This window comes from Engraulis encrasicolus, chromosome 1 (assembly GCF_034702125.1).
Source record: "Engraulis encrasicolus isolate BLACKSEA-1 chromosome 1, IST_EnEncr_1.0, whole genome shotgun sequence".
NCBI lineage: Eukaryota > Metazoa > Chordata > Actinopteri > Clupeiformes > Engraulidae > Engraulis > Engraulis encrasicolus.
Genome location: NC_085857.1, coordinates 41,662,338 through 41,733,303, shown reverse-complemented (window position 1 = coordinate 41,733,303; position 70,966 = coordinate 41,662,338). Strand labels below are relative to the sequence as shown.

Sequence of the window (70,966 nt, the reverse complement as noted above, 5' to 3'; positions counted from 1 at the left end):
TTATCCAGGGTAATCTGGTAGCCTGATTATCATCGACTTTCAAATCTCTTCGAGACTTGATCTGACCAAGAGCATAACAATTAGCAGTTCCCAAAGGGTATGGCTGACCCACCTCTCTTAGTTTGCTAATGGTTGTTTGCTTCCTGACAAAGTGGGAGGAGTTCCCGTTTTTCCGGGAGGTCAGAATCGTGTCTGTATTGTTTTTGACCTGACAAGAGGCAACGCTGAGGGTGTGGCATCACTAGGAGGGCACAACCTGGCTAGTAATCTGGCATAATAGGCCTGCATTTAGCTCAAAATGTAGAGAGGTTGCTTCAGAGTTGTTGAGCACTTACTTTGGGTTTCCATAGCAACTGAAAACAACTGTCTGACGCAGCCCCCCTGGTTGCCACATCCTACCTTGTGCTTCGCGTCCTTTCCAGACTTATTTCCATATCCAGAGAGAGCAATTCATTTAGACGTACAGTACCCCTAGTTTCGATTGCATTCTCGTCTTTATTTAATTTCTTTAATTTTTGTGGGGGTTAATTGTTTTTGTGAGGAAAAGACAGCTAAGAATGGATCACCCAGAGATACCTGTAGCACAAGGAACAAGGTACTTAATGACAAGAAAAGGAATGGTGATGGCCGGTGAAATAGTAAGTGCAACTTTCTTTCTCCACACAATCACATAAAATACATATGAAAAGCCTATTGGTATAATTCATTTCGCAGTATAGTTTATTGCAGTGACAAAAGGCATAAGCTGTGTCGAATGTGGGCTTGCTGTATAGACATTACCTGAAAAACACTTCATATTATACTTCATTTTCAGTGTTGTTGGTCACAAAATTACAAGCTGTATTAAATGCAGACATTACTGTAAAAACAAACCTTGTTTATGTCTGTCTGAATGGGGAAATGTTATCCACTTTCAGACAATAACCTCATGGTTGAAATGAATGTGTTCTTGTTTCTGCATATTTGCATTAGGTCATTTGCCTAATTGTTCTGATCTGCAAAGTCGCGACTTCAGGATGTTATATTGGAGTTCCGATTTGTGAGATGGTCCTAGCCATTTTCTTTTTGGTTTTATTTGCGACGGGAATGGACAGGAATTTTGGGGGAGTCCACTGGCTTTGGTCTGTAAGTATGCTAGCTATACTCTCTGTATACTCTTCTTCTCTCTCTCTTTTATATAGATTTGCCATGTTACATTAGAGACTCTTTTATATTTGCTCAAATCTCAGTGCCTCTGCTATTTCCTCTTTTGAATCAGTTTTATGCATTTTAGGACTTCTTCCGAAGTTTGACTGCCTGCCCAGTGGTCCTGAGCTCCGTCATAGTGTGCTTGATGAATGTCCTCAGTGCTGCTGTGTTGGCAGAGGTAAGCAAAGGCCTCAGCTTTGTCCCTCCCACAGACGCCAAACCGAATGTTTAACTGGCTGAACTCGAAGTTCTATTTCATTCGTCCATAGGCCTAAATGTTGATTGCCCATGTCTGTGAAGGTTTTTAATCGGTAACGCTTTAGCACGATTTCACATTTGCCAACATAATAAAATGGAAATATGAATAAAGCTATGATAGTTTGAAGGTAGAATAGGTTACAAGAGGCTGCTACTATTTGAAACCCGGAAGCACTATCACTTCATATCATGTGGTTGTTTTCTGGACTGATGGGTAACAAAACTTTGATAGGGCTTATCATGATTTTTTGGACTATTGTGGCAAATCTCGTTAATATTATTCATTGCAACATGTCATTTTCCCCTCAGATCCTTATAATTCCTGCTGGATTCTTGTTTGGTTTTGACGCCTGGATAGTCTTTACCACTATAAAGAACAGAAGAAACCCAGGACAAAATGGCGGTGAAATCATTGCCTAGAACTTCTTCAACATCTAACCCACAGCTTTTGTCCCATTGCATTGTGTTTTTTCTGCCAAAGATGTTTTCGCATCCATTATCACGTGGGATCTCATAAGAAACATATTTTGCATAATGAGAATGGGTCATTCTATAATTAGAGTTACATTTTAAGTCCATAGGCTTCATTTGTCAGTTCCACTAACTAACTAACTAACTAACTAACTAACTTTAACCAATGATCTTTGTAGGCTACATCAGCACACATTTATCTTTTATATAATACGGAAAGTCAACACATACCGTCAGTTTCCTCTGAGAAAATGAATATACATTACTGTTTTTAAACGTTTTTATGCTGTCCTATTTTCCAAATGTCAAACAAACTGAACCCCCCTCCATAAATCAACAATTATCTGGTCATATGGCCAACATCATAAAATGTCACTACCTCTTTGGATGGTAATGTTAAGACTTTTTGGTAAATTTCGAGTTCACCTCTTCAATATTTTAATCTATACCTTTGTATGGTCTTAGAGAACATTAATTGCCCTTCAACTGTGTTTTCAACATATTCCTAAGAACCTGATTTAGAAATTATATTTATAAGCATACAGATAAAGCCCATCAAATATGAATTGATTAAGGTCTTGTGGTGAAAGCTGTGAAGTCTGCAGTTAGCACATTACTCTAAAAATGGCCATCAACTATGTTATGCCTCCATCAACTGTGTCACTTATTAGCAGCTTGTGACAGTTGTCATGTCAGAGTTGATATGACACAGTTGTGCAGAGTATGGTTTTGTCTCTTAAAATTCACGTTTTGTTTAAAACGAAAGTTCGAGAGATGCGTAATAAAATTTGGCGTGCCTAATTTACCACCTGCATTCTGTTCTCCACTCAACTCTTATTCACCTGAATTCAGCGTGAAAAGATAGGCATGCCTATGTAACCAGCTGCTTCTCATTCTCCGCTCTGCCGTCATTTGGTGGAATCTCAGCGCTCTGAAATTTGGGACGCCCCTTAGTTAACTATACAGCAATTATTCTCCGCTCACCTGTCTCCAGTCAGAAATTTCTCGCTCGCACCCACCACCTCCCCTTTTGCCTCCCTTCAACCGCTGTTCAATCAATTCATCAGGTGTCTTGCCCTAGCTTCCTTCCAGTTCACCTTGCTCCATTTCTCTCCAACCATCATCTGCCGGGGGATGTCTGCTCAGAGTTCGCACATCTGCGGGCGCAGATACTGCCCAAGCTCTCTGTGGTGCCCCGTACTCCCGAGCTCGAGAATGTTTGCTAACATTTCTCGACTGTGGCAGTACTTCAGCACCACGGCCAGCGATCTTGCCCAATACGCCACGTAATCTATCTCAGCTTCTTGAGTGCTGTGGTCCCTGAGGACCCCTTGAAGCACTTTGATGATCAGTTCACCGCATGGACAGCCATGGAGAGCAGCACGATCACAAGAAGTCCGTTCTCCAGCCTGGACGAAGATGTATGCATGCATGTTTAATCCAAATTTCAGAGAGTGAACTAATGAAATGCTTGTTAATGAACTTAATGACTTTCAAACAAGTGTTTTTCAAATGTATAGTATTTTTATGTACTTTATAGGCCTATGTGATAACATAACATCTGTCCGTGTTTGACAGAATAAACAAGCAAATGTTCATTTTACTTTTACATTAAATGTATGATTATCTTGGCAAGTATTGGGCACTCAAGGGTGTGTAGTGTGTACCATGGAAACATCTATGTTATTTAATTAAAAAAAACATGTGTTACACTAATGTTACACTAATTATGGAATGACCCAAATACTATTTAGTTAAAAGATGTGAGTAGGGCTATTTGTGAACTTGTGTGTTTGCTATATTTGAAAGAACTGGCTATAGTAACAGAGAGTAGATAAGCTCTGTGCACCTTAATAGTCTTTTAGCAGTAGTGTTGTAAACTTAAATATTATAGTCTAACACAGTGTGAAAAGTTCTGTGTGCACCTCAACAGCTTTTAGCAATAGCATGTAGCAGTAGCAACTTTCAAATGGTTTTAATATTTAACTTAGTGACATGGACAGAGTTCGAGGATTTGATTTTATTCCATAGTTTTTTATCTTGTTTTTATAGATATCTAATTATTCTTGATTATGTGACTGTGATGGCTTATGTGTCTGTACCACTACGAAATGCAAATTTTCCATTTCATGTAAGTTCAATGGACAATAAAGAAGTCTAAGTCTAAATTTGGCAGGTTTACAGCAGATTACTGTGTGTGGTTGAGTTTAATGTGACGTCTTTTTTATCAATTAAGTGTTTTTGTATTTTCCCCGTCTGTGTGTGTTAACTTGAAGGTTATATGTGCGTGCACAGCAATACAGATAGAGGTACACAGAAGTAAAAACACAGTGTTGGCCCTGCCGTGGCCTAATGGTCACTGAGTTACTACAATGGTGACCTAGGTTCGATTCTAGCCCGGGTCATTTGCCGATCTTTCCCCGTCTCTCTCTCCCCACTCATTTCCTGTCTCTCCTCCATTGTCCTCTCAAAAATAAATTATTATTATTTTTTTAAACCCTGCAGTGTTATTTCAGTACTATTCTGAGAATACTGTACATGGTCCCAGTTGATTTAGAGTTAGTTCAACTATTTGTTAAAATAATGCCTCTTTTACAGCATGGATGGTTTCCCAGTGTTTAACAATGAATATTTGAGTAAACAATACATTACAGCACAATACAGTGACTTTTACTGTGTTAAGTGAGAATATTTTGAACATTTTACGCCCCTCCTTGCCACACGCACCAGATGGAACCCAGCAGACATGCTGTTCCTCTATCTGGGGACCATGCCAGACATCATAGTACCCATACAAATTGGTAGCCTTCCTAACTAGGCTAAATTGTATACTGACAGGTTAGGTTTAGGAATTGTTTTGGTCTAGGCTCATTTTCGCACGAATAGCACAGCGTAAATATCCATGTGGAAAAAAAACCCACAAAATGTGTGAAGTACAACATCAAAAGGTCCTTGATTTGCGTTTGCATAAGACTAGGCTGCCATTATATTCTATAGACAACCCTTAAAGGCTGTGTGAATATGCCTATGTCAGATTATGGACATTCTTCATTGTCTGCGTGCAATGCTTCTAAAGTCAAAGTCACACAGGGGAGTTTGCCATGGCATGTGTAATAAATATTAATCAGTAGGCTATAGACACAGCCAGTGCAGTGGCCACAGAGAGAACAGGACCAGGGCTGGACTGGTCATCTGGCATAGTGGACATTTCCCGGTGGGCCCCACACTCTTGCGGGCCCCTATTTTCAGAAATGTTAAAACGTTTTTTGTTCTTTATTTCTTTTTACATTTCTGAAAATTGGGGTCCATGAGGGTGCGGGGACCACCGGTGAGTCAGTTCTGCGCCGCTAATCATGAGGGGCCCCTTTAAGCCAAAAGTGCCCAGGCCCTATTTCTCCCCCAGTCCTGCCCTGAACAGGACTGCAGGGGAGGGCAGCATACTGAGTTGTGCGCCAATTAAGATTGATCAATAATTCAGTGAGAGACAGCGACGGAGGGATTTCACAGCGTGACTCAACGGTGTGAGCTCCTGCGTCAACCAAAACAAGGAAGCAGGCCTGTCACAGCCAGCTAAGCAAACTAGGAAATTGCCTTAGGGGTCAAACATACCAAAGCCGAACGGAACGGACGCGAGACGAACGCGGTCTTTCTGCTTAGTTTCGGCCGGTGTGTTCTACTCTGCCTTTCACACTGACAGCGTCGGCTTGCATGGTCAGTCCTGTTCAAAACCCTCCCCACAGCCAAAGCTAGCGTGCTACTTTGCTATTCATTTGAATGAGTTCTATTTTCCAAATGCAGCGCGGTGCGGACGCCCGACTACCGCCAATTGGTGTGTAAGGACAGATATGTTTCAATGTATTTTCACCAACGCCGGTAAAAATCGCGGCCATTCTGTGGCGCTTTACCGCCCTAGTGTGTAAGACCCCTTATAAGGGCCCCTAGCTGACAGGTTATGTACCTGTGAAAGAAAGTGAACGTGAAAACCCCATTTGGAAACTCCAACTCCCATTGTCATTGTGACACAGCACTCCACAGCACACAAGTGAACAGTGCACACTGCACACAACGAAATTGCATTTATGCCTCAGCCGTGCAAGGTCAATACCAACATTGTGAGTGAGGCAAAACCTGCCTAAATTCAATGTCCAAAAACGGCAACCATACTGCTATCAACATCTCTCTTGAAGGGGGGCCCTATCCAAATCCCTCTTTTCCTATAGGGCCCCGAAATACTTTGAAACGGCCCTGCTAGGAAGTACGGTATCCCTGGCTGATCTGTCATTAGTAGCCCCTTAATGCACGCCGTACCTCCTGAGGCACACTGTAATAGACATTGAAAGTTAACTACTATAGTAGGCTATTACACTACTATGACAGTGTACGGGGCCTTTAGTAATACATTAATTAACAGTGATTAATTAAAGTTTTAATCCTACCTAGAGCCCCTTTAACACACACTGTTCCACCAGTGAAACGCTGTGATAGTCACTGAAAAAGACGTACCATAGTAGTGCATCACTATGACAGTGCACAGGGCCTTTAGTAATACATTTACGACTTGGTCATTGCCATTCTGGTAACAGCTAATTTATAACGCCGTGTCTTAGAGAGGGATCACGTGTTTGTGTCTTTAACATTTTAAAAATGCTGCTAAATGGCCCAGCAGCCGTGGCTTAGTCGGCTGGGCACTGGACTGCTACATGGGTGACCCGGGTTCGATTCCCGACCCGGGTCATTTCCCGATCACCCCCTGTCTCTCTCTCCAACTCATTTCCTGACCCATTCTGCACTTTCCTGTTGAAACCCTCCACACGCTCCCCCGCCCCCCACCTGATTTGTGGGCACTTTCTGGGACATACATATGATTCACAATGAATACAGGAATTAAAAATACAGTAGCCTACATCAGTGTTTTCCAACCTTTTTTGTCTTGCGTACCCCCTAAGCATCTTAGTTGTGCCATGAGTACCCCCTAATTCATGTTCTATATCGCTTTCTCTGTCCTGATGTGACTGATCCATACATTTGTTATAATAATAACATTTTTCCAAGTACCCCCTGCAGTGTGCTCGCATACCCCTAGTGGTACACGTACCCCTGGTTGGGAAACACTGACCTACATAACACCGCACCATAATAACGTAGTGTTTTTCAACCACTGTGCCAGGGAACACTAGTGTGCCGCGAGAGATCATCTGGTGTGCCATGGAAGATTATATCACTGCACACTATAGGCCATAAGGATTTATTTTCAATTAACATTTACAATTGGTGGCGTGCCTTGACATTTAGTCCATGTAAAAGGTGTGCCTTGGCTCAAAAATGGTTGAAAAACACTGCCATAGAATTATGAAATCTCTTTTTAATCTCTATTTAACCTTAGTCAAAGAACTGCTGCCATACTTAACTTCATTAAACAGACCCAGAATGGTTTTATTCAACAGACAGACATACACACAAACAGGTCATCCATGTGTAACATACACACACCGCCAGACACACAAACACAGCAAAGTATAAAGTATAAAAGGTGACCTGTGTATTGCACAGAATGCCTCGAAGGTACATGCAGGACCGCTGACAGGTTTGACTGGGCCCAGGACAAAATCGTCTGAAAGGGCCCCCCTCTCAATACATACAATGTAATGGGGAGCCAATTCTGGGCCCCCTCTCTCCCTGGGCCCGGGACAACAGACCCATTTGTCCCCCCCCTTTCGGTTTCCCTGGGCACATGTATATGCGTTTGGCGAGCTAAGGTGACAGTCCAGCGCAGGGTTTAGCCCCTTTAATCCGCATAATCCAACTGTTAGGCCAAATACACCAGGCTGAGCCCCTCTCTCGTCTAACGGATGACCAAGCCAGCCAGGGGCCGTTTACAACATATGTGAGGGCCCTAGGCACGTGACTCCCCCCCCCACATTGTTTCCCTTTTAAAACTATTGGGAAGGGGGGCCCTCAAGGGAGATTTTTGATAGAAGTATCATTGCGCTGTTTAGTCATTGAATTTAGGGAGGTGGCTGCCACACTCCCAAAGTTGCTCATCGCTGACATTCGAAATACAAGTGCATAACCATTCATTACCAGGGGGTGGGGCCTCTTTCAGTCGGGGCCCTTGGGCAATTGCCTTGTTTGCTTGCCTGGTTGTGACAGGCCTGAAGGCAGCATGGGCAACAGCACAGCACAGCAGCACGGGGGGATTAGATTATCCCCACACGGTGTCCCACTCAACTCACGCTCAGCTGTATAGCTTAGCCTACTCTCCCTTTTACCACCACATCAGATGTTTTGGCTCGCTGCCTGCTCTCTCTCTGTCTCTCTCTCTCTCTCTCTCTCTCTCTCTCTCTCTCTCTCTCTCTCTCTCTCTCTCTCTCTCTCTCTCTCTCTCTCTCTCTCTCTCTCTCTCTCTCTCTCTCTCTCTCTCGTGTCCTCCTGGCACACTACCTTTAATAGGACTTTGAAAGATTGCCAAAACAGGATTTTGAAATGAAAGTCACACCAAATGATAAAAATGACCCAAAACTGCCCGTGCAGCAGTGTATTACTGAACCAGGGAAGTAGGCTATGTGGCTTGTGGGTTGGGGCAGGGAAGCTGACAGGTATGGACAAAAGGGGTCAGTCGTCCCGGACCCAGGGAGAGAAGTGGCCCATATTACCATTGTATGTACAGTATGGGGTGGGGGGGTCTACTAGATGACTTTGTCCCGGGCCCATGGCCAAAGCAGACAGCGGCCCTGGTTGGGGGGGGGGGGGTCATTATGAGACCAAATATTGCACACTACCTTTAGCAGACCTTAGTAAAATTGCAGGTATGTGATTTTACAGGGTGAAAACAATCTCAGCTTTTACATAAAGCAGGATGACTGAAGCTGACTGACTTCATAGTGGACCATGCAGCAAGCCCAGTAGGAAGGGAAGTAGGCTTGTGCAGCAGGGATGTAGGCTTGTGGGGTGGCAGTCTAGCACTAGTAGTAATAGAGGGGGTCTTTGAGAACAGTATTTCTTGAGATTGAGCTGCCCTAACCTCAGGCCAGACTCTTGACATGTGTATGTGTGTGTGTGTGTACTCTACTTTTAAAAAACTAACCCTTTTTTGCATCTGCACTTGTTGTTCAGTATATTTCCTATGCATTTTGTATCTGCTAGTGATGTTGGCTATGATTATGTCCTCGTTTGTAAGTCGCTTTGGTTATAAAGCGTCTGCCAAATGCAATGTAATGTAATGTAATACTTAAAACTGTGATTATTGTTATTGTTATGTGACCCCAATATTTCCTCGGAGTTGTGGTAAAATCCCTAATGACATTATCATGGTAGCCATCCTTTCTCAGGCTGACAGGCTTTTTGCCGAGTCTAAGTCACACAGGATTTATATGTACATTCGAACCTTTTCTTTCTATCTTTTTTCCGCGTTAAAGAAGCTGCCATAATGCACTGCACTGGCAAGATGAAAGTTGGCAGCCTCCCTCGCTGGCTGGTTACCATGGTGGATATTTTTGATGGATCCACTTGAGATCTGTCTTTGTCCAACACTGTTGCTAGGTAACAGCACAGAAAAGGCCTTTCAGATATGTTTTTGCTGTGACTTTACCGATGAACCAAACAAGGCTGACAAGACAGACATGTTGTCCCTTTTGGTCAGTTTTATTTCTTCTTTTTTTCATCCACAGTTTACAGTTGTATTGAAGATTCATGTGCAGATGAACAGGCTCTAGCAATGACTTCACATGTATCAACATCATGTCTCAAAGCAATAGAAACGTGAAAGTAAAAAAAAACAACAACAAATATTTGGGATATTTGAGGCACTTTACATCTATATGTAATATCATTTGTGAGGCATTTATAGAAATGATAGAAATGGCCATAAAGCCATAACCTCTTTCAATACTTGTATTTAAGGACCTTGAATACCCAAGCCTCACATTTCATTTTTCCCCCTCAACAGTGCTTGTACATTCAACAAGATAGTAAAGTCAGTTTTGTTCTTGGGAGTGACTCATGGTACTGAATGAGTAATTTATGAAATTAGTAATAATTGTTAATATAATATATTAATATATTCATATTATTCAGTGTCTGTTGCCTTAATATGTCCACATTGCCTACAAGATACCAAACATGTATATTGATTTTCTTAGCGATTCCTAAATACCATGGATATACTAATATTTACCACCAGCCTGGTATGGATAATTCAGGCTATAGATACCAATTACCTTAGCAAGAAAGGCTCTGTACAATTTCACCACAACACTGCCCAAGCTTGCTTACAGTATACGCTTGAAGTGTCTTTGACCTAATCACAACAACTCACAGTCACAATATCGGCAAAGCCAGCGAGTAACACCCAGGACGGCTGGCTCGTGAAACCGTGACAGAAGCGCACATTACACAATGCATGTTAGGCCGTTTATGAGAAGGTGCTTAAAGCAGTTATAACCACTTATAACAATGGCATAATGTGAGTTAAAAACCGTGACAAAAGCACACATTACACGATGCAAATTTGTTATGACAGGGTGCTCAAACCAGTTCAAAACAATGGCCTCATGTGAATTAAACGGTGAATTAAAAAATGCACATATACGCCTACATACAGTACACGCGCCCACACGTACAATATTTTGACTTCCAGATTTTTTTCTGGTTATGTAACAACACATAAAAAAATGGCAACCATCGATCAGGACAACTGTCGGAAAAAAAATACAAATACAAGCAGCAGACTAGATGAACAAACCTCTTCAGTGCTAAGCAGTGATGCATGGATCAAGACTCTGTAAATTCCTGCCCTCTGTAACTTCCTGCCCCCCCATTAGTAATAATGGCTGTGCTAGAAAAGACATTCAGTGTGGACGCCAACATACACACACACACACACACACAAACACACAGTAATGCTCTGGTGAGGTCTTTCGTCAGTGTACTGTGGCGAATATCGAAACATCTGGCTGCCTTTATTTGGATAGTCCAGCCCCCACAAAATCTCTGCATATCGTTCGTTGTAATTCACTTTTTTTAAAAAAAAATCTTCGTGACTTTTGACCGATTGTCACCTCAATCAAACCCAAAACGGTAACACTAACTTCGCCAAAAAACCTCGAACAATTGAACAATTTCAAGAGATGGTTGATTTTAATCACATCTCTCTCAGCATCAATAGACTTTGAATATATTTTACGATTTTAATTGACGTTACACAGCTATGCCTGCACAACAGGGCCAGATGGTACAAAGCCACAAAGGTGCTTAATGATATGACCAGTAGAACCATCTTCTTACAAGACCATCCATGTAAAGTGTGACCAAATAACAAAAAAAATTGTGACCCACAACAATCCTCCCAGCATGCCTCTCTCCCCTTCTCTCTCTCTTTTCTTCCCACCCATGACTCCCACCGACCCCCACTCCCACCTCCCACACCTCCTACTGAGGGGCCCCAGGGCGGTGAGCGCAGGGGTCCACAGGCTCCTTGGAGGCCCCTCCGAAGACCTCCACGTCGCGGCTGGTCCAGGGGGCCACGTTGCCCAGCTTGGCTGAGGAACTACTGCTGCAACTGGCCAGGCTGGCCACCTCGGCTGCGGAGAGAAGCCGGTCCCACAGGTTGAACTTGGACAGTTCCCCCACCAGCGCCTGGGACGCGTCGAACCGACCACCAAGTGTATCCTGGAAGACACAGTACGCACAATACATGTTTTGTTGCTCTGTGACGCATCAAAGCGGCCACCAAGGGTATCCTGGAATATACAATACACACAATACATGTTTTTTGCTACTCTATGCTCTTTGTTGCTACTCCCTGCAATATCACATAATTTAATGTTATGTTTTTCTTGTTTTGTTCAGAAAGTAAGGCACATTTTTTGTTTATAAGGTGATACTCAGTATAGACAAAAAATGTTAGTTAAATACTGTAACGGCTATTATTACTATGTATTTCCAACAATTACCTGTTTTTCAGCTCATCTTAATTCATAAATTGTTATGGTTTCTCATGAAATATCAAAATTCTTTGAATATAAGCCACATATTTTTTCTTCATAGCGTGAACTGCCAACTGCCCTCCAACAGTAACTGCAGTGAATCCAGCACATCCAGAACCCCAACATCCAGCAGCTGTTTCAGATAAAATATCAAAATTCTTTGAATATAACCCTTAGGGCCTCCGCACACCGGTTTCGATAGCACTGCGGAGCACTTTCGTTTCCGACACAATTCCGACCCCCGCACACAATTTCACCCCAACAGATGGATAGTCAATGGGCGGCTCAGACAAAATAGAACTCGTGTCTAGTCGCTAGCCAACATCTGCGAATGTCTGCGGACATCGGCACCAGTGTGCGGGGGTATTGACAATAATGGAATTGCACTTTGGCGGAGCAGTGCGCTGCACTTTGTCGGACCCGTAGTGTGGAGGCCCTTATAGTGTGGTCTGCCAACTGCCCTCCCAACAGTAACTGTAGCTAATCCAACACATACAGCAGCAATAATAATCAGCTCCTCCATGCTGTCTCACCTGCTCCTGTCCCAGGATGAGGACCCCTCCAGGCCTGATGGGGTGCCAGGCTGCCAGGCCTTCCCCCTGGCCCTTCAGCTTGCCCCCCTGGTAGGCTCGCCAAACTCCGTCCCGCAGCGTCCAGCTCACACAGATGTGTTGCCAGATGCCTATGGGCAGTAACAGCGGCAGCTGGGCCACCTGCGGAGAAACAACAACACGTACGTACAGTATGTTGTTAACACTTTATAATAATGTGTGCTAATAAAGCATTAACAACACTTAGTAAATAGTGAACAAATGATGAACAAAACATTAACAAATATAAGGTTTGTAAAATCGTCATATTAACATATTATTTGTAGATATTTAATTAAGCATGAATAGAATTTAGTTAATAATAAAAAACATTTGTTAATGCTTTGTTCATCATTAGTAAATTACTTACTAAGTCTTTATGAGCAGACATTATTATTAAGTGTTACCAGTATGTTGATTTAGCTGAGCAGATCCCATGACATAACACCTACAGTACGTGTACAGTATTATCAGTGGCAACCATTTGTTGTTTTAATTACTGGCCATCTACATTTAACCGGATGACACCGCACTCTTGATTAAAAGGTGCCAAACATAAACAAAAAAACTGAGATCAATGAAGGAAAAAGGTCTGCACACGTAGATCCTCTTTGTGTTCTTTACTTTGCCAACCTTCCTCAGGGATCATTTTTCTTTCATTTCATGTATTACTGGACATCTAACAAGGGAGATCGCATTATCACCTATTATCAGCAATTGTATCATCATTATTACATTACATTACATTACATTGCATTTGGCAGAAGCTTTAAAACCACAGCGACTTAGAAACGAGGACATAATCATAGCCAACATCACTAGCAGATACTAAGTGCACAGGAAATATACAGAACAGCGAGTGCAGATGTAAAGTAGAGAGCAACATCATTAGTCATGGGACGATGAAGGAGCAGGAGTTGCAACCTTAGGGCTTCCGCACACCGGCTCCGACAAATTGCTGAGCACTGCTCAGCTAAAATTCGATTCCATTGTTTTCAATAGAACCACGCACACTGGCGCTGATGTCCGCGGACATTCTCCGATGTCGGATAGCAATTAGAGACAAGTTCTATTTTGTCGGCGCCGCCCATTGACTATCAATGTTCGGGTGAAATTGGGTTTGGGGGTCCGAATTCTGTCGGAAGCAAAAGTGCGCCGCACTTTGTCGGAGCCGGTGTGCAGAGGCCCTTATGGTCACAGGTTCGAATCCTGACTCGATCTTCCCCTTCTCCAAACAGAAACCCGGACACTTTTGACTACCCTGTCCTGGATAAATGAAAATACTCTACTAACAATTCTGGCAGTGGTGAATCATTGCAATTCACTTTGGATAAATTTGTAATGTTACAGTGTCCACACTTTGAGGCGCAGTGGCTCAATGGGCTAAGCCGCCGTACATTTACGCCAGCGACTCGGGTTCGATTCTGACTCAAGGTCATTTGCTGAGCCTTCCCCTCTCTCTCCCACTCATTTCATGTCACACTCTCTGACTGCCTTATCCTAAAATATGTTAATAATTAGCTGTTACCAGAATGGCAATGACCAAATTGTAATGTATTACTAAAGAGCCCTGTGCACTGTCATAGTGATGCACTACTATGGTACGTCTTTTTCAGTGACTATCACAGCGTTTCACTGGTGGAACAGTGTGTGTTAAAGGGGCTCTAGGTAGGATTAAAACTTTAATTAATCACTGTCCTAGTTCAGCCGATGCATATTTGAGTCATAAGTAAGGGAACGATGAATCTCACAACCACTTCCACGGTCCGCTGTCAGAAAACCGCGAATGCAACTTTTGAGCGGAGCGGTCCGAACAAGTGTCGTGGGAAACACTTTTCATACGAAAAATCGTTTTACAAACTGTATTCAGATTTCTATCAACTGCTGGCATTCCGCGATGAAAAACACTCTCACAGCGAGTTTATTTAGACTGCATTTTTTCATTACTGTGTAGATTTTGAGACAGGCATGCCATGGGCACCCCGCAAACAACGTCATCCTACATTGTGCCCCTTTAAGGGGCTAAAATAATTAGAGATGCACCGGATCCTGATTTTTAGGATCCTGCCGGATACCGGATCCACTGCTTAAGATCCTGCCGGATCCGGAACCGGATACCGGATCCTAGGAAAGGGTTGAAACACATAGCCTACTCACACATGTGGGCCCTTTTTATCACGTTGGCTCAAACTATTTTGACTGAAAAGCCTCGGCTACCGGATCCTGGATCCTGGATCCTGGAACCGGATCCGGATCCAGTGAAAAACCCTATTATCCTGCCGGATCCGGTACCAGATCTTGGATCCGGTGCATCTCTAACAATAATTGAAGTGTCCACACACTCACCTTGTCGTTGATGAGGAGCTCGACGGGGTTGTGTATGCCCTGGAGGAGGACCAGCTCGTTGGGCTGCTCAGGCACGGCGTAGGAGAAGGGGGTCCCGATGCCGCCCTCGGTGGGCTTCAGCCACATGCAGGCCGTGAAGGCGTACATCTCCGGGATCACGCGACGCACCATGCCGTACATGTAGTTGGTCCGCAAGGGGAAGGACAGCTTGTAGCCCTCGGGGTAGCTGTAGTCCGTCAGACCTACAGTAGGAACGAAGCAAAAAAGGAATGTCACAAATGTCAGTTTAAGTCAACGTTTTTTTAATTTGCCATTTGTGTGCAAACTACCGTGGTAATCCATGGGGTACCAGGAGTTTGTCTGGCCCATGACAAAAAAGACTGATTAGATTGGTATTCATCCAAGTCATCTTTTTTTAAATATATATTTTCAGGGCTTTTTTTGTGTCTTTATTGTTGATAGGACAGCTGAGAGTAAGACAGGAAGAGAGTGGGAGAGAGGGAAATGGGGCAGGGTTGGGACGTCACGTGACCCAGGCCAGACTTGAGTCTGGGGCCCCATGGGCATGCAAGCCCATATGTGGGGGACTTGGCACACTGTGTCACAGCACCTCCATACTGTGACAAACGGACTACTGGACTTGTGTTTGGAGCTTCAAGCCTGTAACAGCCCACTTTGTTGACATTACAAATGTCAACCTACTATAGAGCTACTGATATCTGTCGACGTTTGGCGTATTTACTGCTCTATACCTTTGAAGAGCAGCCTGGATTATTACACGTGACAAGCACAATGTGAAGGGAGATAGCTCCAGAGCTAATGTTCTGTAAGTAAATATCCCAAGTTAGAAAGTGGACACCTGTGGCTTATACAGAGGTGCGACCTACAGTATGTACATACACTACCGTTCAAAAGTTTGGGGTCACCTTCATTTTTCCAGTTATTTGTTTGCAATTCAAGTCGCAAACATCTTTTAAATAGCTTGAAAGGGAATAATGGAAAGTACTGAACAGCCACAGTTGAAAAAAGGTTTGATATCCCATAACATTGGTTAAACTGGACAGAAGAGTGAAATCTAACCAAGCTTTTCACCCATTTGTTACATAGAAATACGTGTTTTAGTCCATTTTTCTACAGACATTTCTGTGGTTTATTAGAGAATGCATGGGACTATTGGAAAGCTCAGTGTCTGCCCTTTCCAATGGTATGTGTTTGACATTTGTTGAGTTGCCACCTCGTCCACATATTCAAGTCAAAGTAGCTGCATGATTTTCTAGCCATCAAAATGAACATACTTATGAATGCACTATCCATTGTCCCTGCAATGTTTTATTGTGCAAGCCAGTGCCATACATCGTTGGAAAGTGTAGATTCTCCTCTTTCAAATGATGTGTATATCATCCGGCATTGTACGGATTGACAGGAGCAGACATCAACTTTTGCAAGCATGGGGCTCATAGAGCTCATGGGTAATTCTGGACCTCATCTCATCCCGGGAATGAATCTGTAGAACCGCAACTGGCTATTATTAATGCCAAAGGAGTCACTACACTTTGATTAGTACGCCAGACTAGACACTACCTTAGTAAAGGTACACTTTGATTAGTCAAAAGTTAGTAATACATTTTGATCTATTCTATGCATTGTATATACAAGTAAATCCATTCAACAGTTACTTTTACCAATATCAAATTGCTTATTTGTTGCATGCATTAATTTCAGGGAACAATAACTCTATACACAGATTTTATACAAGAACTGAAATTGAAAAGGAATAAGATTAACTGTCAGAAAGAAGCATTGTGGGAGGAAAGTGTGGTGACCCCAAACTTTTGACCGGTAGTGTATATTATGTACAATTTTCCCCTCTTAATTTGGGTGAGGACGGCTTATATTTGGTTGTGCTTTGCAGTCCAGAAAATTTCCGTAGTTGTTCTGTACAGAGAAGGACAGTTTGTAGTGCTCTAGGGCAGCTGTGTTCTGTCGAGTGAGCCAACAGCACGAGACGAAAGACAGATGTCAATCCAGATCTGGGTTAAGAGGAGACTCTACGCTTCATCCAGTTGGCAGCAGCTGCCTCACAGCAGGACAGTGTTAGTAATATAAAGCGGGAATTGGAGCACACCGCAGCTTTAACTTTTTTATTCTTTCATTTTGATGTTGTAGTAACAGGTAACAGCACTAAATATTAGAGAATTGGAGCACACCGCTATTCTGATTATAATCGACTTTCAAATCTCTTCCAGACTTGGTCTGACCAAGAGCATAAAAATTGACATTTCCCAAACGGCATGGTTCACCTGCCTCCCTTGGTTTGCTCATGGTTCTCATTGCTCATTAAACTGCTGTTTTACACTCTGGTGAATTTTATATTCATTTTAAAGTGGTTTATAAGTTAAAAGAGGCAATGCAAACACATAGACAAAAATTATATGCACATTCATCAATAATGCTTGGGAATACTGCAAATATGTGAAAATCAAAATAGGGTGGTCTGTTCCTTTAAACAACAATCTACTAACTGATAGATAAAGTATGTTTTGTAATGTAATTTAATATTTTTTTCATTACATTTTTCAGTCAATCTCAATTTAAGAGGCCCCAATTTTGTGGGCAAAGTGGTTGGTGACTCAGGCACTGGTTGGTGCCCTGAGGACTCTGTGTAATGTGCACTCTGCTTGTGTCTAGCGCCGGCCCTGAATCTACTGCACATGTATTGACTTATTGATCTTTCAAGCTGTTCTATTGATCTGTCTACCTTTAAGCCTGTCTTTTGGTACCATATTATGTAATTGTAAAACATACTTATACACTGGCTAAATTAAAATAGTCAGTAACCAATAAACAAAATTCTTCTGAACCTTTTCAGTCCCTCTGACCTCTCCACACTAACAAAAAATACAGTTTGAGAAAGGACTCAATGAGCACTAACATCTGCATATCATGCTGTATTTAGGATATCTAGATCTCCATTTGTGGAGATTTGGTGTCTCACTGCACAATGACCTCTTGAAATGGAACACCACTGTTTTCCCTAGTGTCACTTTCATTTCCAGCGATGGCAATCTGGCACCAGAAGGGTATGATCCAGTATCAAGCTTTTCATTCCAGCCATTGGCCAAATTGGCTGATTCTACATGGAGATTTCGGCCAGGCATTAAAGGATTATTTTTGGTAAAATCACCTGTATTAGTGCCACAGGTCGATCTAGGTGATTTGGATTAAGCCTATGTCCAAGCCAATTTCAAACTCAAGTTATTTTTTCATACCACCTTCATGGTTCTTTCCAACTGTGGCTACTGCATTACTTTCTTTCACACTCAAGTTTTTAATTATACCATCCCACCTCTTTCTTCTCTCCAGTAGCTACCCCCTCCCCCCAATTACATCAAACCTTCTTTCACACTACCCTTATTTTCTGAACCCTTATAGCAAAAGGGTGTTGATTTGACACCATTCAACGGTATTGGGCATTGATTAAACGGTAATCTGCGCGCAGATTCAACGATAATCGGCACAGATTAAACGGTTATCTGCACTGATTCAACAATAACTAGCTCCAAATCAACGATAATCGGCACCGATTCAACGTCTCTTTGCAATCAGGGAACCCCCATCTTTCTTTTATTTCAATATTTTTCCCATCCCTCCGGAGGTGGTCACCCCTTCCTCCAATCCCTCTCCCCCTATCCCTCCATCCTTCCCTCCCTCTTTTCTCTTACTCTGCTCCAGTTCGGCGATGCGGTTGTGCAGGTTGTTGAGTCCCTGGTCGATCTGCTTGTGGTGGCCCTGGGTCTCCTTGCGCAGCGTCTTCCTCTCCTTCTCCAGCAGCTCCATCTTGCCCTTCAGCTCCCCCTCCAGGTCCTCCACGCCGCGCCAGCTGCTGCTGCTGCTGCTGGTCTTCTGCTTGGCCCCGTCAATACCAACGCCAACGCCGCCGCCACTGCTTTTGGCACTGGTGCTGGTGATGGGCTTGATGAAAGGCTTGAAAGGCTGCTGGCTGGTCGTGGTGTCTGTTGTGTGGTTCTGCTGCACTGCTGCGGGACCAATTTCTGCCTGCAGGTGGAAGAAGAAGAAGAAGAAGAAGAAGAAGAAGAAGAAGAAGAAGAAGAAGAAGAAGAAGAAGCTGGTGAGTAAAGGTCCAAGTTAAGATCTAGGAAAGATCATTTAGGTGGGGATTCTCTGAAGTGTACCAGTGTGCCGTTAGGGTTCTAACACACAAAGAAACAAACCAACACATACAGTACATAGGCCTATACAAAGACAGAGATGGCTCACGCACGCACGCACACACACACACACACACACACACACACACACACACACACACACACACACACACACACACACACACACACATTAAAGACATTAAATACACTAAAATGTTCTAGTAATAGAAAGTAGAATGATGCCCAAGTGTGCGTTTGTGGTTGTGCTAAGAATACATGCTCCAGAAGTGCTCTTTCTTTCTTTCTTTCTTTCTCTCTCAGAGGCTCCATCATCCATCTATCTCCTCATCTTTTATTCATCTGTTTGAGCGGATGTAGCCTAGCTAGACGATGTGGAGGGGTGAGGGGTTGTGTGGTGGGCCACCAAGGCTGATGATGAGGGAAACGGGACAAGCGTTGTTGTGTGGAGAGTGAAGAGCAGAGGGCAAGATGCTCAATAGACAGACACTTGTTGGTGTCAGACTGAAATAATAGAGGATTTGCTTGATGTGTAACCATTACTACAAACAACCATATTTCTCACTTGAGAAAAGGACAGTTTCTGTGCGTAAAAGAAGTCCGTAAAGACAGTAGGCCTACCAGTCATAGAGTAGGCCTACCATTAGGCAAAAGTGTGGTTTGCCAGCTATTTTCGCGCAAAAACAAATGTGGTACAAGTTCAACATATTAGCCCAAAGAAGGTTCAAGCCTGAACTTTCTTTGTTCAAACCTCACAAATAATTAAACTACATTGCGTAACGGCATTCATGTTGTATAGGCTACATTCGCAGTGGCGTCATGGGTTGCTTCATGTTATTATGATGAGCGCGAAGACAGCCCTAACGAGTTTTTAGGTCTTACCTCGAGCTTTTCAATACGGTCTTTGAGGTTGAGTATGGCTTTCTCTAGCTCCTCGACGGCCCGCGCGGTTTGCCATTGCTGGTTTGCCGCGGATGCGCTCAGCTCATCCCCGGCCATCAGGCGGCGATTGCCCGCCCAGATGCCCACGCTCCTCTCGGAGATGCTGGTGTCCTCCAGTCCGGTCTCGCACTCTGACAGCTTCCCGGTCAATTCCCCGATGGTCCTCTGATCCATCTGAATCTGGTCGTTTTGCTGCATGACGGTCTGCCGTAGCTCCTCGGCGGTGGTTCTGAGAATGTTCCACTCGTCGTCCGCGTATGGGTCGTCGGCTTGTTCCTTGAGACTTCTCGATTTACTACAGTCACCCATCGGTATCGGGGTGCAAATTAGCCGACTGAAGGTGAATTGCTTGGGGGGTTCACCTCCCCCGCCTCCCCCCTTCCCCTGGCTGAGCTCGTTCAGGGTAGGGATATCCATGCCGAGGCCCAGGCCCCCCTCGTAAGAATCAGAACCGTGGAGAGCTCCCAGCGGGCCCGCATGGGCTACGGATCCCGGACCGAGGGGTTCTAGGAGAGAATCCGAGGACAAAGACCGATTGTCAGCCAAAGCTTGAGGTACACCCGGCGTCGAACGTCGAGGGTAAACACTTGCAATAATGCAAATGACTGCGCCGAGAAAGGCCAGAACCCCTGCCGACACCAGGACGATAACGAACTTCATCGTTGCTAGAATTCAGGACAGAATACCTTAATATGCTATCGTATTCTACGTTATAAGATTTTAACGAGCAAAATATCCAATAGAGAGACTCGATGAAAGAAGGCAAGCGTCTAATTCTTTAGGCTATTTGTGAACGCTATAGCGCGTGCACCTAGACTGTGGTCTGGGGCGCCTTCTTCCTGAGATGGATGCTCGCTCTGTCTCCTCTGCGTTGCTAAGCTGATCTCTCTGTAGTTACTATGGGGACTGTGAGGGTAGGCGGAGAGACAAGTGAAAGGACGAGGGGTAGGCTAGATGCGTCAGCCGACAAAACACAGACGAAGATGCTAGGGGTGGGTGATATGAGAGAGAGAGAGAGAGAGAGAGAGAGAGAGAGAGAGAGAGAGAGAGAGAGAGAGAGAGAGAGAGAGAGAGAGAGAGGGAGGGAGGGAGCAAGCAGAGTGCACTTGGGGTTGATGGATATGGCTACAGTTGCATCTACACTCACTCAAAGGTCTTTTGTTTTTTTTGGACAGTAGGCTAGATGCCAGTGCAAACCTGTTAAAACAACAACAACAACAACAACAATATAATAATGACAATTTCGTTTCATAGTGCCTTTCAAAACACCCATGGTCGCTTAGCCTATCTGTTGTGTCAGCCTATGCATGTAGAGAAATGTTATGTTTTGAGGTGCTTTAAAAAAAATAATAATAAAAAAAAAACATGGCTAGGGAAGGGGCATTTTGAATGTGGCCGGGTAGTCCAAAGGGTGGGCGCAGCCACATGGAAGGCTCTGTCACTGTTGGCCCCGAGTCTCTTGCGAGGGATGAAGTGGCTTGTTATCATATTGAGATGCACCGTAGGCTAGTCCCTAGGCCTACTGTCCATTGAAAATTCAAGATTGTTCCTGCTCATCCTCTAAAAGGAACATTTGATTTTGGTTGGTGAAAGCAGAGCTGCAACTGACATGTGCAAAGGGCACGGATGCATGACTGATAGGCTACAGCTTGTATTTCCGGTGTGGACCTAAGCCAGAGGTGGGGAACCTATCTCGAGGGCCGTTTACAGACCTTGAGGCCGTCTCATCCGCCCCCAATGTAATTTTAATGTTATAGGCTACAGTTTCCTGTGAAATATGACATTTTTGTAAAGGAATCTTTGAAATTACACTTGCAATATAATTTTCAGGGAACCTAGTGAAGGTGGGGTCTGATGTAAAAGTGGCCATCTTCAATATAGGCCTTAAGTGCAGAGAGTAATCCTGGTTTGCGTTCATAGTACAGCCCTTGGAGGACTTGATACAAATTGAAGTGGCCCTTGAATAAAAATGGTTCCCCACCCCTGGCCTAAGCTATGTGGAGCTCTACACCAGCAAACTGAAACGTTATGTAAAAAGACTGATCTTTCTTAAAATTGTGAAGTAAGAAGTTCTTCCAATGTTCATTTCAGTTTAAATATAAGTGTAGTATAATGTTCTGTACTGTAATGTGTTGAACATTAGACATTTACAAATGGTGCCACCATGAGGATGAGTACTGTACTGCATGTTGGACTTCAGTAATGCTTTCTGCATTGCAAGTACCGAAAGTAAAGCATCTTTTTGTTTTGATGTAGAGTAAAATACAATAAGTGATTACCGGTACTCGTTATGCTGGTGGCCACAGCACTGAAGGCACATGCCATGCACTAAATGAGCATGTGAAAAACAAAAAAGCCATTCACTGAAATAAATAACTACAACACAAAAGGTTCATGTCTTTTAACGGTGAGTTTTATTAAAAGCTTCATACAAGAAACACACACACATACGAGTACTCACACACAAAAAAAGGCAACATTATGACACTTACATGACCTGTACAATAAGGGTTTGAAACATGCTTCAGATACATTACAATGTCAATTCACTGTCATTGTCATTATCATCATCATCATTAATCATCATTATCATCATAATCATTATAATCAAGAGCATTTACATTACGGTATTACCATAGCGACCACACAGAGCTCATAACCTGGGTTTCCAATCACTCAAACCCATTACTGAACTACTGAAAAAATTACAATGGCTATTAAATGGCGGCATTTAAGAAAAAAAAAAAAAACACTTCAACAACATGGAAATAAAACCATAATAATAATAATAATAATAATAACAAATCCCTCAAAAAAATGCACCAAAGCCCATATTCTTAATGTCGACAACACTTACATCTTCAGACAGAGATGACTGTTAATCAAAGTGATTACAAAGAAAAAAGTCTGTCCGATTCATTTTGAGCGCCTCTATCGGCGCTCGCCACTACATCCAACAAATTCAAAAAGCCCTATGCAGAGTTTTTAAAGTTTAAAATATAGGCCACTAAAAGTACAATTGAGCTGCCCTTCTTTAAAACGGAGAAAAAAAAGGAGGCATATCTTTGAAACTTGCCTTGTCTCACACCAAGATGTCCTACTTGATATTACAGGTAAACGACAACAAAAAAATAATGTTACTTCTTAACTTGAAATTGTGTAATACTTCCTATGACATACTAACCGTTTACTACCACGTCTGGTTGTACTTTGAACAGAGCAGCATCAAAAAAAGGCAGCACATGCGGATGACGACACTGGAAGGATACTGTGCATACTGTACTATGCATGATGAACACATACACACACCAGAAGGGGAGGCAGGCCCTAGAGGGGCAGGAGGGCAGCACCAGTGGATGGTCTTCTACACATGCAGAGGTGTATAAAGTATTAGTAATAGAAAAGTTTTTTTTTAAAAAAAACCTCACTGGGTACAGTGGAAATGGCCAGGCCTTGTTAGACCTAAACGCTCCAGTCCAAAACTGTTCCTTCCACGATACGTCTGGGTAGACATCTGGGAGACTGTTGATTTTCTACCCCAAAAAATGCTTAAAACCCGTCTGGAAGCACAAAATCCTGCCCAATTTGAGGTAATTCCTATTGATTTCTATGGCCATAAATTAGCAGAAAAACCCCACCCAAATGCCTTTCTTACCCTCTGTCGGCCATCCTGAGCAGCCCAATTGGGCGGGAAACCGCCCAATCTGGCAACACTGGACAAGGGTGTTCTGGGAAGGCCAATTAGTCTTTTTACCAAAACAACCAGCCAATCAGCGACAAGGGGTGGCTAGAGAGAGGGGGATGTGCATTCCAAACTTCAACGAAGTTCATCCCCCTCTCACCAGTAGCCCTAATCGTTTTTCATGACCACGAGCAAACATTAGCAATTGGGTAAAATTAGACAGTCATTTCAAATTTCATCAGATTCTCCCTCCCTCCAGTAAATAAATGTTTCACAATTTGGCCGTTCAAAACCCGGTGTAAGAATGAAATTACTATGTGTGGTTGGTAAGACCAGGCTACAGTGGAATATGTGCTGTAACAACTATGTAGGTCAATATGTAGCCGAGTTGTACATGAAATCATGAACTTACTTCTACTTTATACACCCGTGTGTACATGATGGATCGTCTTGTATTGTCTTGGTCATAGCACCCAGTCCAGCCATACAAAACTAACATACATCTCTTATTTATTTGTATTTTTTTAACTAAGATGATCACAGGCACCAACTAAGGGCTGTTGCCGAAAGCTTAACATGGTACGTTTCTGGTTGAGCATTTTTCTAGTATATGGATGCCAGCCACCTACAGCAGTGTTGTTTCTACGTAATTAACCCATCGATCACGCTCTCACAACGTTCAAATCTATCCACAAGCGCTTTTCACAAACAGCTTTGGCCTAAAAACAGCCCCAAGATCACAGTAACTTCAATAAGCGAGAACACGTCCTATGTCTGGAAAAGGCAGAGAGACTGAGGTGCTGTTTCCACGTAGCAGGATATTTTTTATATGTGGGTATTTTTTATCCTTTTTAGGTGTAAACGCAACATGGGGATAAAAACAAAAACTCCATTGTAACGGGTGCATTTTAGCCCCCTAACTAGGATATTTTTGAAGCAGGATTTTTGATATGTGGGTTTTAAAAATCTGCTTACGTGGAAACGAAAAGGAAGGCCCAAACCAATGTAACCAGGAGAAAAAAATATCCACATTTGAGAATATCCTGCTACGTGGAAACAGCTCCTAAGAGAAGTGGACAGCGTACATTGATAAAATAAAAACGGTAAACAAAAATCACACAGAAGAGCATAATGGTTGATTACATGTTACACTCAAAATGCAGTCATCAGCTTAAATAAGAGTAAAAGTCTGTTATTCCGTTCATGCTTGACATGTCTCTCTCACGGAACATGACACAACAAGACCAGAAAAAAATAACAACGGTCAATCAATAACTTAAAATCGTCCTTAGTCTATGATATTTTTGCAGCTTTTCAGTTATTTTGTGCGTGCATTTTAAATACGTATCCTTACGCCTGTACGATAACAGAGACAAAAAAATGACGTATGGCAAGCATCACCTAGTAACAAACAAAAGCATGAACATTTTCTTCGGATGGAATACCTCGGGCGGTTGGGGTGTTGAGGTTTGTGGGAGTGGGTTGGGATAAGCGATTCAAGTCTGTCTTGTTCCCGATGCCCGGTCCTAACTTTCCATCATTCACTATGGCAGAGTTTGTTTTATTCGCTGGGACCTTTCCGGAGTGATGGCAAGATGGGGCAACACGAAACCCACTTTTGTCATGGAGCGGGGACAACATCTGAAATGTTATCAACAAACATCTTCTATTAGAGTAAGATACTTCAAGCCCGTGCATTTCCTGGATCCATGTGATGTCAGGAAAACGTCCCTTTCGGAGACCTTCGGTTAGGAGACCTTTGGAGTCTTACGGTTGAGAATGAGTGGAGTTCCCTTGGCACTGTAGATAGGAGTAGCACACATCTCATGCAAGCCATCACCAAATGCCACAGAAAGACAAGAAGAAGGAGGGGACAACAACACGCCCTTAGGAGACCAAACTTGAGCACACTCCTTTGCTTTGGGTGGGTGGAGTTTGGGTTATCTTACTCTAATAGAAGATGTCTGATCACTGTCCAGTTTGGAAACCAGATGGCTTTTTTTTATAAAGCAAAGCATGGCCCCACACAGATGACGTGATTAGGTGAGCGCACAAACTAACTACTATGCTCTGTTGAACTGCGGAGGAGACGCAAGGTCTGAAAATTACAGAGAGAGCTGCCTAGAGTATGTCTAACCCCCTGACTTGAACCAATGCACAGTGGAGTGTGTGTATGTCTGAGAGTGTTTGTGTGTGTGTGTGTGTGTGTGTGTGTGTGTGTGTGTGTGTGTGCGTGTGCACATGCCTGTGCATAATATTGCCTTGCCCTGCCAACCAAGTGCAAGTGCTGAACAATGTTGGTTAACCTAAACTAATAGGGCACTATTCCAAAAACAAGATTAAGCGATAAACCTAGCGTGCGTTTCTCGACAGTGTCGTTGCTGACTAAGTTAGCAACTTACTTGGTTGCAATGCAATTTCCCATTGGCAAACTACTAAGTTGCTGACTGGTTAGCAACAATGGTTTCGAGGAACAGGGCCCTGGGTATGTTAACCTACAGAATGTGGTAAACCAGCTAATAGACAGTGCACAGGTGACATTTAGCCAAGAAATGAGGACTCCAGACTCTCCTATTAGATGATTTACCGGTAACACTTTATTTTAGGGATAGATCTATTAGCACTAATACATACAATGTTAATGCCTGCATAAGTAACTTGTAAGGCATGTACTAAGCAAATGCTAAGGCCTACTAGGTCCTTACTAAGGTTACATTGGTAATAAATCCCTTATTATGCATGAACAAGACATTTACGAATACATGCCTAACAAATGTTTGATTTTGCTTTGTACATGCCTTACAAGTTACTTATACAGGAACATTGTATGTATTAGTGCTAATAGATGTATCCCTAAAATAAAGTGTCACTGATTTACCACTTGGTTAATTTAAGGTTAATTTAACCTGGTTTACTACTTAGCCAGGTTCTTAGAATACTCCCCAGCACTCTAAGCAAAAAAATAACAACAAAAACAACCATCTGCATTACTTTCCAGGCAGCTTTTAGTAAATGAGCCACTTGTACTCTCGAGCTACGGTTTTCATTTCTCACAGGCGGGGCCTGGCTGTTTCCTATTGAGATACGACGCTCTACGTGGGGGTGTTTAGATTCTGCTTAAGGTCAACAAACAATGGGATCTGCGTTTATTATGGGCAATGGGTGGGTTCACAGGCCAACAGGGTCACGAGAACCAAAAAGCCAGCCAGACCCTCTTTACAAAAAGAAGTAAACTAGCACTGTGGCTTCAAGTTAAGACTATTGAAGAAACTAAGGGCCAGAGTTGTATAAAGTAGAACTAGAAGTTCTCCAACAAATGTAATAACAACAATAGTGGTTCGATATTACATGGTTTCAATATCTAATACTACTAGTGTTGTAATTACATTTGTTAGAGTACTTCTACTTCTACTTTATACAACTCTGCTAAGGGCTTTTAACTGTGGGGTCCTTCCGGCTAGCCACCTCTCTGGTCCCTCAAGCCAAAGTCTGGGAAAAGGGGCTAGAACCCCCCCCCAAAAAAATGTTTTGCATCGCGTTTCTAAATCGATGAGTCCTTGGAACTCGGTCATGTGGCTAACACCATGATCATCCGCTAATTGTGCAAGAGGACATGCAGGATTTAGAAATGAATAGCGACGACTAACTGCTTCGGTTTATTTATGGGGTTCATTTTTTTGTTTTGTTTTTAAACCACTGTTCTTTTGCATAAAAAATACATTTGACATTTCTTTGTTTTTAAATCTATTTAAAACAAATGATCGAGGATCGATTTTCGGAGAAGTACAGTACAGTAAAGGGAGAAGTCATGCAGTTGGTCGTAGGCAACTCACCCCCAACGACCGCAACCCCCAATCCCTACCCCTGTCCCCCCCGGCCCTTCCCAACCACAGCCGAATGGGGTTTCTAGACCTGTGCTACAGAGGCGGAGGCAGGGAGAGGCAACGAAGAGGGCGCCTGTTCCCCCTGAGGAACAGAGGTGGTGAGGGCCGGGGTGGTGGAGGGAGTGTTGGCGGTGGTGGTGGTGGTGGCGGCAGAGGAGGGCGACGGGGGACCAGAGCCCGCTCCTGCCCCTTCCGTTGCCGCTGCTGCGCCACCTTCGGCAGGCTGGCAGAACTCTTTGATGGTGACGGTCAGGAGGTTTGTGGTGACGTCCGTCACCACCACGTTGGCGCAGCGCGGCGGTGCCATCTCGGGGCGCCAGTCGGGGTCCCCCTCCACCGGCGCCCGCGCCGTGCCCTCAGCGGCAGGAGGGGCGCCCTCAGTAGTGCCGGCGGCGGCAGGCTGGGACACAGTGTCGTCTGGGGAGGCAGCTGTGGCGGGGAGTGGCTGTTGGCTGGCTGTAAGGGAACCGCCGCGGACACCTCGGTTGCCCGTCGTCGAAGGCCCCAAAAGGCGAACGCCGTTCTGCCCCTCCTCGTCCTCCACAGATGAGGAAGAGGACCGTGAGGAGGACAGCGAGGGGGAGCAGGGGAGGAAAGCGGCCGAGTCAGGCACCGCCGCAGTCTGGGAAGCCCCTGGCTGGGCCTGGAGCGATGGAGCAGCAGCCGCAGCAGCAGCAGTCCCCTGAGGGGAGCTCTGACTCTGGGCCGGAGGAGCGGCACGACGAGAGGCCCTGGGCTGGTTCTGGTTCTGGTTCTGGTGGGGCGTTGCGGGTCGACTATCAGAGCCACTTGAGCTAGAGGGGGAGGGTGGAGGCTGATACCGGGGCACGCCGGTTGCAGCAATAGCAGCCGCTTGAGGTGGGGCAACGATCCCTGACGAGCCCCCAACACCTCCACCTCTGTTGCTGTTGGACGAGGCCATGCCAGTGTTGGTGGTCTGGAAGGGGGTCGGGCCCATGCCTTGCAGCCCGTAAGGCTTGCCGTACATGGGGAAGCCGGTCATCTTCATGGGCGGCTGGAAGGGCCGGTAGGGCACCTCGCCCTGACGCTTCCCGATGATGCGGTTCCGCGAGGGGATGGCAGCACGCCTGTTGGCCGCCGCGCCGCTACCACCAGACGACTTAACGTCGACCTTCAGGTTGAGGATGATGCGACCCCGTTTGACCTCCCGCGGCTTGACGCGGCGGTTGAGGATGCGCACGGTCTCGGAGAACGGCGAGATGGGTGCGCGGGCAGAGAACGGGGCCCCAGGGATGGAGCTGCCGGCTGGGGCAAGGGGGTCGTGGCGGGGCAGGGGCCGGCGCGACATGCGGTGGCAGCGGCGGATGTCCTTCTTCAGCTTGTGGGTGGCGGCCAGCGAGTGGAGCTTAGCAGAGGGTGCAGTGGCGGAGGAGGAGGATGAGGAGGCGGTCGGAGTGGAGGCGATGGAGGAGGTGGACGTGGAGGAGGATGGAGGAGCAGGACGAGAGGATGGAGATGGACGAGAGGAAGGTGGACGAGAGGAAGGTGTGCGGCGAGCAGGAGCGCGGGTGGCGGAGGCCCGTGATGAGGGCTCGCCTGTTTGGGCCCTTGCCTGTATGGAAAGAAAGAAAAAGAAAGAAAGAAAGAAAGAAAGAAAGAAAGAAAAACAAAGAGAGGCAGCAAAAATAGACAAAAAAACCCAAAATGAATACAAAGATAAAAAAAATAAATACAAAGAAATATTCAAGCACTTTCAGACATTTCGAATCATTAAATGGCCTGGCCTTGTAGCCCAAGTTGAGAGTTAACAGGGGGACTAGAGGGAGGATAATTAACTACATTAAATGTGGCAGGAAGAAGGTTTTCTAATGTTCCACTCCAAGTTTCTACCAGCTGGTATCTGAGGCAAATACATCAAGATCTTTAACACTACTGGCGATCTTAACTTCCTAACACAAAAAAACCCTAACCATCCAACTGTTACGATTACATTGAAGGATACTAAGTTCATTCGTTGCACTTCTCTTCAATGAATTTCACATGGCATCAGTGAAAATTCTCATTTATGCAGAATGCAACTTATCACTATGGAATTCTGTAGGACAACCAACAACAACACTTAAGACACCTCTAATGATGCATTACAATGTAATAACGCGATTGAGCTGTGCACTTTCTTTAAGTGCTTCAACGCTAGACAAGAAAGCCTTTCGTGACCTTCTAGAAAGATGATTCTGAGTCAGAGAGTGTCATGATCAATAAGCAAACCTTGAGAACAAAGTTTTTCGGCTTAGGCCCACGCTTCTTCGGCCCGTACATCTCCTGTTCCCGTTCTCTGATGGAAGAAAATAGTTGAAATCCAACATGAGTCAAACGTGTAATAAACGTGTCAGACACACAAAACACATTTCCCATAAAGGATACGGAAATGAATAAACAATGCTCTGATGCATTTAGTATAATGCATGTGTTACAGCACTACTGGCCTTTAAAAGGTTTATCATGACACGAATGCAAAGTACGCTCACTTCTGTTCAAAACCTGTGATGAGTCGGTCATCCAGGATATTGTCTTCAGGCTCCCATGTGCTATACCTGCAACACAATCAGAGCACCATCAGATGTGAATAAGGCATGGACAAAATGCATAATGCAATACTCGCTGTGCAAACAGATTACATTAGTACAGTAGGTATTATTGTTCTTGGAGTACTTACTTCAATGCCCATCCCTTCCACTTGACGAGGTATTCAATACTTCCCTGTAACAACAATAGAAAAAGGTTATAGACTGACTGGATATCAGAATTTTCGATGCAAGACTGAAATCTTTGCTAACAGTTGTGGGTCTTTAAACAGAGCACACTTTCACCTTTCATTGGGGTCGATTGTATTCGCTCTTTCACAGATGTTTCTGGAACTACCAAGTATGCAAAAGTCATTCCTACCAACATTCAATTAAAAGCAAGGCAAGCCTGCGAATGGAATCGATAATGCACACTAGTAAATGGTGGACATTGCAATTCAGCTCGCCAATGTACAAAGTACTGACCTCTATTTTAGCCAGTTGTTAGTTAATTGAGCTAATGCTGATGTGTAGCACTGGGCGCTAGCTTGCTACTCAGCCACGCAAAACATTCCCTCCAAGTCATCGGTAACTGGATAGATCTTTTTATGAGCTACCACAATGGTACACTTCAAGGTCTTTGACTGTGAATCCACCTACATAATTTCCATTTACTCTTCTACGCATAAACGTGGCTGGCCGAGGAGGCAAACAATTACATCGTTAGCCATTATTAAGCAAGTTAATGGTGTAGGCCTCCGTCTCGTCAATGCGGGAACCGCGAAGCCTCGGGTCTCGGCATCGGCACACTACCGAAGCGACCCTCACCCTTCAGCCGTAACATAACCAAATAAAGGAAAAATAAACGGAACCCACTTTTCGGACACGGCGTTTCAGGATGGCCTCCGCGGCGAAAATGCGATCCCCGGCCGCAGAGAGCTCCATCTTTTCCACACTCCGCACAGTTCAACCCCTCTCTCTGGCTAGCCACTAGCGGCGAGAAGAACACTAAACAAATTTATGACAGCAACAACCTCAAGGCAAGAGAGAGCAACTGTCACGTGTTCAGGGTCAGCCCCCCTTGGTCGTCCTAGCAACGCAAGGGCCCAAAGGAAGATGCTGTTTGTGAAGTTAAAGTCTGCACAGTTCTCCTAACATAAACACGCATTTAATAACATTTTTGCGTTACATAAAAGACGCAAAATTATATCAAGAGGGAGAATCGTCCTGTTAGGATAATTATGTCAGTGTACAGAACCACCTTCAATGCACATGGACTTAATAGATGACCTAAGAAAAGCCAGATTAAAACAATTTTCTATATGTGATAGTCATAGTGCAATGCAAACTAGAAAAAAATGAACTCGCGCGCTGTTGAAAAAAAAAGAAAGCTAGGAGGAGAGGGGCTCGTCTCGTTCTCTGGTACCGCCCTCTATTTACAAACTATCCCCTGATTGGGTTAACCGGACCCAGCCTGCTTCATCATGATTGGACAATCAGTCATCTGTCAAACATTGAATGAGGTTTGGTTGAACTGCGTCGATTGTTGATATTCTGTCATAAATCGAACACAGACAGCTATCGGACAACTTGAGCCAAGACGCTACAGGATCATCAGGTTGGTGTTATGATTACGAGATTGGATTGGAAATAAACCGATTAGCGGTATTAAGGTTTTCTCATCACAGGACACGTCACCGGAGTAATGTTAACCTGTCATCTCTGTTAGCATGTCCTCTCCACTCCACGGGAAATTCTAACTACTGACAAGCAGTGTGCTCCTGGGACATTAGCCAGCAGTTAGCCGTATCTTTTTTCGTGCTGCCTCGCCTTCTGAACGACACTTGGTTGTGCTCAAAGGCGTATGTGTTCGTTAATTTCTACTTGGTGCAAGTTCTGCCTAGAAAGGTCAGCCAACAGACACCTCAAAGGCATTTAGGGGTGAAGAACCCGTGGGACAAGTCGCCCCGAACCAGACGTTGGGGTTTGGGTCAGATGAGCTTTGCATTTGCGTGCATCGATCTCCATTGGATTTCACCTTAGTGCACGTCCCTGTCAAAGGTTACAATGTAATTTACAAGCCACATGTCTGTTGCACCATTGCAACTATTTGCAGACACATGTGACTATTACATTACAGAATGTATGTCCCTCTCTTGCACAATCGGGGAACTTCTGAACGTTTGATAATGTTCATTTTAAGGTCCTGAATGTAGAATTGTGTATCCTCCCTTATATGATTGGTAAAATAATACATCTGGTATGTTGATTATACTGTAATGTTATGATGGTGTTACAGGACTGGTATTGCACAACACAACACAACACAACTCAAAACTTGACCTAATTTGTAACTACTTCTGTTAATAAAATGTTGTATTTTTAAACGATATGTTTTCTTAGGCAGGATGAACTTCCTGGGGGGCATCTTGTCTTCCGTCTCCTCTGCCTTATTCGCCAAGCCTTACAAAGTGAAGGACGTGCCCCTGTCGGACTACAGCGGACGCAGTGTGGTAAAGCTGAAGGAGGATGGCAGAATAGTCCTCTACAAGAACACGCAGTCATGGGACTGCCTGCTATTGTGTCCCGAGACCCCCGCCACTGCTTTGCGGTAAGTAAATAAGACGATGGATGAAGTCATTTTGGAAGTGTGGTGGTGGTAGGGGGGTAAACTTCGGTCTTCTGTGTTGGTTTTCAGTTCTCTATCTATGTCAATCATGAGAGCTGTGGCCAGCTTCCTAATTTGCTGTCCTTGCAGTGGTGTGGTTTATGTGGAAGTAAAAAATCGATTCTGGGCCCTGCCGTGGCCAACCGGTAGGGCACTCGCTTGCCATGCGGCTGACCCGGGTTCGATTCCCAGCCCTGGTCTTTTGCCGACACCTCCCCGTCTCTCTCCCAATTTGTTTCCTGTCCACCTCTCACACTGTCCTATCAAATAAAGTAAAAAAAGACTTTTTTTTTTTAAACCTAGTTTGGTTATCTTTTAATCAGTGTGTCTGTTTTTACACAGTTTCGCATTATGAGACAAAAACATATGGGTACCATGTATCGCTTCAAATGTCATGAACGTGTTAAGCGACATCCCCTAATGCAGACGCATGAATAATGAATGAGGAATGCATTAAATCTCCATCATAACCCCATCATGTGTTTGGGCCATACACCTTCCAACCGAGTACATTTTCCGGAAACATTTACAGAGTCTGTGAAATGACATAGAGCTCAATCTGTGTCAGACTTTGTTAATCTTCTTGTTCATTTCCAAACTATCGAGTCAGCAGTTCCCTTATAGTGAGGAAGTCTGTCTTGCATATCATCACACTTAGCTATGGCACATGTGATGAATCACTCTTATACTTCTCATCACCAACCGCAGCTGTGTGTGTGTGTGTGTGTGTGTGATCTGCCTTTGGCTGAATGTATGTAAGCGTGAGCTATATGCAATGATGTGTGTAATGTCTTGTGTGTTCTGTATTTATGTATGTATGCTACTGGACACCTTAATGTCTCTTGGGATTAATACATGACACTCTACTCTACTCTTCTCTTCACGCCACTGTAGAACTAAGACCAAGTCTCCTGTTACTGTTTTCTTTTAATCTATTAAAAACAGGAACGGCAGGAGCCTTGGTGTCACAGACTTTATTATTGTATTGTTTTCGTGTCCTGTGTAGTCTTACCAGCCATGGTTGAGGTGAAATAAAAGAAAAGTCGCCGGCCTCACCCCACTTGGCTTCAGGAACTGTAGCCCATCACTTGTATCTAAAGTAACTGTAAATAACTTTGGATAAAAGCTTCAGCTAAATTGTACATGCATCTTCCTACCTACATCTGTAACGGAGGTGAACTAGCAGAGTTAGCGTGGAACGTTGGTAAACCTCCCTCCTGAAAGCCTCATACAGTATTGAAGCCGCTGGGCTGGAGGACTGGTCCTTTAGTCCAGCGGTATCATACTGTACCTCCCATTGCCAAACTGTTGTATTTTTTTTTATTTTACCTTTATTTAACCAGGGAAATAAAATCACATTGAGAATAAAATTCTCTTTTACAAGTGAGCCCTGGCCAAGGCGGCAGCACACATCACAATTACATTTACAGACAGGACACAGACAAAACAGAACAAATCAATATGGATGAAGAGATAAACTTACACAATAAAAACAATGAAATAATAAACATAAAACAAGATTAAAAGGAGATTACAAGATTAATCTTGTTTTATGTTTATTATTTTATGGTTTTTATTGTGTAATTTGGTTGACGACGTGGTGAGTTTGCGGACGAACTCTGCAGGAACACGTCCGTCACACATCTTCTTATATAAAATGGTGACCTTTGACATTTCTTTTTATTTCCTTCAAATGTCCATTTGTAGGTTGTTCCAGGTCCAGCAGGAGGAGGACGCCATGAACTGGTACCCCCAGTACGCCCTCAAACTCCGCCCATTCTACGAGATGCTCCCGGCGCTAAAACCCGACGCCATCCAGCCGGTAGTGGACTGTCTGCGCAGCCATCCTGACTGGAGCTCCGCCCACATCGCCGTGGAAACGGGACTGAGGGAGTGCCTGAAGCACAACTATGTTCTCAGGTACATTAAGAGCCTTGTCAGTGAATGGTTATTTCTCAATGTCAAGTGTATGAGCCTTGGAAGTGTGTGAGACTAATTAGTCACGCCCAGTGATTGGATACTCCGCAGAGTTCACCAAAGAGTATCCAATCACTGGGCATGATTACGAAGGCTGATACACTTGGAAGGGTGCACACTAAGACTTTGAGAAATGGCCAATGTATCAAAGTAGAAGTCACCCCACCAGTCTTTGAACTGTTGTATTAAAGCATTAAGGCATTAAAGCCAGGGCTGGATTCGTAATCTGGCACACAGGGACTTTTCAAAGACCTCAGAGCCTGATGGTGTTGTTTTCTTGTTGGTTGGTTTGAAAACAGTTTGTTTTATTATGGACAGGGGTCCGTTTCTCGATTTTTGTCGTTGCTAACCGTCTTAAGACCGTCTTAAGACCGTCTTACCGTTCCCTTGGATTTAGTGGTGAGCGGCGCTGTTGAGAGGGAGTTGAGTCGCTCTTACGAAGGACGTTGCTACCGTCGTTAGCAAAGACGCTTTCGAGATACGGACCCCTTGCCTGCAGTTTAGAGGGAGCAGCCCATTGGTCCATCTTCAGTATAGACAGTGCACTGAGTCAAGCAAGATATAGTACAAAACAGCATGCATGTGTCCTGTAGTTGCGAGTTTAAGACAAAAGGACTAGGTGGGTGTTTGGTCCCAGTCCAGCCCTGATTGCAGGGTTTTTTGCAATATGCCGTGTTTTTTTGTGTCCAGAACACTGCATGCTGCAGTAAATCGGCAGGTCGGAGGTAAAGGATGCAAGGGAAATAATCATGCTCGACTGTGGCACTGTGGAGAGTGGTGACCTGTCTTCCCCTTTTCCTTACTGAATAACTAACTTAGGGAGATGGGTGTGAAGAAGTGGTGATCTAAGATGTGAAAGTGATTTGATGCTGAGTGTGTTGTAGCCTCTTAATGCACGCCGTACCTCCAGCAGCACGCTGTAATAGTCATAGAGAAGATAAGTACCATAGTACTACAACACTATGACATAAGACAGGCCCTTTAGTAATGCACTACGACTTGGTCATTGCCATACTGATAACAGCAAATGTATAAAGTCGCGTCTTAATGGGTTAATGTGCTATATCGTCACCTTCCTCAAATAATCGCCTTAGTCATTTTTTTTCCAGGTTTTTCCAGGGAACACAAAAACTCCCTCAGAAAGGGGGAGGACATGAGTTAGGTGAAAACGTGAACTTGACCAAAAAATGACTTAGGCGATTATTTTAGGAAGGTGACGATATGTGAAAGTGTTTTTATTGCTTGTGTTGTAACTTTACTTTCTCCCTCCTTCCTTCCTTCCTTCCTTCCTTCCTTCCTTCCTTCCTTCCTTCCTTCTTCTCGTCTTGCAGCCAGATCAACACTCGTGATGGCCAGGGTCAGACCCCGCTGCACCTCGCATGCGAGCAAGGAAACGTCGACTGTGTTCGCGAGCTCCTGGACGAGTGTCAGGCTCGCACCGACGTCACAGACAAGAACGGAGACACGCCCATGCACTGCGCCGCTAAACAGGACACGGCAGCCGTCATAGAGGTAAGCTGCAGCCTGCAGCCGCGGCCGGCCACAAAACACCTCTGTAGTGAATGAAACCACAGAGACCTTCCCTTTACCTTGAATTTTTTTGTTCCGTCACATTCAACGGCAACTTGATTTCTGGGTCATTCCATCTTTGAAAACAAAAAGAGAAATGTTCACACACGCATCTTGTTTCTCCATGGTTTATATTTTTTTACGTTATGTTTCAATACGACCTAATAACCTCATATTGAATTAATGTAACCTCTTGATGGAATATTTCATTCATCGAAATGTTTTTGTAGTTTTTTTAAAAGCCTTTTTTGTGAGCATACAGATCAGTGTGTAACCACCTGTGAACGTTCATTCAATTTAAATTCTGATCTTTATCCAACAGATAAAGATGTGTGAGTTTTGGATACGTGTGGTTTGCCGTGCTCTGGTGTGCACTGTCCGCGTGATCAAAATTTCCCTACCTACCCCCTGGCACCCGATAAGAGAATGAAACAGCGGCCGCCCTTGTATGTGTATTGTAATCAAAAGGTCTTCTCCAAGGTGCTGTGCTGCCGCCTGTGTGCCGGGGTGAACGAGCCCAACTTGGCGGGCGAGACGCCCCTGCACGTGGCCTGCCGGCTGGGGCGCGCAGAGGCCGTCAAGTCCCTCCTGGGCGGAGGGGCCAAGTGCGACGTCCTCGGAGGAAACTGTTACCCCATCCACACGGCCATGAAGTACAGCCAGAAAGGGTGAGTTGGAGTCACCTCATGGTCAGGGCCGGATTAACGCACAGGCTAGATATGAAAGCGAAAGCACAACTGGGAAACTCCAACTCCCATTGTGACACAGCACTCCACAGCACACAGGTGCACACTGCACACTGAACACAACGAAATTGCATGTATGCCTCACCCGTGCAAAGGGGCAGCCTCCAATGGTGCCCCAAGGGAGGAGTGCGGCAGGATGTTATCCTTGCAGGGTACCTCAGTCATGGAGGAGGATGGGGGAGAGAGCACTGGTTAATTACTCCTCCCACCAACCTGGCAGATCGGGAGTCGAACAAGCCTGACGCCCTAACCGCTTACTCATGACTGCCCCGCTTACCCATGACTGCCCACTTACCCATGACTGATATGGGTGCAGCCTAGGGGCCCCCGCCTGTCAGGGGGCCCCCAGATTGGCCACAAGTGAAAAATTGCAAAAACCTGTGACAGGATGCAACAGGATGCAATGTACAGTTGGTGGACACGTTACCTTTAATTTCTAGCTCGTTAGTATGACACTGTTTATGTACAGTAAATTTGTCGTGAAATTGTCTTCTTGGGGGCCCCCTCAGAAACCTGTAGCCTCGGGGTGCCAGGCCATCTCAATGCGGCCCTGCTCACGATGCACATTGTTCCGCCAGTGTAATGCTGTAGTAGTCACTGAAAAGACTGTGCTTCCACACCGCCTTATAACGCAAAAGGGCAGTTGCTACGCAGAGCTTCGAACTGAGCACAATGACTTTGCAAAGATCCTGTTGTCCAGCCTAAGTAGTTTTAGATAGATTATTTACATGTGCCAGTTTTTGTGACTTGATATTACACCTTTCTTTGCAGACCAATCATTTTGTTTTACTTCATATTTTGATATTTGATATTTTAATGACATGTCATCAAAATCATAGCCTAATAACTAATTTTCAAAACACAATGCAGTTACGGCCTTTTGCACGACTGTGACATTACACAGACTCTTAAAAAATACATTATGACTTGATCATTGCCATTGTGGTAACGCAACATATTTATAACAGGGGCCTTGTCTTGAGAGTTTAATGCAATAAGACAAGGCTGCTGTTATACAGTTGCTGTTACCAGAATGACAATGACCAAGTCATAGTGCATGACTAGAGACTCTGTGTCCTGTTGTAGTAGTGTAGTATTATGGTAGTCAACTTAAGTTTTAAGTCTTTGACTCAATGACAACTATAACAACTACAACAATTTGAACTATCCACTGGTGAAACGGTGCACATCAGGACAATACCCAGCGGTACCCAGGAGTAAAAGATATGTCACAAAGTTCATGAAATCAGCTGTGGGACTTAAAACAAGATTTATGATGAAGCAATGATAACTTTGAACCATTTGGCGTACAACTTAGCTCTTTTGCCAATCATTTTGTTAGTTTTGCAGCATATACCTGTGCGTATTTACGTATTTCTTGTCTACTTCTTTGATTGCTGAAAATGAGCCGAGTTTTTTTTGGCATTGCGTGGTAGTAATTCTGTTTTGCTTTTGACCTTTGACAACCATTTGGAAATTTATTTGCATTTAATTAATTCTTACTCTCTGCTCTGAATGCAAAATAGTTAATTGCAGTGCCTGTTTTGTAATGGAGTTTGTTGTTGTTGTTTTTTTTTTTTAATCTTTTTTTTTTCATCATGCTTCACCCGTCTAGCTGTGCAGAGGCCATTTTGAATGTGGAGAAATGTATTTGCATTTAATTCATTCTTATTGCAGTGCTTGTTTGTAATGCAGTTTGTTGTTGTTTTTTTTTTATATATCTTTTTGTCATGCTCCACCCGTGCAGCTGTGCGGAGGCCATTTTGAATGTGGATCCCGCTCAACTTCAGGCAGAGGACCCCATGTACGGAGGCACCCCGCTACACTGGGCCAAAACATCAGAGGTCAGAGGTCATTTAGCCTGGAAAACCTTTTGCCCCATTCACATTCGTTTCCACCCTCATTCACTCGCAAAACAAAGTTCTGGGTAACGCTTTACTTATCACGATACAGTAATAACTGTGTACTTTCTGCATAATTACAGGGTAGAAAAGAACAGTTACATGTATCTAACGGGTATAAATGGGGTAATTACAAAGTAAATACCGTGCAATACATATATCTCAAAAATTACTATTAAACTACTGCATATTTTCTAACCATCTAATCATCTATATTTTCTGTTACCCTGTTGTTAGCCAATTAATGGTATTTACTTTGTAATTACCCCATTTTTACCCGTTAACTACCATGTCACTTCTCTCTGTTAACCTGTTATTACCCAGAAAGTACACAGTAATTACGTATGGTAACAGTACCGTAAAGTAAAGCGTGTACTACATGTAGGAGCAGTCACTATATGAAACCAGGGAAACACAGTCTATATTGCTACGTATGTTATATTTTAAACGTGTAGTGTCTAATTTTATTTGTTTATTTTCAATATGTATGCTGCCCAATTCAGAAATGTGATGTTTGATCATTAATGTTTACTAAGTAATAAACTAATATTTACGCCTCTGACTTAAGTATAGTCATTTTTGCTGCCAAATATATCTATGACCTGTGATTCAAAATGGCAGACATGGAGGAGAGCCACTTATTCGAGTATGAAAAGTTAAAATGTCCAAAAAAGCTAAATTAATACTCATATTAGAAATTCATGGTGGAGGTGAATACTGGTAGTGGTATGTATGAAAAAGACAGCATTTTTGAGTGACCAACATAAGGTCTGGAAATGAACTGCTAAAAATTACATACTGTACCTATAATAGTGCATGATTTTAAAAATTATTATTATTATGGGGGGGGGGGGGGGGGGGGGAGATGGGGGAGGGCCGGGAAATTACCCTGGTCGGACTCAAACCGGGGTCCCCGTGGACATGCAAGCCCAAATGTGAGGGGGCTCAGCGCGCTTCGCCACAGCGCCCCCAATATTGCATGATTCATAGCGAAAACATGACAACATCATCAACAAAAGGCTATGTACTTGTCACAAACAGAAAGCATCATATCAGCTGCATTAACTAGTTTGTTATCCATGTACCGTATTTCTCAGATGGCTCGTATGTTGCTGGATCGAGACTGCGATGTGAACTACCTCAGCAAGACGGGGGAGAGCCCGCTGCACATCATGACCAAGAAGGATCGCTTCGAGGCCTCCATGGTGTTGCTCACGCACGGCGGAGACCCCAACATCCGAGGCCCCGACGGGAACACCGCCCTGCACCTGGCCATGAAGGTACTTCAGGTTGTTTCCTGCTGTGGTGTTTTTTCTTCAATCTTCAATTGTCCATACCAAGCCCAACGGTATAAACAAGAACAAAATATATGTTAACTTTGTTTCTTTAGTTGGATCACATGGACCTGATCAAGGCTCTGATCGTGTTCGGGGCAGACGTGGAGGTCCACAATGACCTGGGAGAGACGCCAGGCCTCATCGCAGCACGCAGCAGCAAAGGTGAGTAGGACGCCAGGGAGGAGGACGACGGACTGAGAAGGACTAATAGAAAAATTAACTTTTTTCTTCACCAGTCAAAATGGCTAGTTTGTGTTTATCTCACTAGCCAGCCAAACACACAAGTCACTAATGGGTTAATTTGCACCAGCATTTGGCCGGTTGGCGATTATTAATTCAGAACTCTGGTAGGGAAACTTGGATTGTGCCTTAGCAGGAGACTGAAAAGGACCTGGTAGGGAGACTTGGATGAAGTCTTGGATAGTGTCTTACCTTGCGAACGCAGAAGAGGCCAAAGCTGCAAAGAGTGGCAGTGTGTTCTTAGCAAGAGCGGCATGAGCGATGTAAGTGACAGAGTATACCCATTAAAAGCAGAATGCAAGCATTCCAGTTGGCTGTGGCGGCGGCTGTTGTCCAACCGCATCATACTGTAGCTACTTAGCATAATATTTGCTGAAGTCCAACTACAAACTGACGCTCAAGTCGCTCAAATCGCCTCTAGTCACCCAAACCGCTTTGGTCTCTTCTCCAGCTCCTTCATACAAAATCAATTATTTCCGTCGCTTTTGGTGTATCCGTGCCATTAGCTGGGATGTTGAGAAGGAGTCTTGTTAAGGAGACTGATGAGGTGCCTTTGTGAGACACCAAGATGTCTTAGAAGAGATGAACGCTTTAGAAGGGATAAGATTCACATTGTAGTTCCTCTTAGTATCCATGACTTTATACTCCTTCCCTCTAGACCTCCTGTGGTATGCAAACATTACCTCGGTTGACTTCTACTGTATACAGATCTAAACTGGGTGAAGCGAGGCCAAATCCTCTGCTTTTCGACAGCCATCTGCTGCAGTCTAGGAGAGACCATCGTAGTCTTAGTATGTCTTATGTCTTATGGCTGATATGTGTTCCATGATCGAAAACAAAGTCTTTCATTCAGATTATGCCAATGAAGTTGAAATTCCGTCCAGACATGGTTTCCTAATCTAAACAGGGTAATCCATCTTTGCGTTCAGCTTGCAGACCAGGCCATACTAGGTATCTGAGCAGGATTCTGCTATTACACCAACGGGATTAAAGGAGATTGCTTTTAAATGATCCTATTAAACAACTCCTGCTGAATTAAATGTATAGATGGATTTCAATAGCATCATACTTTACCGTGGGAATGTACAGTAAGTTAAATCACCAGCAACACAGATACAATTTGACATGTTTATACGTATTTGTGTCGCTGTGGTTAGCAAATGGTACTTTTGGAGGTCAAACCAAAGATTCTTTTATTTCACAATAGACCTTCTCTGGTCAAGCTAGGAGGTCAGTTAGTAGAGTTACGTCTGTGGCAGTTGCCATGGAAACAGAACTGGTTGAGAGTTCCATGCATGTTCGTGTGATAGCATGTAATAATGATAAAAAAAAATATTTAACATGTTTACATCAAATAACATAAGAATATGGTATGAATGTAACATGAGATTGTACAAAATGGCTGCTCTCATCCTTGTGTGTTGACAAAGTGTGTTGAATTACCAGTTGTTAACTTTTGTACATTGTTTTAAACGTTTGATGCATGCTGTATCTTCATGCTTTATCAAACATTACTCACATGTTTATTTGAATGAATCATTACTACCATAGGATCAAATGATTAAAAAGAAATTAATTGTTTGATAATATGGCTGTGTTAACGTAATTTACTTATGTTTTATGTTCGTTTGATCATGATGAGAGCATGATTGTTATTTTTTCATTATCTGACATCTGACCACACTCACACACGCACAAATAAGGCGCGCAATATTCTACACTCACTTCTCAATGTTGTTGCCTCTCTGGCCTTGTGTGTGTGTGTGCGTGTGTGCATTTGTGAATATGTATGTCTGTTTGTGTGTGCTGCATGATTTTAACCACCGGCTGGCCGTGCGTGCGTCCTGAAGGCTCCAACAGAAAGATTCTGCTGGACATGCTGTGTAGTGTAGGAGCAGAGCGCTGCCACCCTCCATCCGCAGAGCTGCTCTCTCCCAGCAGGAAAGCCACCTCTCCAGGCATAGGTAACACCCCGACCCCCGACCCCCGACCCACCCTCTACCTCCAGAATACGCCAATGCCCCTTTTCCACTGCTGGTTTTCTGGTAGGCCTACAGCTCGACACAGCGCAACTCGTCCGCCACTTTTCGCTGTGCAATTGAGCTGTGGTGAGCCTATTTGGAAACTAAAAACTGTCGGCCGAGTCGCGCTGTGTGGAGCTGGAGGCCTACCAGCAATCTGGCAGTGGAAAAGAGGCACAAGAGTATCCCTGGAATCCCCCCCCCCCAGAAAGACCTGCACTTCTTTCCCTTTGCTTCTCATCGCTCCTCTGGCTAGCTCTGAGGTTGTAGTATTATGATATGCGTTGTTGACCTCACCACCCTGTCTACCCCAGAGCACCCCCAGAGAGACATGTATACTCCCTTGCTTCTTATTCCTCTTCTGGCTAGTCCTGGCATGTGCTACAAAGGTCATTTAAGGGTGAAGTGTTCCTTTAAGCGATAAGTTTGGTTTAGTTAACCCAGAGGTGTCGACACCCTTAAAGGCGTTCAGGACGATGTAGAACGTGCCACAACGGCTGGAAAATATCTTTCTAAGCGAACTGTCACAACAACATGGACGTCCGAAGGTTCAAACTGTAAAAAAAAACAATGCGGTATGCAGTGTTTCCCCCAGAAAATTGGTTAGTCAAGGTGGTGAGGCTTGGAGTCTGTCCCTGGGGGGCGGCGTGGCGGGTGGGGGGNTGGGCGGCGCCACTCGCGATGTCACGCGGGGGGAGGTGTTGGCGGGGTTTGATGTCACGCACGGCACGAATACTGTTTCGGGGGTTTGGGGGGGGGGGGGGGGGGTGGGTTTGAATAATAACAAAGCTGTGTAGAACTGGAAAATATGTATTTATTGACCTGCCATATCAAAACTATTTACAGAAGCTGAAAAGAAAAATGTAACAAAAAGTGCAGTGCAGGTTGTTTACATTAACGAAAAAGAGAAACCAAATGGAGTGCAAAATTGACTGGCTACCTATGACTACCTATGGCACATTTTGCAAGTCTTGTCCTTGCAGGCCATCCTTCTCGGTTTTTCAAAAAAGAGTTCCAGTGCCCTGTTGTAATTAAACTGCCCTACTGGTGGCCCATTTATGCTAATTCTTGGGTTGCAGCTGACGTCATAGTGCTGCCCCCTGGTGGTGATCTACCGCTGCTGGTGGGCTTGGAGCCATTGAAACCCATTCAAAACTTAATTTTTTCGATCTGACACAGAATATTTTTAATTATACCTAAAGACACACCATTGGACTTGTTTAAAAGCTGAGAACCTCAGCTTTCCATAACTGAAAGCGGTATTTTCCTAGCATCTACCAATCCGAAGGTAGCCCACTTTAAGTGCGGAATTACTTTTCTAAAGATAGCGTTTTGTTTCCTTGGAAACGGACGCGGTTTATGTGTTACGCATACGCTATTTGACTCGGTTTTGCACTATTATGGATGAATTTCTAATCTTGACATGTTAATGGACAATCTATGCGAATTTCATAATGTGTTTTTATGTGATATGGGAGTAAATGTGTTTACATCCCGTCTGGGATTTGTTAAACTAGCTGGCCCGCTAGTTAGCTAGCAAGTGCTAGGTCTCTACACTACATCATGTCAAAAGTGGAAAGATTTGCCGACACTCAAGGCTGTGGATATAATGAACTGGTTCTGTGAATGTTCTCAGAATGTTTTGCTTTGACAAATTGCTGATATTATAGCATTACATCCAAATCCTGGTGTTTCTTTGTTTATGCTTGGGCCATTGAGACAGATCGATTCTAATATCTATTACCAGAGAGAGTTTATTTCTGCTATTACTTACTTGCTAGCTAACTAGCGAACTAGCTAACAAATCCCAGACGGGCGTACTGTTAACACATTTTACTCCCATGTTACATAAAAACGCATTTTGAAACTCGCACAGATTGTCCATTAGAATGTCAAGATTAGAAATTCATCCATAATAATGCAAACCCGAGTCAAATAGCGTATGCGTAACACATAAACCGCGTCCGTTTCCAAGGAAACAAAACGCTATCTTTAGAAAAGTAATTCTGCACTTAAAGTAGGCTACCTTCGGATTGGTAGATGCTAGGAAAATACCGTTTTCAGGTATGGAAAGCTGAGATTCTCAGCCTTTAAACAAGACCCATGGTGTGTCTTAAGGTCTAATTAAAAATATTCTGTCGAACATCGAACAAATGTACTTTTGAATGGGTTTCAATGGCCAGGGTTTTTTTTTTTTTTTTTTTTTTGCCCTCGGACGCATTTTTTTTTTTTTTTTTTAGGGAACGTAGCCAAGGCGGGGGTGGGGTTTAGTCAAGGCGGCCGCCTTGATAAGAAAGCGCTGGGGGAAAGCCTGGTATGAGTCTTTGACCACTTAGGGAAACAACATTTATTTTTTTTCCAGTTGGCCTGAAAAGACATGTCAGTGCAACAGCAGAGGGTTTCATTCACAACTACCTCGGGGTCAACTAAACCAAAGTTTTCACAGAACGTCTCTTGTACCTACATTTGCTCAGTGATACTGGAACTATATCCATATTGTCTTTCCCCCCCCTTTAATTTAGTTTTTGGTTTAGGCTCTTACTGTATGCAACATTTAAGCCTAAACTTGGCTTATAAAGTCTTGGCCTTTAAAGTCTGTCTGAATTCTCAAGTACTATAAATGAGAGTCTGGCTGCTCAGTGGATTCCTCTCTGTCTTTCAGTTTCACCTCTATGAAGTTTCAGGTTTCTATTTTTATTTCATTTTTTTCTCCTTCCTTTTGGGCTAGGGTTGGGGTGGTTGACCTTGTTTACGTGACCTCTTCCTGTCATAAGTGAGAAAATGCACGCTCTTATCGGCGCCTTGTTAGCTGGCTGCATCGTGTTTTGAACTGCATGTAGCCTCATGAAATAACTCTGTTAAACTTTACTTGACGCCGGCGTCATACGTATGACATAACAGTGTCAAAACGGTGTCATGACACAGTCCTTAACGAGTCATAAGCAAAATAATAATACGTCATAAACGTTTTATGGTCATGGAAAGTTGACATTGTTAGGCCTGTCTTTATCATAATGTTTTTGATATTGACATAATGTTCATGACGCATGCATGACCGCACTATGACAATGTTATGACACTGTTATATCATACGTATGACACCGGCGTCAAGGAAAGTGTAACCAATAACTCTCTGACTTATCTCTTTCTAAAGTCTATCTAAAGTCTTATCGCTGTGTAGTCTTACAACTCAGAGCATCTGGAATAATTAACTCATTGGCTGCCAGCCATTTTCATAAAAGAGTACCTCGGAGTGCCAGAGATTTTTCAGCATTTTGGGCGTTTTTTGGAGGCTCACAGAAAATTGAGTTCTGTGTCTATGTCAACACCATACCTATCAAAACACAGATTAGACGCTCATCTGTCAGCAGAAAAAAACGGTGTCTCTCTACCCCTTTCCGTTCTTTCATAATCATCTGTTGAAATTAAGTGGAATTCGCCAAAATGCTGCTTTCTAGCCAAAAAGCTGAGAAAACGCCATTTGAAGTAGAACTATAACTGCAAACGTTTTTGCCCATAATGGCATCGTCCTAACAACTCCAAACCTATCAGATGTTATTACAGAGTCTTCTGTCATCTGTAGCCTGAACAAAAGATCGTTTGTATGACCTTTTCAACCTAATATACTGAAATATAACGGGGGTGGACTCGAAAACAAGTGTTTTGGTTTAGTTGCTGGCGCGCAGAATGGATCATGACAGCAGGTGCCCCTAACTCCGGGAACTCCCTCCCTCTCCCTCCCCCTCTGATCGTGCTCTCTCTCCCCTCGTTGGAGAACGAATCACAGCTGGTTTATTTCCTCCAGAAATAGTACCGTGTTGTGTCTTGTGGGGGAGGGAGGCAGGTAGGCAGGTAGGCAGGCAGGCAGGCAGCTCCGCTTAACGTAGCTTACTGCAGCTTCTTTGACAGAGTGGACAATTTGCAGATTGATGATTACTGTAATCATGGTTCTGCTATGGTGATCTTGTCATATATTGTTCAATGAATTTTCTTTTGATAAAGTACTGATCACATATTCAACATTTCACAAGCCGATTGGAGTGGTGAAGGCTAGCTGGTCTGAGGCTAAGTGCAATGCTTTCTCATGTGAGCTGACTGTATCTGACCAGACACAAAGGCTACTCTGTTCCAAGAATCTGCAACCCCCCTGTCTTTTTTGATGATACAGTAAGCTGATCATACTATACAGATCCATAAAAAATAACTGTAGAATGAGTAAAAATAGTTGACTTACCAAGGCTCCTTTATTTAGGCTTAGTTGTAAGTTGTTAGCGATTTCGTGCTAGCTAGCTAGCTAGCTGGCGTAGCAAAATTTATAGCCAAGCATTCCCAACATCACCACTAGTCCAGTGCATTCTCCTGTTAGATGATATTTTGTAAGCATCATCCTGATGTTGTGTAGGCTGATCACATTATCCAAAATGAAAGGTTGCCACACAGATCATCTCATGGTGTATTTTGGGCAAGCTAGCTACAATGCCTTCTAGCTAGATAGCAACTGGGGGTTGTATTTTGGTCATGAGAGGAAGGTTTTTTTTGGGTCAGGCTCTGACACTAAAATCAGTAGCCTACCTGTGTTAAAATCAGAGGGCAAGAAAGTAGACTACTGTCACAGGTGCTTTACTTTCAAAAATGATTTTGCTATGCTACTTTTGAGATTATAATAGTAAAAAAGGGGTGTTTTTGTCTTGACATTTCCTCCTGGTCTGAACAGCCCTGCCTTGACTGTTCCTAAGGACACTTCTGCCACCTACAGGAACAGTTAGAAAATGCCTAGAGGCTTGAAATTTATACAGAAGATAGCTCAGACCGTCCTCGAGGCCTGGCTGTAAAAAAACGCAATTATCGGCGAACGACGTCGAAGGCAGGGGGCGTCACTATTCGAAATGACGTCATTCGACGGCCAAGGCAGCCAATGAGTTAATTGACCTAAAGCAGTGTGTTGTCATTGATGGCTTTGATTTATAACTACTTTTATTTCTAGAGGTTCTACTACAGTAATAGCAGAGATGTAGCTTTAGAAAATAAAACCCTATTATCATGATTTTATTGCACTAGTTTGCTTCATTATCCGATTTACATAGAGTAAAGCAACTTGTTCAGAAAAAAAGTTGGTTGTATATTGTAGGATTTTTATTTTTGTGAACCCATTATTTCCACCTCTGTATAATTTAAAATTGATCAATGTAGCACACATGTGTACATGAACATTTTCTAACCAGAATACATTGTATTTGTTCAATGTACGTGTATACTGTGCAGATTTGATTGTATGAGACCTCAAAATGTGCCTTATAGCACACGTTGATGCGATGACCTATGAAAGCCCACTGCTTCTGAAAGCCCTGCTGTGATTGGTCGGCAGGTTTTGAGGACATGATGCATGTGACTGCTGCCATGACGGCGATGAGCGGGGGCCGAGGGGAGGTGGACGGCATCTCGCGAGGCAGGAAGTATGTATGCCTGAACAGGATGGAGAGATGTGTGTGTGTTATTCTGGATACCACTTATGTAACCCGTTAAGACACAGTGTTACACATCTGCTGTTACCAGAATGGCAATGACCAGGTCATAAAGGCCCCGTATAATGTAATAGTAATGCAGGGTTATAAATTTGCTGTTACCAGAATCGCAATGACCAAGTCATAGTGCATTACTAATATAGGCCCTGTGTGCTGTTATAGTAGTGTTGTACTATGGTAGTCAAGTTTTCAATAACTATTACAGCGTTCCACTGATGGAACGGCGTGCATTAGTAAGGGCTAAATATGATGTAGAGCTTTTACAAGAGACACCACAAAAATGTGTTATAACACGCACGCACACCATTTAGGGCCGGGATCTAACCTTGCCATCTCTATCCCCTGGTGTTAAAGGCACAGGTTGCTGTTTCTGTTGTGATAAGTTTATTTTATTCAGGCATACGAAATAAACAAGTAAAAATCTGTGATATAAACCATTACATGAAGGATCTAACACCCATTTGTCTGTCTCCCCCTGTGGCCGTAGGGACAGGCTGTTATGTCTGGACGGGGGCGGGATTAAGGGTCTGGTGCTGATCCAGATGCTAATCGCTCTTGAGCGACAGGCCGGTCGGCCAATCAGAGAGCTCTTCGACTGGGTGGCCGGAACCAGCACCGGAGGCATCCTGGCACTGGCAGTCATACATGGTGTGTGTGTGTGTGTGTGTGTGTGTGTGTGTGTGTGTGTGTGTGTGTGTGTGTGTGTGTGTGTGTGTGTGTGTGTGTGTGTGTGTGTGTGTGTGTGTGTGTGTGTGTGTGTACACTAATGACTGTATTAACTAAAGAAGTATTTAACTGTTAATCTGTTTATGTAAATATGATTATCACGTAGAAGGATAAAGAAGGGTGTGTGTGTAGTATTTAATCTGTGACAAAATATTTGGAATCTTAACGATGTAAATTTGATTAGTGGGCTCAAATTGAACATTGGAAGTGTGTGTGTGTGTGTGTGTGTGTGTGTGTGTGTGTGTGTGTGTGTGTGTGTGTGTGTGTGTGTGTGTGTGTGTGTGTGTGTGATAGAGAGATAGAGAGTTATTTCGTTTTTTTGCAGGTTTGTTTTAGTCCCGTCAGGAGCCTGCGTTATGTATCTAATAGTGAGGTGTGTTGTCCTGTCCAGGCAAAGACATGCCGTACCTGCGCTGCCTGTACTTCCGCATGAAGGAGCAGGTGTTCAAGGGGTCGCGACCTTACGAGTCGGCCCCCCTGGAGGACTTCCTGAAGAAGGAGTTTGGGGAGAACACCAAGATGGCCGACGTCAAACACCCCAGGTACTATAGTATGAGCATCAAAACTTCAGCAGTCTTTGTAAGGCCAAAGTCCCAATTAGAAATCACAGTTCTAGTGCACGTCTTTGTTGTTTTTAATCGCTATATCTATAGACTTTGTGTGCAGACTAAACTAGTAAAGTAAACCATTCTGATATACTCTCACTGGTGGGTTGTTTGGATATGCTGTATTCTTATTTTTAAGCCCATTTCATTATGCTCTATTGGCGTGTCAATAGGACTAACATCCACATTCCTGTTTAAGTTCAAAAGGGGTTCCACAAGGCTCAGTCTTGGGACCCTTTCTCTTCATCTTGTCATTTGCTTATCTGTTGACATTGCATGTCATATATACAATATATTACTGTAATTCCATGTACCCAACGTTGTGATAACAGTTTGGAGCGGGCCCCTTCCTCTTCCAACATGCCTGTGCACCATTGTACAAAACGAGGTCTATTAAGACATGGATGACCGAGTATGGTATGGATGAGTTTTTGGGTGCATTATAGTGGCGACTGAGAGCCAGGCTTTCTCGACCAACATAAGTGTGTGACCTCAACAATGCGCTTTTGGAAGAATGGTCAAAAATTCCTATAAACACATTCTTCAGCTTTGTGGATGGCCTTCCCAGATTAGTGAGCAAAGGTTGCAAAGGTGTACCGATATCAAATGGAACCCTATGGGTTAGGAATGGGATGGTAGCTAAGTTCATATGAGATCAAAGCAGGATAATGAATACTTTTGGTAATGCAGTGTATCTTCCGTCCGTACAGACTGCAGCGTACACACAGCTTTCACTCCCTAACCCTGTCTGATCCATAAACTAATGATGCTCTCCTTTTATTAATCGGCTTAAAGAGAGATTAGTCTCTGACAGTTAGACTCAAATTATCACCAGACCCTTGCTACAGACTTCAGTCTCGTCTGCTGACTGTAGTGTCACTTGGGCAGCCGTGGCCTAGTGGTTAAGGAGATGGGCTTTAGATCAGAGGGGTTGCGGGTTTGAATCCCACCCTTCCATTCCCTATCTCACTCCGTGGCTGAGGTGTCCTTGAGAAAGGCACCTAACCCCACACTGCTGCAGGGACTGTAACCAGTACTCTTAACTTGAAATTACTGTAAGTCGCTTTGGGTAAAAGCGTCAGCTAAGTGTAATGTAATGTAATGTGTGCCCTTTTAGTGGCTCCGCCAGTTGCTGCAATCAATGAAACCCTTGTATGTGGAGATTTTTTTTATCTACCCAAGAGAGTATCACTTCTCTTTTTTATCAAACTTGATTGGTTAACCTTGTCCACCTCTTCATTCTCAACAGCCTCTTCTTTCAAGAGAACCTTTTTTCTTGTCTTCCTCTTCACAGACTAATAGACTTGCCCTCTTCTATCGTCTCCTCACCTCTCCTCTTCACACTGGCTTTTGAGATCACATGCTATTAAGGGATTAGTTTTCACCATGTACTTCAAGTGCAGTTACTGTCCTCGAATCCTGCTGCTGACTTAACAGATTTGTTTTGGATCATCCTTTTTTATTGAAGTGGTCCTCTCCACACCCTCTTCCTTTTCTTTGATATCTCTCTCTCTCTCTCTCTCTCTCTCTCTCTCTCTCTCTCTCTCTCTCTCTCTCTCTCTCTCTCTCTCTCTCTCTCTCTCTCTCTCTCTCTCTCTCTCTCGCATCAAGGTGGAATACATGTATTATCACTTGGTCAATGATGTGGAGAAATGTTCAAACATTTGGTGTGTGGGGGGGTTGTTATGTGAGGTTGGGGAGAATGGGGAGCTGAATATAGGGGGGAGGTGGTCTGTTTTTGGTCAGTGGCTGTACTGTGACAATGTATGATGGGTAAATGGTATTAAATAAAGACATTTTAAAGGTCTCTCTCTCTCTCTCTCTCTCTCTCTCTCTCTCTCTCTCTCTCTCTCCCCCTCCTCCTCCAGGGTGATGGTGACGAGTGTCCTGGCTGACAGACACCCAGGGGAGCTGCACATCTTCCGGAACTACACTCCGCCGCCCCTGCAGCACAGCCCACCGTACGCCTCCACAGCCACCTTTAAGCCTCTCACCATCCCAGAGGGTATGCTCCTATAGTAGCCTAGAAACACCCACTTAGTCTCTGGCACGGGGGCTACACCAGATGCCTTAGGAGGTCAAAGACTTGTATGGCGTAACAATTATCTTCCACTGCAATCAGTGCAATTGGCTACACCAGACATGGCAATGCAGAAAACATTCTAAGAAAAATCCATTCTTCTTGGATCCATTCAATTTGACTTAGTAGAGAGAGAGAGAGAGAGAGAGAGAGAGAGAGAGAGAGAGCGAGAGAGAGAGAGAGAGAGAGAGAGAGAGAGAGAGAGAGAGAGAGAGAGAGAGAGAGAGAGAGAGAGAGAGCGAGAGCGTTTTACAGCTTGCTTTGCTAATTCGCCTAGGAAACAATGGTAGACTCATTCTAATAGCAAAATCATGACCAGTACCCCAGACTATTCATTCATTCATGATACAAGTCTAGCTTGCCAGGTTATGCGTTAACAGGATGTCAAAGGAGAATGGGAAGGAGATTTGTTGGACTGAGGGAATCGAAAAGTCGAAAAATGGCTGATACAGTAGTCATGGCATTAAAAGGTTTTGCAGGAGCTGCCTTCCTGGCAGACTTGAAATATCCACTTTCTTGATTTGTCGGCTGGTGTGTCCAATCGAGTCCCATCTCATCTGACCTCATTTCAAAGCTGCCAGCTGAGGTCGAATGGGCCCAAAAGACAGTCGGCTCTCTGTTTGAGCTTTTCTCTCAGTGTGTATCGCTTCCCTGCTCTCTCTTTCTTTCTTTCTTTCTTTCTTTCTTTCTTTCTTTCTTTCTCTCTCTCTCTCTCTCTCTCTCTCTCTCTCTCTCTCTCTCTCTCTCTCTCTCTCTCTCTCTCTCTCTCTCTCTCTCTCTCTCTTACTCATATCCCCCCATCAGGCATGGCAGCACCACATCGAAAACCATTTCACACTTTTAAGTCAGAAAATGACTCTCCTTGTACCTCGAATGAAGCTGTGATTCTGCAGAATGCAAGTGCACCACTAATAATGAAACAGCACTGCGAGATCTGTAAGTTGCACAAGTGGTTTATGGTGTGTTGCTTATTGGTTACTGAATCCCACTGTCTGAAAAAAAACTGATTCTTAATAATTACTCAAATTCACATCTGAATTATAACAATATTGGGGTGTACAGATAAAGACTTTTGCCTTGGCTATCGGTCGATGACTTATATGCAAGTATACCGAATCGAATCGTACTAAATAATAAACTGATAAACTAATAAAATGAGTTGCCCCTGAATCAGATCATAGCCTTTGAATAGAGCTTTAAGAGTCAAAGATTCACCCCTCTAATAACTACTAAGTTATACATTTGAGGTCTGCGTTCCGTTTACAATTCACACGTTTGGAAGAACAAAGTTGTGCGATATTTGACCAACGTGGACTCGAGTTACACTGACAAAATTCTGCACAAATGTACCATGACAGAACAGCATGTATTATTTCACCAAAAGTCCACAAGCTTGATTTCACTCTCAAAGCTCGGAAGATATTCTCATACTCCAAACAGGATGTGGTCAGCAAACAAAAAAAGGAATGAGGCCTCTTATTCTTCTCTAAAGCGTTAGCGTCAGAAGAGTGTGCGGAGAGCAGCACAACTGCTTTTTATTTGAGTAGCGTGTAGCGCGTGACCACAATGGCTGTACATCAGCAGCATGTGTGTCAGGTCTACCGGTCGATCTGTCGCATGTCTGCAAACGGTTGCACAAACCACTTCTTCACGTTTGCAGCTGTTTTCAGGCATGTGTGTAACTTCATCCCCAAAGTCTACCGTATAACGTCAGATTAATGTAAACATTATTCAGGAGTCTGTTTAACAGTATAGAATGGTTTTGGTTGTGGTGACTGGGCAGTGATGGTGGTGCTTATTCTTGGGCAGGCAGGCCACTTCACAAATATACTTAAAGGATTTACTTGCTGTTATTGACAAGTACAAATGAAGAGTTCAGATGCAAAACCCCCTAACTCCATTTCTGAAGACCTGCCCTTCTATATTTTTTAGAGAACCCCGTTGTTGGTTTGGTTTACATTCATGTACTTGATAATACATATAAATAGTTATATTACATAGATAAAATACAAAAATATGCAATTTTGATAGCTTTGTATTAAATAAACATGAATTAAGATTATTTTCTGAAAAGGCACTTAGGGGGTTTTGCATCTGAACTCTTCAAATATTAATCATGATTGTCCTTTGAGACTTGATCACCATGTCTACAGTATAATGTCAGTGGGAAGTGATCTCTGCTCAGGGTTTGAATCTGACCAAAGGTCCATTCACATCTACAGTGATAACCATAAAGATAATGATAAAAACACTTAACTAAATACTCTACTCTACAAAGCTGTACATTTTTTTTTAACTTTAGTGAATGGTGTTCACATTTTGAATAACAGCAATGCCATGCTGAACGATATAATTTGGATAATTTCTGAGCTAAAACAGCAGGGTCAGACAATGTGGTGTTCATCACATGCTTTGCTTATTGATCTTCCTGATAACATTATTATGTTAACTTTCCGAGTGTGTATGCAAATGCAGTCATAGTTGTGTAGCTGTAGATTTGAATGGCTCTTAACTGCATGGAATGGTTTTGGTGGTGTGGGTGGTGGCTGTGCAGATAGCAGTGATTCAGCGGTGATCGCTGCTTCCCTTTAGGCTAAGAATATACTTGTTGTTATCAACATGTGCTCATCATGATTGTCATAATGCTATGTACAGTACATTCATTTGGTGCATTGTCACGCATCAGGGTGACTTAATTCGAATCACGATATTGACACTGAAGTGCGAGATGAGGATGGGTTTGTGAATTTGAGTGACCAACTGTCACATCCGCCAGAAATAGATGTGAACTTTAATACCATCACACTCCTCCACACAGTTGTAGGATTGAGTCGTCAGATGTGTCTGCAATGTTACTGTAAGGTGTATATGACACACTGTAACAATGATGACGTCCTGGAAGAAATGTCCGACTGCCACATTGGGTAACCCTTTGGGTGAAAAAATAGTTCTTGGAAGATTTTCTTGAAGGTTTGTCAGGAAACTCAAGAACCCTTGGGTTCCTCAGAGTCCTCCTCTGTTTGCCATTAAGTAACTGGGGGGGATCTTCCCAGAACCAAAAGTGGATAACTTGCGCTAGCTTAGCAACATCGACCTGTGGTTTTACAAGGACTGCATGGAATTTCAAAAAAACGATCTGGACACACCTCTAACACTCTGGTTGACTCGGAAATGAGGTCCTGTGTCCAAAAAAACGGAGTGTTGCTTTAACGTTTCCACAAGAACAATTTGGCCTCACAGTGGCAACTTAAAGTTCTTTGAGGAACTTTGTACACCTGGTCAAACAGCAGGTATGTTCTTAGCCTTGCTTGCCTCGCACCCCTCGCATCCCTGTACTGCTTTAGGTGTTCTGTGTTTGTGTTGTTGTGTTTTTGTGTCAGTGTGTTAAGTGTTGTGCCTTTCAGGATGGGAAGATGAGGATGTGTTGGTTGTGGGATACACTGTGGAGCCCCAGAGAAAACGTAGGAAGGTGACGGATGAAGGTGTGTGTGTGCATTTGTGTGTGTGTGTGGTGGGATTGTGGTTTTGGCTCCACAAAGATAGAACAATCATCTGTGGGAAGTGGGAAGGGTTAATATCACAATTCCTTTCTCTATCTGTCTCTCTCTCTCTCTCCCATCTTTAGCAGCTTTTTATGTAAGGGATAATGTATTGTCCCGGGGTGTTGTTCGCCCGTCGGGAAATATTTTCCAATAGTCATGTGTGGACAATACCTTATCTAACAACAGAAAAGGTTTGAAAGGGATAATATCTCAAAACCCTTATGATGCAATCATTCTCTCTCTCTCTCTCTCTCTCTCTCTCTTTCTTTCTTTCTTTCTTTCTTTCTTTCTTTCTTTCTCTCTCTCTCTCTCTCTCTCCCATCTTCTGTAGAGCAACTAGTCTGGCGTGCAGCCCGTTCCAGTGGTGCCGCCCCTACTTACTTTCGGCCAATGGGGCGCTTCCTTGACGGAGGCCTGTTGGCCAATAACCCGACGCTGGACGCCATGACTGAGATCCACCACCACAACAAAGCCCTGAAAGGACAGGTCTGGAGCTGCTGATAATTACCCATTAAAGTACAAAACTATGTACAGTATATTGTTACATACAAAATGATATTGCAATACATTAGGTACAGGGTTCCACAACCTTTCTGGGTCAGAGGGCTACCAAGGGCTACCAAGGGCTACCAAGGGCTACCAAGGGCTACCAAGGGCTACCAAGGGCTACCCGAGGGCTACTGAGATCTGATTATCATCATGACTTTCAAATCTCTTTGAGACTTGGTCTGACCAAGATCATAACAACTAACATTCTTAAACGGCATGGTTGACCCACCTACCTTGGTTTGCTACTGGTCGAGGGTAGAACAGGCTGAGCCAAAGTTTAAGCTAAGCATTTCTTAGTCCCCAGTAGAACGTCTCTGCTTAAACAACGTCACTGCTTTGAACACACCTCTATCCAGAACGGTTGGAAATGCTCAAAGTTTATTAGTTCCCGACAAAGTGGGTGGAGTTCCTGCTGTAGTGGAATCCAGACTCCTGGCCTTAGTGAGTGTAGCTGAGCCGAAGGCGTTGCGCACTGAGGCGGAGCCTGGGTAACTGAGAACTACCCAAGGGCTACTTTCATACAAAATCCTCTACTGATGTCTTGACATCATTCCCAAATCGCACTAGATTGAATGATAAATATTATTTATTGGCAATAAATAAATGATTTCATATTTAAATCAAGAAAAGCATTGACTGTGACTAAAATCTTGTAGTCGTGACTGTTTATTAACATCCTTGGTGGGCACCTCAGAAGCTCCTGGATGGCCCACGGGCACCACGTTGGTGAAATAAATGTATTCCAATATCTGTGAATCTGTAGCTCTTGACTAATGTGGGTGGCAGAGGTGTCAATCCTGGATTCAGAAGGAGAAACCCCTTTTGTAAAGTTGACCTAACCAGATGTGTACTAGCTAAAAATCCACCATTTTAACAAAGCGCTGGAAGGACAGAGTGCATGCTGGTTGATCCCGGGGTCCAGAAAGTAAAAACCCTGCCCGCGAATTTGATCCAACCGGCTCGGAGTCAGCGGATCGTAATGGGTACTAATGAGACTGTTAGGTCAGCTACTCGGCAAGTCACCTGGGTAAGAAAGAAAACGTGGCAGGGACTTCCCTTTCTGAACCTGGGATTGACATATTGTGTGGTTCTGGTGAGTTTTCTTCTTTTCAAACTGACAAATAATATTAGTTTGATTGGGTTAAGTGAGTATATTGCAATTTGAGTTCTTACATACACCTATGGGTGCTACTTGGACACATAATCAGTGATGAGTCCAAGTGAAAGCGAAAGCCCATTGGGAAACTCCAACTCCCATTGTCATTGTGACACAGCACTCCACAGCACACAAGTGAACACTGCACACTGCACACATTGAAATTGCATTTATGCCTCACCCGTGCAAGGGGGCAGCCCTCAGTGGCGCCCCATGGGGAGCACTGCGGTGGGACGGTACCATGCTCAGGGTACCTCAGTCATGGAGGAGGATGGGGGAGAGCACTGGTTGATTACTCCCCCCACCAACCTGGCGGGTCGGGAGTCGAACCGGCAACCTCTGGGATGCAAGTCTGACGCCCTAACCGCTCACCCATGACTGCCCAGTAGTAGCACCCAGAGTTGTGTTTAAGAACTCAAATTACAATATTCTCACTTCACCCAATCAAAGTAATATTATTTATGAGTTGAAAAAAAACTATACTGACTATATTGTTCTTTACAACGCTGTCTAAAAGGGTGTATTTACATCAGAAAGGTGGGTTATTTCACTTGTCCAGTAAAGCAAATCAAGGAAGACACCCCATGAGCCTACCTAAGTGTGTGTTCCTTGTAGGTTTTGCACATTTACCCAATGTGGCCCGATTGTTTTCTAGTCCGACTTATAGTCTAGGCAATGGGTGCAATATAATGGGAGAATCGCTCGGAAGGTGATAAAAGCGTGAAACTTGGCACAAATGTTCATTAGGACATGCTTATTAATTTCAGGGGTGGAGCCACTCAGAATTCAGCGTTGCCTAGCAACGGTTGCTAAGGAAGATGCTTCACCTAGCAACCAGCATCAGAAATACAGTTCCCAGCAATTTTGTGGTGTTATGATGTCTAAATATTGACTCCTTGCCCTAATATTACTTAATATCAGGGGTGGACCCACTCAAAATGTAATGCTGCCTAGCAACCGTTGCTAGGTAAAGCATCTTCCTTAGCAACCAGCATCAGTAGTACAGTTCCCAGTAATTTTGTGATTTTATGATGTCTAAATATTGACTCCTTGCCCTAATGTTACTTGAAGCCACTCAGCATGTAATGTTGCCTAGCAACCGTTGCTAGGTTAAGCATCTTCTTTAGCAACCAGCATCAGTAATACAGTTCCCAGCAATTATGTGGTGTTATGATGTGTAAATATTAACTCCTTGCCCAAATATCACTAAATACCACTCAAAATCCAATGCTGCCTAGCAACAGTTGCTAGGTAAAGCATCTTCATTAGCAACTAGCATCAGTAATACAGTGCCCAGCAATTTTGTCTAAATATTGACTCCTTGCCCTAATATCACTAAAATAATGCATCATAATGCTTCAAATACTGCAATATGTATGATTATGACCTTTCATAATCAATGAACATTCCTGAGCAACAAACATCAACAACACAGTTTTTAATCAGTTCTGTGGTATGATATGTGTATATCTTGACTTCGCTATATCACTGTATTAATACATTAAAGGTTATATAGCAAATGGGACATTGTGACTCCTTTGGTGTCATTCTAGAAACCACAAAGCATTGCAATTATGTGAATATTATTCTCACTTAAGTTCTTCTTGAACACATTTGTAGTAATGAGGGGCTTTAAGTGTCACTTCAAGTCAGGCCTCTCTTTATTTCACTGCATTTTGCATGTGCCGACTGCATACTGATCATTCAGAGCACAAAATTACAATTTAGGAAAGAAAGATGCCTGCATGAACAACATCATTTGCCTGTGTTGTGTCAAATGACAAAGTGATTACATGCATACCCAGGAACTAATTATAAAATCCTAAATGGATTATGTGTTACAAAAAATTTAGACAACTGTAACATGTTTTCAAAATGAATGGAGTCTGTCTAAAAGTATATGGTTTAATAGCAGCAGATTATAGTCATGAAATGCAAAGAAAACACTCTTATTAACCTAATCTTTACTTAACATTAATGGGCTGAATCTAGACAAAACAGACAATCTGGGTTTGAATGAGTGCTTAAGCCACTGCTGCCTACACAGTATCAGTTGTGTTGTCTTAGCCTGGGAAATCCTATGTTGCTTTGCACATTCCAGTCTGAAAAGCGTCCATTGATTCTATCCCTCAGCGAGGCAACTAGATCTTGGGGGCCAATCAGCAAGTGGGGAGGGGTGGAAAGATGATGACGTGTATTACAGTACTTGAAAAACGGAACCTTTCAGTTTGTTTCAATATACAGTAACTGACACAATTGGCTATGGGCTACATATAGACCAAATGATAACACTTAATGAGAACAGCAAATAAATGGCCATTAGCAATCGCAAACCACTCCTCTCTATGAGAAATCAGTAGGCGGTCTACAGACCATATCTAACTTGTGGTATGGTCTGGTGTGAACCAAGCAAGCATTGTCTATGGTTATTATCTGAATTGTATGTGTTTTACTGTCAGGAATTTGTAATTCCTAAATGTTGTATGTTTGTTGTATGTTGTATGTTTTCTTTGGATACAGGAATAGCAACTGTAAAATTGTATGAGTGTTTAAACTCTTTAATTTAGATGAGCACAATATAAGAACGAGTTAGAATGGCAAGAATAACAAAGAGGAAATTATCTCCGATATTGAAGGTATATCAACTCCAACCATTACTGCAGTTATATTAGGACAAGTACTGTAGATTCAGGCATCATGACACCACAAAAGTGCTAAGAAACTATCCGTGATGCTGGTTGCTAAGGAAAATGCTTTGCCTAGCAACCATTGCTATGCAACATTGAATTCTGAGTGGCTCCACCCCTGAAACTGATAGGCATGTCCTAATGAACAAGGACAGACATCATGACACCACAAAAGTGCTAAGAAACTCTATCCGTGATGCTGGTTGCTAAGGAAAATGCTTTGCCTAGCAACTGTTGCTATGCAACATTGAATTCTGGGTGGCTCCACCCCTGAAACTGATAAACATGTCCTAATGAACATGGACAGACATCATGACACCACAAACATGCTAAGAAACTATATCTGTGATGCTGGTTGCTTAAGAAAATGCTTTGCCTAGCAACCGTTGCTATGCAACATTGAATTCTGGGTGGCTCCACCCCTGAAATTGATAAGCATGTCCTAATGAACACTTGTGCCAAGTTTCATGCTTTTATCACCTTGCGAGCGATTTTTTCACCCATTGCCTAGACTATTATGTCAACATTTTTGTATGTTTGCAGTGTAGGCATTTTGAAAACAAGAATATCATCTGAGATTCTCTCTGTCTCTCTCTCTCTCTCTCCTCTTTCTTTCTTTTTTTCTCTCTTTCTCTCTCTCTTTCTCTCTCTCTTTTTTTTCTTTCTTCCTTTCTTTCTCTTTCTTTCTTTCTTTCTTTCTTTCTTTCTTTCTTTCTTTCTTTCTTTCTTTCTTTCTTTCTTTCTCTCTCTCTCTCTCTCTCTCTCTCTCTCTCTCTCTCTCTCTCTCTCTCTCTCTCCTCAGGGCCGTGTGTCGGAGGTGAAGGGGCTGGGCGTGGTGGTGTCGCTGGGCACGGGGAAGCCGCCCCAGGTGGCCGTGAGCTCCGTCGACGTCTTCCGGCCCTCCAACCCCCTGGAGCTCGCCAAGAGTTTCGTCGGGGCCAAAGAGCTGGGCAAGATGCTGGTGGACTGTGTAAGTCTGCTATGGGTGGTCAATGACTTGCACAATATACGATTATACAATTCTGAATGTACTGTATGTATTGTATTGACTTGTCCTCGTGTCAAATGCGCCACGTAGTAGAAGAAATTTCCCCCATGGGTGACAATACTCACGACTACTCTTACTACTTCTTCGTTATCATCATCTTCTTCTTCTTCTTCTTCTTCTTCTTCTTCTTCTTCTTCTTCTTCTTCTTCTTCTTCTTCTTCTTCTTCTTCTTCTCTCTCTCTCTCTCTCTCTCTCTCTCTCTCTCTGTCAGTGTACAGACTCGGATGGCTGTGCGGTGGATAGAGCTCGGGCTTGGTGTGAGATGACTGACATGATCTACCACAGGTCAGTTTGGGTTCATTTTTTTTCAAATGTTTTTTTTTGTGTGGGGCTTTTATGCCATTAATGTAGACAGGACAGTGAAGAGATGACAGAAGGAGAGTGGGAGTGAGCTAGGGGTAGGGTTGGGAGATTATCGGTCTGGATTCAAACCCTGGTCGCCCGAATATGGTACTGTGTTTTAGCGTGATGCGTCACAGCAGCGCCCCCAGTTTGACGAGGAATGCATCACCCCTGTTTCTTTGAGATGATCTTTGATCTTCTTTGATCCCATCCTGATGTTTTTGTTGAAACAAAGTCTGGAGAATGGAAAAGTCCTAAGATGTTGTACTTTTCTACCGGACTGTGCTTTGGTGGATGATCATCACTAGAAACATTAATATCAGATGTTCAAGTGCTCCCTGTGCCTTCACTGAAATAGAACATGTTATTTCAATACTAATGCCCATAAAATCTCCTCAAAGATAGTGCAACATAGGCAAGGCAAGGCAAGTTTATTTGTATTGCACATTTCATACACAGGTGCAACTCAATGTGCTTCACAAACAATACAAATATGCAATACAGTAACAACATCGTCCCAGACCAATGCAGTCCATGCTGCTTTGTAAAGGCACTGGAAAAAGCCCCGCGGATGTGTTCTAACCTCCTCCTGCTGCAAGCGCTCCTCTCGTTTCACCCGCTCATCTCTCCTTCCCCTCTCATTTCCTTTCTCTCCTGCTCCCTCTCTCCATCCCTCCCTCCCTCCATCTATCCCTTCATCCATCGCTGCAGGCCCTCTCTGGTTTCTCTCCCCCTGTCCGATCCTGTTCCCTGCTCCCCTTTGTTCTCAACCCCCTGGCTTCTCTTTGTCCTCTCCAACATCTTTCTCTTCTTTCTTTTCTTTTTTCTTTCCTTCTTTCCTTCTTTCGTTCATTCTTTCATTTTATCTTTCTTCTATTCTATCTTTCTTTCTTTCATTCTTTCATTCTTTCAATCTTTCCAATTCGTTCTCTCTTTCTGTCTTTCTTTCTGTCTTCCTATCATCCTTTCATTCTTTCTGTCTTTCTGCCTTTCACCTCCAGTTTTTCCTCTCCAACAATGCACTCTCCCTTTGCTGCCGCTCGTGTACTGTCTCTTGTCCTTGTTTTTTCCCCCTTCGTCCCTCCTCTCTTTCCACTACCCCTGCCTCTCTTCATGATCCTTTCTTTTTTTTTCACCTCCGCCTGTTCTCCCTCTCCTTCGCCAGCTCTCCCGTCCCCGTGTGTGTGTGCGCGTGTGCGTGTGTGCGTGCGTGTGTGTGTGTGTGTGTGTGTGTGTGTGTGTGTGTGTGTGTCGGGTTTCTGCTGGTTCAGATGGGGTCATCTAATCTGTTAGTAGTCGGTGAATATGGGTGGTGGCACCGGTGCCCACTTTTGAGAACTCGAACATACTACTGTATAGAAAGCAACGGTCCTTTTTTATTATCACCTTCAATGTAACTTGTCCATAATCGTTTCATCATGGCCTTCTTTATTTGTTAATTTTTTTTGTAAATAAACACAAACACAGACTGGATTCTTTTGTATGACAACATGTTTTTGATTTTTGCCATCTACTTGTGTTTTTATTTATTTTTTAATGAAAAATGAATCAATCAGAGCTGTCAAGGTACAAAATATGGAAATTAGCCTTATGGCTATAACATTATATTATACTGTATTTTGCATTTTTTTTAAATGCTATTAATATATGCTGTCCCTTTGTTAAATAAATCAACTTCAAACTTCTTAGTTGTTGGTGCTAGTTTTCTTAGGTAGGCCAGTCAGCTTGTAACAGGGTGAAGGGTGCTTGTGAGTTTACTTTGCTGCCCTCTATGGGCAGAGGTGGGGAGTGACTATCTCTAAAGATGAGGAAGAACCTCTGTTCTCCCTATTCACTGAGTCATTGTACGCTGTATTATAACACCCGGTTGTTAAATGCTCAGTTATTATTTATTACTTCATCACTTTACTGCTATTGGTCCATCACTGTAACTTGTCCTGTCTTGCACTTTGATGTCAGTCTGTAAATGTCAGTCCTGCGTATGTCTATGTCCTTTCATGGTATAGAGAGAGAGAAACGTAATTTCAATTTCCTTCTATGATCTGTGCATATGAAGTAACTGACAATAAAAGCTGACTTGACTTGACTTATAGTTGGGGTGTGTTGTGGCTATCCCACCAACCTTTGGGCAAAATGGAGAACAAGGTCACAAGAGGCTGCTTGTGGGGCAGAATTTGTCATGCCCAACAGCACATTGCTAAATAATAATCATTGAAATGGTTGGAATACATTTGTATGTATTTTAATGAAAGACTGATCACTTCTTAGAACAATGTAAGGTTTAAATAATGAATAAATAATAATGTGATTACAGTTGTCGCAAATCTATCGGTGGCCCTGCCTTGTGTGAAACAAAGGGGAGTAGTCATTAGGGGTGTAAATCACAGCTCCCATGACGTACGATATCTTATTATTCGATGCGATTCGATTATTTTCGACACTTAAGAATGCCCCACGATACGATACAATACGATTGGATTAGACCTTTTTCCAATTATTTTTCCTCTTCTATTATGTTATGGAGCTAGGGCATTGGGCAGGGGTCAGCTGGGGTCAGATTATTTTCGATACTTAAGAATGCCCCACAATACGATGCGATTCGATTCGATTGTCAGATTATATCGTGATATATCGATACATTTCGATTACGGTATTATTTACACCCCTATCTAGTAGTCATAGCCATGACTAGAAAATATTTGTTTGATTTTGTCTTTAAAAGCAATTTCTTCTTTGCCTGTGTCTGTGTGTGCACTGCAGGCTGAGTCCTCAGCTGTCCGCGGAGGTGATGTTGGACGAGGTGAGTGACGCGGTGCTGGTAGACATGCTGTGGGAGACGCAGATGTACCTCTACGAGCAGCGAGAACAACTCCAGACGCTAGCACAGCAGCTGCTGCAGGCCTGAAACGTACACGCATGCAGACACACGCACGCACACAGGCACACATATGATGCATTTATACAGACACACACACAGTAGGCCTACATGATGCATCCATACACGCACACACACACACACACACACTTGGGGAGTGCGGTGGGGGGGTTCCAAGAAGAAGGTCCTGTGACTGAAGTTAATTTTGAGTCATTAATATACTCATTTATGAGTCATTGCAGCTTTATTCCTTATGTAAAACAAAGTCTTTGGGCACTTATGTACTTGTATTAAAAGAATATCAAATTCTCCCAGAGATTGTACCTAGAATGTAAGAAGCATGTTGTGAGTCTACATTTTACCCCAATACTGGGGCACAGAGCGTCACCAATCCCAGAGATCATAAATTACTCTTTTGTCTTTATTTCCCCATCAAAATACCCATAGTGCTCTTGCATTAATAGAGAATATCCCTACAGAAGAATGTAAGTAGTACTAATGCCTTGTTCAGACCAAGAGCGACCTACGCTAACGGAGCAATGGAAGTCATTATTTCTCTATGGAGGGTACGCGACCAGCGCTACCAGGCCGAATTCGCCAGGGGCGAAGCGAACTGAGCGACCAGAGCGAATTTTAACGATTAAAGTCAAGCTAATCTTATGGAAATGAGCTATGACGCAGTCCGGCGAAAAGCAATCGGAATGTTCAAATAAACGAATGTCAAGCCAGAGCCATTATGTGATTAGCTAAATCAAACATGTCAATGCCGAATACAAACATGTCAATGCCGAATACAGCGAATTCAAGGCGAAACTTCTTCTGCTACCTCCGCTACCAGGCAGCGTAGTTCGCTCTTGGTCTGAACGAGGCATAAACCTTTATGAAGGAGCATCCCCCAGAATGGAGTGCAGAGCATCACCCAGCCCTGATACAGATAGAGGCTGGATCACACCATGATCATGTTTGTTTGGAGTGTGTCTGTGATGTTTGTTCCAAGTCCCTTGTGCATTGTGACTTTTTGTTTTACTCATTTGTGGAAGTAGAACAACTGACGTTAATATTCAGGGAAAAACGTGTATCATCACTAGCTTAGCGTGTTTGTGAGTGAGTTTTAATGTGTAGCGTGTGTGAGTGTGTGATAGTTAAATTAAATTAACATTATGTACGTTTGTGTTTGTGAAAGACAACTTGAAGCATAGATTGATGCAGTCGTTTTCTCCATCTAATGTTATGTGGTATTTGCATAGGATGTGAAGTGCTGGTTGCAGCTTGGGATGGTACATGTCAGACATGTTGGAGGAAGTGCTTAAAAAAGAACAATAATGCCTACAAGCCAGTCCCTCCAGGATTTTGCACTGGGATTTTGTGATTTTTGCGGTCAAAATGTCTGATTTTGTGGCGGCATTTTCTCATTTTTTGCAAAGATTTTGCGGCATTTTCTCATTTTTTGCAAAGATTTTGCATCTGGGTTCTTTTGGTAACTGAAAACCACAATCAGTAAGACAAAAGAGAGAGAGATTCAGAAACACACTTCCTATATAATAGAATAATAAAATATTGTCAAAAACTGCCAGAGCGTCTTATAAGCCAGTGCGTCCAATGTGTAAAAAAAATTATGGCCGCGACACTCATAAATCTCTGTCGATATTTTAGAACGACTTCGGGGGGAAACGGGACTGCGCGTTATGAAAAAAATACTTGTGGGTATAGCCTACCAGTTGGCTAATGAAGAGCGTCGCGGGGTACAGTAGCCAGGCTGTATGCAAGCGTTAATGTCACCTGTTGGAAGACGTCTCTCTCTCTCTCTCTCTCTCTCTCTCTCTCTCTCTCTCAAGCTGTTGCACATTATTTGCTTGATGCAAAGTTGTGATGGCATACACGCTCTAGTTGACATGGTTGTGTACATGGCTGCATGGATTCGCAAGACTTTATTGCAATAACACAGTGAAAGCGTGGAAGGGCCGTTCACTTCCTATCTCGGTGTCCTTGACTGAAACAAGTTGCAAAACTCCACACTTAGAATCCTTTGCGATCGGCACTACAGTGATAGTTATCAGAAGGCTTGTGCCTACGCATAGACATAGACCCTTAAATTACAAACATTAGCGAACATTGAAAAAAGATCAGACAACGACTGTCGGGTAGCATGCTCATGAAAGCGACAGGGGAGAGTGGAGACGTTGCGCAAAAATGTAACGTGGATGTTTGCTACTGTGCGACAGCATCGCCACTATTTCATGACTGCATAGCCTATACTTCTTCGTCATGGATAAATGGGCAGCAATACTTTTTCCAGCCAGGATTGCACTGAAAAGTAGGCTACTGCTGTTAAAAAAAAGGTCACGGGTGTGCAGCACCGACGCCTGAGTTTATGTGTGAGGGAGGGGAGGACAGAGACGCGGAGCAGCTGAGATGAGGGTCGCGACTTGCGAAATAGCAGGCAATTCTTTTTCAATGTTTCAGTGACATATTAACAAAAATGCTCCCTATTGGTTTTCGTCTCCGGTGGTATTGCAGTCACTTTTTTTTTTTTGACGAAAATATAAATCAATAAACTCCACAGAATGTTGAAGGGGACAAAGGGGAAATTTTGCGGGAAAAATGCGGCTTTACAGGAATTACGCGGCATCGTGAAATTATGCGGAATATCATTGAATTTGCATGAATCCACGCGATCGCTGAATCGCGAAAAACTGGAGGGACTGACAAGCCAAACGTTTTGTCACGTTATGTTTGTGTTACATCCGCACATTGTATAGGAGCTCTGACTATTCAAAGCTAGGGTAAAATAACGGAAAATGCGCAATGTTTATGTCAATCGTTTGCTTACACCTGGTGCTTCGTAATGTATTAGACTAACTAAACTGCATTCCATGATATTTGCAATTTTTAGCTGTTGTAAGTGGTTGTTTTTGACAAGAGTTGTGGTTCAAAACCAACTTCGGACCCAGTTGCCCTCCTTTTTACACCATTGTGCATTTCATCTTACAAAACTGACTGCAAGAATATGTCGTGACTCGTGCACATTCACACATACATTTACAACTTTGCATACATTTGCAACTTTGTTGATATCATCTCATCAAACTTGTACCTTCTACTCGACTCCAATTCTTATTTCTCTTGTTGTAGTTATGTCATTTCTATGCACTCTTGCTAAATCTTGAGGTATATGAACAACATTGTTACTCACAGGGTAAATAAAACGAAATGTGTGTATTAATTAATATTTATGAAATATTTCGTTCGTAAGTGAAAAAAAGCTTTTCACACAGTTATTATCCAAATTGTGTGTGCAAAAATATTGATACAATTCATATTTATGTATTAATACAAACAGATTATTGATCAACTTGCATTACCTGACCAGCTTTATTACCTCTGAAGATATGATGTGTTTTCTCCGGGACGTAAGAGTCCTAGTGTGCGTTCCAATATGCGACCTTGCGTCCTCCACTTGTGCTTGTGGCCTCGTATCAGGAAGTAATATGTCGTGATGACATCACTGACAACAGCATTATATTTCAATATCTCGAAAAAACTCAATTGTAAAGTCAAGTTCCCATTTGCAAACTGGATGGTGAATGAAGAATAGTCCCCCAAAAAAATTTTGGGCTAGGCTGACAGGCTAGGCTTTATTGTTTTCTCCATGGAGGTGGGGCCAGAAGGCGGGGCGAGGCCACAAGCACAAGTGGAGGATACAAGATAGCATATTGGAATGCATACCTAGATTAACCTGTGGTGTCTACTCTGGACAATCTCTTTTGCACTATTATACCTCTCACACCAAAGTGACTAGTGTTTTTTCCTGTGAAACGAGTTGCTATCATGTTTTGTATTAGTTTGTTTAACACATCATGTATGTATGTGGATCATAGAGGTAGAACGTCAGACTTGAGGTGACCCCACCCCCTTTTTCACAGCAATCCTGGCAGCCATTACATTGCATTATGATGATATTCTTAGCTGACGCTTTTATCCAAATTGACTTACAGTTATTTACTGGGTATTGGTTACAGGGTCCCTTGAGCAGTGTGGGGTTAGGTGCATTGCTCAAGGGCACCTCAGCCATGGAGTGAGATAGGGAGTGGAAAGGTGTGACTCAAACCTGCAACCCTCTGATCTAAAGCCCATCTCCTTAACCACTAGCCCACTGCTGCCATTATATGGAGGTAGACCTGAGAAATGTAAATGAATGGAGAAGGGGACTCGCCTCTGTCAAAGATTGGCTTAATATAGTAATGTAAACATTTCAATCAACACACTACGCAAGGAAGTGTGTTGGTAAATATCTACATCATTAATTTGAACTGATTTTAAAATGTACTTCATCGATTCATATGGTGTAATAGATATTTAGCCTGACATTTCAAATCTGGTCCTTGATTTGTGTGTCACTTCATACTCACCCAGTTTTGGTCCCTTTTTTGACAGAGGTGGGCGTGTTTTCCATTGATTTGCTTTGACTTCAGATACCTACAGTACCTGCACAAGATGGAGGCTACACTTGCGGTTTTCCAGTGCTGTCGCAAATTGCCGTGTCACCTCTAGTCCAATGTCCTACCTCTATGATATGGATATTTAAAATATGTTATCATATTAACAATAAACCTGTGGAGTATAACTCTAGTATCTGTCTCATGTGTCTTTTGTCATGCCTTAATAGGTTACACTTTATTTTAAAGCCCTTGTTGAATGAATTGGGTAGTGGGTATGATGTAGCATAGTACTGTGACAGCATGTACGTATGTAGCATAAAGTGCTTGCAAGTTATAATACATGTAGATACAAAAGATGTTTAAAGGTCCACTGTGTAAGATGTGGCCAGAGTAGGTATTGCAACTACCCTGCTTATTGAAACTGTTGCTTATTGCCAAATATGATATTTTCATGAATATGTACTAAATAATAAACCAATATTTACAAGTATGACCAAAGTACAGCCATTTTTGCAGCTAAACATGGCTATTTCTTGAGGCGGACTATGGACAAGATCCCCCTTTTCATGTACGAAAAGTGCACTTTTCCCAGTCATAATGAATACTTTGAATTTGATGGTGGTGGTAAGTATTCATGAAAAAGGTAACATTAGTCAATGGGTAGCATGAATTCTGGAAATAAACAACTACAAATCGTACACAGTGCACTTTTAAATTTTGGGTGACACTATTTGACAGCCCTAGATTACAAAGTGTGTGGCAATAAAGGTACATACAAAATGTTTATGTACTACTAAAAATCTTACACAATGCATCTTTAAGTAGACAAATAGGAACACGGGTGCTTCTTCTAGCAGATTTATGACTGCCTCTGAATTCAGTAAACTGCAAGGTTCGCTGTGCATCTACAGCACAGTACAGCACCCACTGTACCAGGGCCGTTGACAACTTTTCCTGGGCCCAGGACAAAGTCACCTGAAAGGGCCCCCTACCCAGTACATACAATGTAATGGGGACCGAATTCTGGGCCCCCTGTCTCCCTGGGCCCAAAAAACATACCCGCTTGCACCCCACCCTGCCGCTGTGCCCAGAGTTTTATTTCCTTATCTAAACAAATATGCATGAACAGGCCCTTTTAGAAGGATTATGACTGTCTTGGGCTTCATTTAACTAGGTTTGTTGTGCAGCTACAGTACCCATTGTAGCACACCGCTCCATGCCACCACCACCGCTCCCTTTCACAGTGAGCCACACAGGGGCGGGCATATGCCAGTCTCTCTCATAAAATCATTCATCCCCACAGCTATACACACTCAGACCACACACACACAAGCCTTCAATCAAAAGACAATTTTCAAAGTTACCCTGGCCTGTCTACAGCTCGTTCATCTACTGTAGGAACAGGCTCTTCCACTAGTAGGACTTTCAGGCCTACCAGAATGGAGCCGGTGCTGGTGCCCGCACCAGTTACGTTCGGCACTAAAGTGCTTATCTGCGAACCTCCCCTGTTCATACCGGGCTCTGAATGTTTTCCGCACGTGATTGTGTTACCCGGATGAACCTGCTGACGGCCACGCTGTCGTCACGGTTCGCGGAGAAAAACCTAGTATTTTGCGGTTCGTATTGCGAACCAACTTTCCGGTTCGCGAACGCTAAAATCTGTGGCGTGAACACGACGGCCAGTTCGCGATTAGGTGCGGGAATGGGCACCGGCACGGTTCTCGGTCAGGCTGAATGCGCTATAGGAGGTTGACGACTTTCTTGGGGTTCATTAAACTAGCCTTGTGTACCTGCCCATTGTATCCACCCATTGTGGCACACCGCTCCATGCCCCCACCACAGTCCCTTTCACATTGAGCCAAACAGGGGCAGCCATATGCCAGTTACCCTGGCCTCTCTACAACTCGTTCATCTACTGTAGGAACAGGCTTTTCCACTAGGACAGTGATTCTCAAAGTGTGGTCCGGGGACCACTGGTGGTCCGGAACAGAGCTCTGGTGGTCCACAAGGAGATTTCTACTTTTCCAAAACAAGCTAGCAGTTAGCTATATTTGTAACATTATTACAAAGCTAAACATAGCTGATGTCACATGATGTCACATCACCACAATAAGACAGGCTTGTAATGTGAATAAAAAGTAAGTGGTCTGCAAAGAAATTAGCAGTGCCAATTTAGCACACGTGAACTGTCAATTCAGTTGACAGTTGGTCCCTGAACCTTTCTTGAAGGGACAAGGTGGTCTGCAATCTGAAAAAGTTTGAGGAACACTGAACTAGGCGGTTGACGACTTTCTTGGGGTTCATCTATTGTATCCACCCATTAGCCCACTGTGCCACCACCACCACCACCACTAGTCCTTTTCACAGTGTGCCAAACTGGGGTGGGCAGCCATATGCCAGGCTCCCTGGACCATTTACAACACGTTCATCCATGGCCGTAACTACCATTGAGGACACAGAGGTCATGTTCCCTGTATTTTGTTTTTCAGTAATGTAAAATTTATCTATGATGAAAATCGATAAATGTGATCAACGATGATAAATTCAGTCTGTATACGCCACCTCCATTTATCCTCGAGGCAGTGATTAATTCATACAAACTTAAGAGTTTGACTGAAGTGTTTTAAGCATTCTAGTACCGTATACAATACAGCACGCAGTATTTGACCCCTGTATTTGAAAATGTCTGGTTACGGCCCTGCGTTCATCTCTGGGCCTCTCACTCAGGTGTGCTGGGTGCCAGTCAGTCATTCAGTCAGGCAGTCAGGCCGCCAGTCACCCCCTCGGGTCAGCGGGCCCTTGTGCTGCCTGGCCTGCATGTCCTTCGCGGCTGCTTGTCGGGGCAGGGAGGACGGTGAATTATTCAGAGGCCAGGGCCGT

At 43.5% G+C, this 70,966-nt stretch overlaps 4 protein-coding genes across 5 annotated transcripts; 2 read left to right on the top strand and 2 right to left on the bottom strand.

Moving 5' to 3' along the window:
* The first annotated feature begins 461 nt into the window (after positions 1 to 461).
* On the top strand, positions 462 to 1,931 carry LOC134469127 (proteolipid protein 2-like). The gene is made up of 4 exons (XM_063223228.1): positions 462 to 638; positions 973 to 1,125; positions 1,274 to 1,366; positions 1,756 to 1,931. Exons 1-4 carry the CDS (start codon positions 558 to 560, stop codon positions 1,864 to 1,866), a joined length of 438 nt encoding a protein of 145 aa, XP_063079298.1. The 5' UTR covers positions 462 to 557; the 3' UTR covers positions 1,867 to 1,931.
* A 9,141-nt stretch (positions 1,932 to 11,072) lies between these two features.
* On the bottom strand, positions 11,073 to 20,625 carry nptxrb (neuronal pentraxin receptor b). Its single transcript, XM_063223103.1, has 5 exons — positions 19,906 to 20,625; positions 18,559 to 18,892; positions 14,837 to 15,078; positions 12,434 to 12,613; positions 11,073 to 11,583 (listed from the first exon to the last, which is right to left on the bottom strand). Exons 1-5 carry the CDS (start codon positions 20,623 to 20,625, stop codon positions 11,344 to 11,346), a joined length of 1,716 nt encoding a protein of 571 aa, XP_063079173.1. The 3' UTR covers positions 11,073 to 11,343.
* A 1,731-nt stretch (positions 20,626 to 22,356) lies between these two features.
* Positions 22,357 to 31,144, bottom strand: cbx6a (chromobox homolog 6a). The gene is made up of 5 exons (XM_063202452.1): positions 30,933 to 31,144; positions 30,209 to 30,252; positions 30,021 to 30,086; positions 29,761 to 29,827; positions 22,357 to 29,104 (listed from the first exon to the last, which is right to left on the bottom strand). The coding sequence occupies exons 1-5, from the start codon at positions 30,999 to 31,001 to the stop codon at positions 27,554 to 27,556; spliced, it is 1,797 nt and encodes a 598-aa protein (XP_063058522.1). The 5' UTR covers positions 31,002 to 31,144; the 3' UTR covers positions 22,357 to 27,553.
* A 445-nt stretch (positions 31,145 to 31,589) lies between these two features.
* On the top strand, positions 31,590 to 64,977 carry pla2g6 (phospholipase A2, group VI (cytosolic, calcium-independent)). 2 transcript variants are annotated; one of them, XM_063202435.1, is made up of 18 exons: positions 31,590 to 31,674; positions 32,460 to 32,667; positions 34,432 to 34,644; positions 36,033 to 36,213; positions 36,751 to 36,938; positions 38,764 to 38,860; positions 40,015 to 40,197; positions 40,308 to 40,416; positions 42,345 to 42,458; positions 47,881 to 47,968; positions 48,525 to 48,685; positions 49,155 to 49,305; positions 51,237 to 51,373; positions 54,853 to 54,930; positions 55,322 to 55,476; positions 60,185 to 60,352; positions 60,642 to 60,715; positions 63,533 to 64,977. In XM_063202435.1, exons 2-18 carry the CDS (start codon positions 32,465 to 32,467, stop codon positions 63,675 to 63,677), a joined length of 2,445 nt encoding a protein of 814 aa, XP_063058505.1. In that variant the 5' UTR covers positions 31,590 to 31,674; positions 32,460 to 32,464; the 3' UTR covers positions 63,678 to 64,977. The 2 variants fall into 2 exon arrangements, with proteins under 2 accessions (XP_063058505.1, XP_063058512.1); XM_063202442.1 differs by lacking the exon at positions 54,853 to 54,930.
* The last annotated feature ends 5,989 nt before the right edge of the window (positions 64,978 to 70,966 follow it).

What these genes read in the sequence shown, in the direction of transcription:
- LOC134469127 (XM_063223228.1), top strand. Translation starts at nt 558, where the DNA reads ATGGATCACCCAGAGATACCTGTAGCACAAGGAACAAGGTACTTAATG. An exon ending in GAGTCCACTGGCTTTGGTCT is followed by an intron (nt 1,126 to 1,273) that starts GTAAGTATGCTA and finishes TATGCATTTTAG; the next exon opens with GACTTCTTCCGAAGTTTGAC. An exon ending in GTGCTGCTGTGTTGGCAGAG is followed by an intron (nt 1,367 to 1,755) that starts GTAAGCAAAGGC and finishes TTTTCCCCTCAG; the next exon opens with ATCCTTATAATTCCTGCTGG.
- nptxrb (XM_063223103.1), bottom strand. Translation starts at nt 20,625, where the DNA reads ATGAAGTTCGTTATCGTCCTGGTGTCGGCAGGGGTTCTGGCCTTTCTC. An exon ending in AGCTCCTCATCAACGACAAG is followed by an intron (nt 12,614 to 14,836) that starts GTGAGTGTGTGG and finishes GTTTCTCCGCAG; the next exon opens with GTGGCCCAGCTGCCGCTGTT. An exon ending in TCATCCTGGGACAGGAGCAG is followed by an intron (nt 11,584 to 12,433) that starts GTGAGACAGCAT and finishes TGTGTCTTCCAG; the next exon opens with GATACACTTGGTGGTCGGTT.
- cbx6a (XM_063202452.1), bottom strand. Translation starts at nt 31,001, where the DNA reads ATGGAGCTCTCTGCGGCCGGGGATCGCATTTTCGCCGCGGAGGCCATC. An exon ending in TGAAACGCCGTGTCCGAAAA is followed by an intron (nt 30,253 to 30,932) that starts GTGGGTTCCGTT and finishes TTGTTGTTACAG; the next exon opens with GGAAGTATTGAATACCTCGT. An exon ending in TGGAAGGGATGGGCATTGAA is followed by an intron (nt 30,087 to 30,208) that starts GTAAGTACTCCA and finishes ATTGTGTTGCAG; the next exon opens with GTATAGCACATGGGAGCCTG.
- pla2g6 (XM_063202435.1), top strand. Translation starts at nt 32,465, where the DNA reads ATGAACTTCCTGGGGGGCATCTTGTCTTCCGTCTCCTCTGCCTTATTC. An exon ending in CGCAGCACGCAGCAGCAAAG is followed by an intron (nt 40,417 to 42,344) that starts GTGAGTAGGACG and finishes TGCGTCCTGAAG; the next exon opens with GCTCCAACAGAAAGATTCTG. An exon ending in GCCTCTCACCATCCCAGAGG is followed by an intron (nt 51,374 to 54,852) that starts GTATGCTCCTAT and finishes TGTGCCTTTCAG; the next exon opens with GATGGGAAGATGAGGATGTG.